Here is a 72,089-nt window from a genome sequence, read left to right as displayed (position 1 = left end):
CCCCCAGAGGCAACCTCTATTATGGGCTTTCTTCAATGAACAATCTTTATAAAGTAAAAAGTCAATGTCTTCTTTGCTGATGGTGTTCTAACTGTTCCAGATGGTTTGCTTGAAAGTGACATAAGAGGTTTTTTTGTTTTCTTTTCTTTTGTTTCTTTTTTCCCCAAAATAAACTTGTTTCTCTGGAGACTAAGTTTTTCTTCTACTAGGTCATACCACCACAAGATTAACCAACAAGGCTAGGACATGACCAGTGAAACCTGGAAATACCTTGTGAGGTGGGTGTTGTTATTCTCACCTGTAGGTGTAGTTATCCCCATTTTACTGATGGGCAAACTGAGATCCAAAAAGACTAAGTGACTTACCTAAGGTCATAGGAGGAGCAAGGTGTGACCACGGGTCTGGTGAGCTCTCTTCAGTATATGGAGCTGCCTTCTCACTTATTCCAAGAAGACTGTTAACCTATTTCAAGGTCAGTGATTCCCAAATAAATAAATAATAAATGATGGGATCAACTGATCACTCAGTTCCCAATCCTACTCCATGTAGGTGATTCAGGAGGTTATGCAGGTAAGGGATGGTGCATTCAAAGATGGCTGCACATCTTTTGCCCCTTTTCCCATGAAGAGTCTATTTCGAATCTGGATTGACGTGTGACTTGCTTTGACGGAGAGAATTCAGCAGAAGTGATCATGATGCTGGGCTTTAGGAGATTTGCAGCTTCCACTTTCACACCTTTGAGATACTTCCTTTTGGAATCCAGCTGCGCATGCCACATGGGGAGACCATGGAGAGAACAGAGTCGTCTGGTTGACAGCCCCAGCTGAGTTCCCAGCTGACAGCCAGGACCAACGACCAACCACAAGAGCAAGCCATCTCAGCTGAGCTGTGCCTCTAGATGAAAGTAGCCTCTGCCAACACCATGTGGAGCTCAGCAGAGTAAGTCATGTCCTTCGCCATACGAGAGCTTACAAACAAACTTCTGATGATTTCCCTGTGCTGCCCTATACCCTTTTTATAAATGTATCTTCTGTGTAAGTGGGCTGGAGCTCTGATTGCAGTAGGAACCCTGACTGATGGGAGCCACTGAAGGCATTTTTGCTAAGCAGCGTCGGGATAAGTCTGCATTTTACAAAGACCACTTTGGCTGTGACTTGGAGAACGCCTGGGAGAGGGAGAACACCAGAAGGCGGGGAGACCAGTTAGGAGGTCGCTAAGGGTGATGATGATGTCAACTTGGCGGTGGCAGGGAGAAAATAAGCACTTTGGGAAGATACTGACAATGTAGTCTTTATATGTCTTGGTGATACAGGGGGTAAGAGAGAGGTAGGAGGTAAGGAAGATGTCCAAGTTTCTGACTTGATCAACTGGATGGATGGAAGTTCCAGTTACAGAGATCAAGAACCCTGGAGACAGAAAGGTGAATATTAATTTCCATCTTTCCTTAGTAGGCAATAGTACTGAGCAGTTGCTGGCTTCAGATCCACACTCTGATTTATCCTCCCACCTTAGGAGATCCGAAGCCTGGGTGATTATTCCAATAAGCACGCCTGATCGTGACACATTGATACTTAAGACCCTTCATGGCATCTCCATTCTTTTAAGATGAATCCACAGTCCTCACTGGCTTGCTCCTTACTCTTCCAGCCTCCTCCAAAACCTTTCTCAGCAAGTTCCAAGAACACGTAGGTCCCACTGTGCACCGTGCTCTTGTCTATTTCCAGACCTTCGCTCCCACGATTCCTCTTGCCTGGATCATCCTTCTCTTCTTTGCTCTGCTGAATCTTTTGTCAAGATTCAGTCATCACCTCCTCCAGAAGCTTTCCCATCTCAGGGTAGGCGTCAATCCTCCAAGATCCGAGAATACCCTCTGTTTACTTTTGGAGCCGCCCTGCTCGGATTCCATTGTAATGGCCTGTTTTATGTGTCTGGCTCTCCCACTGGACTGAGAATTCCCTGAGTATTTGTGTCCTCAGAGCTGGCTCAGATCTGGGCTAGGACGTTTCCCCTGCATTACCTCATTGCTTAGCTTTTCTACCATCAGCAGCATTTTTATTATTGTTTATGCTTCACCTCTGTAAGGGAGTACTCTTGGGGCAACCCTGTCCAGAGGAATTCATAGATGTACTTAAGAAAAAACAAGCAACAAGCAAACAGCATTTCAGAATTGAACAACTAAAGAAAGAAGGCCAAAGTTTATACACAACTTCCTGTGGTAGTGGTTTCAACAAGAGGAGAATGAGTCCCCGGGTAATGTTTTACGACTCAAACAAGTCCCAGGGGACATATGGAGAGTCTAAGGCATGTGAAATTGCACAGGAAAATTGGAGAGCTTCAGCAGAAGCCAGCTTCTGGGAGCTAAAGCAGCCTGGCTTGTCCATACTTCTTTGATCCCAGACCCCTTGCCCAACCTGCTCGCAGGCTGGGGCTTCACACCCACACCATACACCCGGGGGGCAATGCCCCAGGCCTCCTGCCTAGGGCTGTGTCTTGGGCTGTAGAGCAGTGCCTGCGAAGAAGTCCCAGAGTCCCCGTACTTTTGGTCCCACGGGAAAACTCAGATTCCCTCCAAATGCTCCCACTGTCCCATCCCTGCCCTTCTTCAAGGACTCTTGGCTGCAGATCTGGGTGGTTGGAGTGAGGAACAGACGCCATCGGATCCTACCATCAGCATTGCAGGCATCAGATCCGTGGGGGAGACTGCAAAAGGCCAACTGGGACAAGGCCAATGACACAAATAGGTGCACTGGCCAAGGGTAAGGCGGTAGAGAAAGGTGGGGAATGAGGCAAACCAGGGTGCCCTGCTCCATCCAAATGCAGCCGCTGCTACCCAGCTCCCAGTGGCTTTTGCCAGGAGGGAATGTCAGGTTAGGGATGCCAGATCTTCTCATGTTTCTTCAGCTATACCCAGAAACTGGAATTTTGATGTGGAATCTCTCCCAATGTTAAATATCAAACATGAATTTATAAAATTTAAAAAGTCTCTTGCCAAGCAAAGCACAGGCAAGGTGTCCAGTTGGTGACCTCTTTTCTATTGACAGCATGTGTCCAAATTATAATCTGTATCTGAATGTTTTCTACTGCAGGAACTTTCCCAGGTCTGGGTTATTGATAAATCCACAGGTAGAACAAGGCAGTGGAAAGATTTTTGGGGGTCAGAAAAAAAATGGGTTTGAAACTCAACTTCATAATTTTCTAGGTATGTGGTCTTCACCGAGCCTTACTTTTCACATCTGTGAAATGGGTGCAATAATCGTCCCCACTGCAGGCTCTTGGTTGCCTGCAAGCGGTCATCTCCTACCCCCACCCCCTGATTGGCTCTTCCTAATAGGAAATAACTTTGTTCAGGCGTTGGAGGGGCAGCAGTGAGCTTACTGCACATATTGGAGGAGATTATGCCCATTCTTGGAGATACCTTATGTATCAAGCAAAGCCATAGTGCTCAGGGAGACCTTAGTTTCTTTCGTTCTGTCTTTATTTTCATCTGAAGACACCTGAAAAGGTGTCATTGTCCACCCAAGCCAACTTGATACAGGTCCAGCTTGAACTAAGACTCTGAAATATACCTGGAGGGCTGCTCTCAAAAAATATTCATTATGCAAATGGAAAGGACAGTGAAATTTTCCCCCGTGTAACTTCCCATAGAACCTCTCACCTCCAGCATGTTTGAGAAACCTCTATGAAATGTGCAATATGGGACTGGCTTCTACCTTCAGTACAAAATGTCAGTTCAAACCTTTGCAGTGGAAGGGCTTGAGATCAAGAATTTCCCTGTACAGTTCTTTTCAGAAGCCTCCCACTTGGTGACTTTGGACTTCTCTCTCTCATTTACTAAACACCCACCTAATCATGCCCAGAAACCAGTGTAACTATTTACCATTATCTCTCATTATAGTGGAGTCTCTTCAAAGCTTCCCTCCCCAGACCTGCCTCTTGGCTTGCTGTCCCTTTATGACCAGGCTTTTTCTTCTGTTTTCCTTTTCACGTCTCTATTCCTACTTCCTATGAATCCTTTTCCTATACCCAAGCCCTGCACATTTTCCCCTTTCAGGCTGTGCTGGTGTTTTCTGCCCAGCTGAAAGGGCTCAAAGGGAGGCAGTGTGGATCAGTAGAAACAGTCTGGCAAAGCTTCCCTTAAGAGGAACCTCTGGGCTTCCCTGGTGGCGCAGTGGTTGAGAGTCCGCCTGCCGATGCAGGGGACACGGGTTCGTGCCCCGGTCTGGGAAGATCCCACATGCCGCGGAGCGGCTGGGCCCGTGAGCCATGGCCGCTGAGCCTGCGCGTCCGGAGCCTGTGCTCTGCCACGGGAGAGGCCACAACTGTGAGAGGCCCGTGTACCGAAAAAAAAAAAAAAAAAAAAAATAAGAGGAACCCCTGCCCAGCCCTCTCTCAGTGGAGTCAGTGGGTTCAGGGGCGTTTGGTAGCAGCCAGCTTCTCAAACTTTAATATACATATCCATTGCCTGGTGATCTAAGGCTGCTAAAAGGCTGATTCTGTCTAGGGTGGGGCCTGAGATTTTGCAGGTGCTGTGAATTCTGCTGATCCCCAGACCACACTTGGAGCAGCGGGGTTCTAGACCTGCACTGCCAAACAAGGCAGCCGCTAGCTATTGAGTGGCTGTCAAGCATCTGAAATGTGGCTGGACTTAACTGAGATGGGCTGTCTGGAATTCTAAGGCTTAGCACAAAACAGAGGACGCACAATTTCTCGTGAATATGTTTTTACATTTGCTTACATGTTAAAGGGATAGTATTTTGAATATATTGCGTTATATAAAATGGATTACTAAAATTAATTTGCCCTGTTACTTTTTTTTTTTTTTTGCGGTACGCGGGCCTCTCACTGTTGTGGCCTCTCCCGTTGCAGAGCACAGGCTCCAGACGCGCAGGCTCAGCGGCCATGGCTCACGGGCCTAGCCGCTTGGCGGCATGTGGGATCTTCCCGGACCGGGGCACGAACCCATGTCCCCTGCATCGGCAGGCAGACTCTCAACCGCTGCACCACCGGGGAAGCCCTGCCCTGTTACTTTTTACTCTTTGTTCCTAATGTGAGCTAAGAGTGAATTTTATTTTTTTTAAATAAACTAAACCTATTTATTTATTTTTGGCTGCGTTGGGTCTTCGTTGCTGCGCGCGGGCTTTCTCTAGTTGCGTCAGGCGGGGGCTACTCTTCGTTGCAGTGCACTGGCTTCTCATTGCAATGGCTTCCCTTGTTGCGGAGCACAGGCTCTAGACGCACGGGCTTCAGTAGTTGTAACACGCGGGATCAGTAGCTGTGGCTCGCAGGCTCTAGAGTGCAAGCTCGGTAGTTGTGGTGCACGGGTTTAGTCGCTCCGCGGCATGTGGGGTCTTCCCAGACCAGGGACCGAGCCCGTGTCGCCTGCACTGGCAGGCGGATTCTTAACCACTGCGCCACCAGGGAAGTCCTAACAGTAAATTTTAAATTCCATACGTGGCCAGCACCTGTAGCTCATGTTATTTTTCTATCAGATAGTGCTTTTCTAGATCATGCTCCGTGCACACGTTCTGGGGACCATGGAAGCCTTGCCCAAATGGCTAAAAGCCCAGTTCTGGGCACTGCATAGACTCCTTCCCCCATCTGTCCTCCCAAAGGCTGAGCAAGCTGCCTATGTCCAAACCTGAAAGCCCAGTGGAGGTCAAAGGGCAGCTGTTGGAGGGGAGAGGGTGTAGATGATGGGGCTTGGACATGAGGCTGGGGTACTGTCAGGTGTTTGCCTGCACAAGGCCCATCTCAGGACAGAGATCAGGGTGGGGCAGGGGCCCGGCCTGGGGCTGGGGACCAGCTCTCCTAACGTCATCAGACTGAGGCACAGAGTTCTGAGGCATGTGAGATTTCTCAATTCCATCTTAGCTTCCAGATTGTTAGGCAGATGTATTTTTCAAGGTATGTGGATAGGACATATTTTATTTAACAGTTTGTTAGCTTGATTTATAACTTTCAATATTTAGACCTATGATATGTGGGCCTCTGTCTGTGTTCTTGCCCTGGGCAAGTAAGGTAATTACCACAGAGCTTCGTAAGGGCCGATGCAGGATGTCTAGGGTGCAGTCAGAGCCCAGAGGAGGGCCACGCTCTGCCTGCTTCACAGGGACCTTGAAGAATGTTGAACTTCAGAGGAAAAAAATCATAGCTGAAGGACCACTAGTAAGTACAGTGGGAAGAAGTTGAACCCATTTATTTTTCCATGACAGAAAGGCAGGAGGAATGTCCTGGGCAACTAGCTGATGAGCTGGGGATCCCGGTGAGCAACACAGCCAACCAGCTTTGCTTGTCTCCACTGCCTTACGTTTGCAGCCACGGACCATCTGGTTGCGACACCATCCATCTGCTTCCTTAGGGGAAACAGAAGATTGATTAAGTACCGTGAGGGCCCAGGCTGCGAACTTAGTTCTTCGAAGCCTCCTGACAGCAGCATCACATGCAGGATGCAGGACCACTGGGATTTGAATTCTGGGTTCCCCTCTCTGAGTCTCAGTTTCCTCATCAGGAAACTGAGACCTCAGAGATTTTGGGGGTTTGTTCCCAGACCACCTCAATAAAGCAAATATTGCAATAAAGAAAGTCACGTGAATTTTTTTTTTGTTTCCCAGAGCGTATAAAAGTTACGTTTACACTATACTGTACTCTGTTAAATGTGCGGTAGCATTATGCCTAAAATAACAATGTACATACGTTAATTAAAAAATACTTTATTGCTAAAAAATGCTAACTATCATCTGACCCTTCAGCCAGTTATAGTAGTAACATCGCTGGTCATAGATCACCCTAACGAATATAATAATAATGAAAAACTTTGAAATATTGTAAGATTTACCAAAATGTGACACGGTGACACAAAGTGAGGGGATGCGGTTGGAAAAATGACACTGATAGACTTGCTCAACTCAGGGTTGCCACAAACCTTCAATTTGTAAAAAAAAAAAAAAAACACAGTATCTGCAAAGTGCAGTTAAGTGAGGTATGCCTGCTTTATGAGGTACCGTAAGTGGGTCCTTAAGAAGACGAATTGAGATACTACTTAGAAAGGACCTAAAACAGTGCCTGGCTCTGCCCAAGCACTGATAACACTGGTTATCACTAAGCCCATCTTACAGATGGGACACCAAGGTGTGGAGCAGTGAGGGAATCTTGTTTAAGGACACCTGGTTCAGTGGCAGAGCTGAGGTTCAGACCCAGCTTTCCTGCGCTTCAAAGCCCATGCTCTTTCCTGCTGTCACGTTGCCTCTCCCATGTGAGCATTTCTCAACCACGAAGATAAATGCGTCTCCTCTTTCATGTGGGGTGCATTCGCTGAGCTGGAGAGAGAAGGCTAAAAATACCACCGGGTGTAAATCTGATCCAGCGAGAAGGGGTGAGTTTGGTTGGGTTGTATGTGGAAGGAAAGGCCCAGCGGACAGAGCCTGAGACCTTACAGTGGCTCTACCGTTCCCTTCAACCTCCTCTCCTGCGGCCTCCTTCCGGCTTGCTCCCTGGGCTCCAGCCCCACAAAGCACGTCCCTGATCCTGGAACAAACCAAGCTGGTGTCCTCCCCGGGACCTCATGCACATGCCCAGACCCAGATCTTCCCAGGGCTGGCTGCTGGCTCAGATGTCATAATCAAAGTGGCCCTTTCCGACCACCTTCCCTAAAGTGGCCTCGGTCACCTCCTCACACCGACCCCTCACTCTGTAGCCCAGAGCCCCTTCATAGGCTGTGTAGCACTTGGCACAATCTGAAATCCCCTTGTCCATCTGCCCCTCTAGAATGGGAGCCCAGAGACCGCAGGCACTGTGCTCGTCTCGCCCACTGCTGCGTCTCTAGAGCCTGCAATATGCCTGATGCCTATTCATGTTCAAAAATATTTTTTGAATAAACAAATGTGCACCTGTAGGAATGAATGAAACCTCAGTTCTGGTCTTTATTGTGCCACTCACTTGCTGTGTTATCTCAGGAAAGTCCCAAGACCTCTCTGAGTCTCAATTATAAAATGAGAGGGTTGTACTAGATTAGGAAGTTCAAAGGTTACTTTGTGGGTGATACTGGGACCCAATAGGAAGTGGATCGAATGTGCCCATTCTGGAGCCCAGGGAGTGGCCGAGAGACTGTGACAGATGTGCAGGCCAGAGAGAAATGAATCACCCAGGCTTATCAGAAGATAGCATTTAAAGATCACAAACTGTCTCAGGTGACAAACTGTCACCAGGACCCAAGCCGACTATAGACTATAGAGTTATATATGCTGTGGTTGAAACTTCTCTGTCTGTCTCTCTGTCTCTCTGTCTGTCTCTCTCTCTCTCTCTCACACACACACACACAACCCCTTCCCCCATCAATCTGCTTCATTATCATCTGGGTTTACAAGATTATGTGATAACAGCAGACTTTTAAAATTTTAATATTTTGATAAATTATTTTCCCACTAACAATTTATATATATCTAATTGACCCCTTTCTATGTGCACCTTACAATAACAGACACAATAGTATATATGTACAATAATACTATACAATACAATAATACCATAAAGTAGAAATTTACGAATAGAGACCAAATCAAGATTACGGAAAGATAGATTTTAACAGATTCAGACCAGGAAGGAAGTTAGAACATAAACAAGCGAACAGAGGATTCTAAGCTTGAGTTTTGAAATCAATTTTTCCTCTTGGTAGAAAAATGAATAAAAAGAGCTACAATTTATTGAGTCTTTTTTATGTGCCCAGCTCTATGCTAAGCAGGTGGCATACATGAGCCCAGTCCTCCCCCAGTCCTCAGAGGATGGATTATCATCCCATCGACTGATGGGCTTAGCGCGTTCTCACACCTTGCCAGAGATCAGACAGCTCTTAAGACTAGTCCTTTTGACCCCAGGTTTCTGCCCCAGAGCACGAGACTCTTCCTCTCTGGGGAGTCTGTGACGTTTGCTGAGGATGTGGGTATTGGTCACAAAGCCAATTTTATTTCATATCAAACCCCAAAGGAAGACTCTTACAGGAGATTTCATCCCAAGATGAATGCACAACAAGGTCCACATCAGTTTCAGAGGGAGAAACTGATCAATCCACAAAGATCCCACCAAGATCCACCAGATCGCTATAATGCGGTGACGTATTACGTACAAAACATAAAATGTTCATTATAAGGTGGCAAATATGTTGCCCTCACAATTGCTTGCAGGAGACAGAGGGGGACAAGCCTCGGGCAGCCAAGCTGTTCAGTTTTCCTTGATTTTGCCCATATTGCACCATAATGCCATCCTTATTAGAAGACAAATACTAAAAAGGACAAATCCTGTTGTTTGGAGAAAACATCTCCAGAGCACTCTTCGTCCACATTCTCACTTAAGTGTAAGCCTGGGTTCTGGAGTGTGAAAGAATCGAGTTCAAGTTCTGGCTGTGCCCTCACTAGATTCCCTTGGCCAGTTATCTACGTCCTCTAATAATAGCAGCTCTGACCCCATAGGGTTGTTGTGCAGGTAAAGAGTGAGATGCGGGCAGTTTTGTCCCATGTCCGGCACACAGAAAGTGCCTAATAGATGGGAGTTATAATTATTCAGTAGCTTGGATTACAGCCCATCCCTGGACCCGTCACGCTGGCCAGAGGGATGTTGTCCTCTCCTTGGCCTGGCTTGGGTCACAGAGTTACACTCTGAGAGATGATATTGATTGCAGCGTGGGCATGGACTAGGGGTTGCAGAAAGGAAAGCGTGGGAAGCACTGATTAGGAGCCTATTGCAGAGATCAAGGCAAGAGATGGTCGTGGTTTGAAAGAGGGTGGTGACCTCACCAGACGTGAGGTCCAGGCATTGTGTTCCTGGCAAGCTGTGGGCAGTGAGTAATGCGTTCTCCCAGCTGTACTAGTAGCTCTGCTTCTTCTTATCCGTGTGCATAGGGACAGAGGATGCCAGAGGGACCAAGGTGAGGCAACACATACCATGGGCGCATCTGCAAGGCTGAATAACAGGCTATCCTTCCTATATCAGGTCAGGCCACCAGATAATGCCTTCCTTTGATCTTGGATTTCTATAAAAAGGAACCCCATGGAGGAAGGGCTTACTGCAAAGCCAGAAGCAAACTCAAGAGCACACCACCAGTCATGTAACCACGGGTGACAGGCAGTCCTTAGGCATGGGGAGTTGGGAACTGTCTTCTCCACACCTCTACTGCTCATCCTTGATTGCAAGTGAGTCCTTGGATTTCAAAACAGGAAGTAGCCCAACTTGGGCTGCTGTTCTGCCTGGCAGCTTCCCTTCTCAGCAGCCCCTCCTTCAGACAGAGGCAAGGCAGCTGTTCCACAGTGAGACCACACCCTTCGTGGAGCTCTGGGGCTGGAGACATGAATGGCCCTGGACGGGGGACCCTGGGAAGCATGGCAGAGCTTCGGCATGGCCCGCTACCGCTCTACAAGGCACGCTTGGGATTAATCAAGCAAGAACCGCATGAGAGGGAAAGGGACACGAGAGGCATTGAGAGCTAGCCATGTGCCAGGGGTTGGGTTAGGATGTTTTATCTTGGAGATGGCTTTCAGTGACCCTGAGAGGTGGGCATTGTATCTCTCATGGGATAAGCTCAGAGTTAGTAAATGGTGCAGCCAGGACTCACATCTCTGTCGGACTCCAAAAGTCTGTACTTTCTTAGTCAATCACCTGGTCGTCTTCACGTCCACAGTGAACCCATGACTCCACTGAGTTGGAGAAGCACTCAGACCAGTCAGAGACTGCCAGCATCTACAGCCAGGAGATAAGAACAGCCTCGTAGTTGTGTATACACATACACAGATATGCATGCACTTTGCACATTGTAGAAGGTAACGAAAACGTTAGGGTTTCTCATTATGAGCAGCTCTCCTATTTATCATACTGATTCCCCTCTTAAGTTAGAACAGTCTAATTTCCTTGAAGTCAGGAAGCACCTCTATCTGTTTCATCTTGTTCACCCAAAGGATGGTACCCCATTAATATCTCACACGTGGCAGGTGCTGGCTGTGTTATGCTTAAAAGGAAATGAATTGAATTATATGTTTTATCTGTGCTTTGCAGTTCTTCGGAATTTAAAAGGGAGCCGGCAGTCCACAAGTTTTACTGCTTTGTCAATGGTAAAGAACTTTTCAAAAGGGAACATTTTCTTTAAACTCCAAAGGGGTTGGTAAACATGGGTTTGAAGGAGTATAAGGGCACGATATCCCCCCAGCTCATTTCTCAGAAGGGGTCTCATGTCTCACACGTACGCAATTGTGCTGTGTCCAAGACTCTTAGTAAGCTTTTAAGTTTGGCTTTGATGAGAGCCTGACCGACACCCAAAGGCCTCTCCAGCCTAAACTGAGGTTTGTCTTGCCAGAAACCAAAGTTTCCAGCCATTAGTCAATGTCTGGTCCCTATCAGGCTGAGAATAGACCACTTGCCTGTAAAGACGTTCAAGGAAACTGCCAGTGGCTTCCAGGAATAGGTGGTATGAGTGGGAAAAACGTAAGTTATCAGGGCAGGGGGGCGTTGAGTGGATAGACAATGAGGGACCATTGTCAACGGTTTTATCCAGGTAGAGTATGATTTTACGAAAAATTAAAATAAAATAAAAGGAATAAAGTAAGGTCAGTGTCACTTCCTAGTTCATTCTGGGTTGGACTTCAAACACTGATTATTTGTGTTCAGTCTTATCTATGAGGCAAGATGTGATTGCACCTGAAGTACATTGATTAACCCAAAATAACTTTCCCTCAATTTGCTGGATGCTCGAGAATACCCTGGAGACCTCGCTTTTGTTTTGAGTTAGCCATTTGGGAGCTTGGCGCTGATCCTTGCGCAACCATTCAAACTGAGTGAACCAGAAACATGTCAGGAGCTACACAAGGACATATAGCATAGTTTAATTAGTTTAGAGAGAGGGTGGGGGGTGGGTCCCCCCTTCTCCTTAAATATCGCTCAAGCAAATTGTTTTTTTTATGGTACTTGTTAAAATAATTTCATGGTGGCAGTTTTGTTCTCATGCTAACTGAGCAGGGACGTGTGGGTTATTAAAAAGGGTCGTCAGCCTGGCAAAGTTGGGTGCATTCTCTTTGCTTTTAAAAAACAAGAGGGGTTTAATCACCTGGCTTGTGCAATGGCATATGAAAGAACCCAATCTTGAATGTCAGCGCAAGGCTGAAGCGCCTGTTAATAATAGTCACTAGCTAGGAAATTCTTCTGCTGACTTTTATCAGGAATTTTCCATAGTAAGCGAGGCTGCCCACGGCAAGCTGGCCTGTGGGATTTTCATTCCATCACGTACATTTTTCTGTTCATCGTGGTAAAGGAGAACATTACTTACTGGAACATGTGACCAGAGTTTTGCTCTCTGGGAATGGAAACCTTCCTCTTCCTCCTCCTTGGGACAATTCCTCAAAGAGATTGGAAAACTGATCTCTTTAAAGGAAGACAAGCCACCCTGGTTTCAAAATATTGGTCTGCTGCATTCATTCTAAGGCCCCAAGTCACTCTGTGTCACTCTATCTCATCATACACATCTTGCAGTCATCAGGGCAATCAGGGCAGCCCTCCCACCTTATGTGGGAACCAGGTTCAGAATTGATGGCACAGAAATATCACTCCCCTGCTGAAGAAACTTCCATGGCTCCCCAGGGACCACGGGATAAAATTCGACTTTTAAAGCCTGATAATTCAAGGTCGTTCATAATCTAGCCACAAACCACTGCTGGCTTCTTTTCCCTTTCCCCATGCTGCCCCAGCTAGACCCCAGACACTGTGAGTGGCTCTTTTCGGCTCCCTTAACAAAGGCTCTTCCCAACCTCACACCCATTAGGGTAGCTACTATAAAAAAAATAAAATAAATAAAAACAGAAAATAACAAGTGTTGGCTAGGATGTGGAAATATTGGAACCCTTGTGCACTGTCGGTGAAAATGTAAAATGGCACAGCTGCTATGGAAAACAGTATGGCAGTTCCTCCACAAACTAAAAATAGACTTATCATATGATGCAACAATTCCGTTTCTGCATATGTACCCAAAAGAACTGCAACCAAGATTTCAAAGAGGTATTTGTACATCCACGTCCACAGGAGCATTATTTACGATAGCTAAAACACGGAAGCATCCCCAGTGTCCAGAAATGGATGAATGGATAAGCAAAATGGGATATATACACGTAGTGGAATATTATTCAGCCTTAAAAAGGAAGGAGATTCCACAACACGCTACAACGCAGATGAACCTTGAAGACATCATGCTAAGTGAAATAAGCCAGTCACAAAGCAATGAATACTGTACTTCGGTGAGGTACTTGGAAAAGTCAAAACCCTAGGGACAGAAAGCAGAGCGGTTACCAGGGGCTGAGGCGAGAGGGGAACGGAGAGCTATTGTTTAATGATATAGAATTTCAGCTTTAAAAAATGAAAAGAAGTATGGGGAATGGATGGTGGTGACGGTTGCACAGCACTGTGAATGCATTGAATACCACTGAATTGTACGCTGAAAACCGGTTGAGATAGTAAGTTTTATTTTATGTGAATTTGACCACAATTTAAAAAGAGAAAAAGAATGTCGTTCTCCATGTCTACTGGACAACATCCTTTTCGTCTTTCATCTGTTGAGGCAAACTCAGATAACGTCTCTTGCAGGGCCTTAAAGGCCGTGCAATGCAGACAGTGAGACTGCCTCAACAGCACTTTTTAGACCTATCTCCGACTGAAGCCTTTATAGATTTATAGAAGGGTATGTGTGGGTTTCTCTGTGTGTGTGTGTGTGTGTGTGTGTGTGTGTGTGTGTGTAATATAAAACTGTCTTTTTGGGCTTCCCTGGTGGCGCAGTGGTTGAGAGTCCGCCTGCCGATGCAGGGGACGCGGGTTCGTGCCCCGGTCCGGGAAGATCCCCCATGCCGTGGAGCGGCTGGGCCCGTGAGCCATGGCCGCTGAGCCTGCGCGTCCGGAGCCTGTGCTCCACAACGGGAGAGGCCACAACAGTGAGAGGCCTGCGTAGTGCAAAAAAAAAAAAACTGTCTTTTAAGCCATTTACCTGTCAAAGAGGCTGGTGACTCCCTAGAGCTTTGCTATTCCAAGTGAAGTTTGCAGCCTCACGTGAGAGTTTATTAGAAATGCATAACCTCAGGCCCCATCCCAGATCTACTGAATCAGAGTCTGCACTTTTACCAAAGCTTCAGGTAAATCATTTATGCATTAAAGTTGGAGAAGCCTTGGTCTCCAGGGCCCAACTTCATGAGGGTCATCTTTCATTCCTCCATCGTACATGGTTACACAAGAGAATCAGTATGGAACTCTTTAAACATCACATACACCTAGGCCTCACCTGACTCAGTAGGTCAGGGGGTAAGTAAGCCCTGAGCAAGTATAGATTTTTAAATTTCACGGGTGATTAAGATGCACAGGTAGGGTAGAGAACCATTGGCTTAGCCCAGTGGTCCTTAAACTTGAGTGTTGTATTACCTGAAAGGCTCCTTAATTCAGGTTTCTGGGTCCCACCCCAGAATTTCTGATGGAGTAGATTGGGGTGGGGCTCAGAATTTGCACTTCTAACAAGTTTCCCAGTGATGCTGCTGCTTATAGGGATCACACTGAGAGCCATAGGCCTAACACATAGGAAATATTTGCTGGATGTGTAAATAGAAAGGATGATTAGAAAAAAATTTAGATTCAAGAAATGTCCAGTATTTTAGTTATAAGTGGTTGTACAACTAGCCATCCCCAAACATAGGGGCTTAAAGCAACAGTAATGTATTATATTTCAAAATCCTGGGGGTTGACTGGGCTCAGCTGGGTGGTTCTTTTGCTCCACACGGTGTAACTGAAGGCACTCATGACCTGCCTTCCCCTGGAATCTTGGCTGAACTACACTGCTCAAGGCAGCCTCTCACCCTCAGGGCCTCTCTCCATGCCTTGGTTTCGTACCCTTCACTAGTCTGGCTAAAGCTCCTTTAGAGCATGCAGCTGGCTTCCAAGAGGGAGAAGGCAGAAGCTGTCAGTCTTCTTCTTTTTTTTTTTTTTTTTTGCGGTATGCGGGCCTCTCACTGCTGTGGCCTCTCCCGTTGCGGAGCACAGGCTCCGGACGCGCAGGCTCAGCGGCCATGGCTCACGGGCCCAGCCGCCCCGCGGCATGTGGGATCTTCCCGGACCGGAGCACGAACCCGCGTCCCCTGCATCGGCAGGCGGACTCTCAACCACTGCGCCACCAGGGAAGCCCCGTCAGTCTTCTTTTGAAGGCCTGAGTTTGGAAACCCCAGAACACCAGTTTTCCTATGTTCTGTTGGTTATTATAAACCAAGCCTCAAGGCCAGCTTATATTCAAGGGGAGGAAAACTAAGTCTCCATCTCTTAATGGGAGGAGCAGCAAAGAAGTTGTAGCCATCACGAACCCCCTGTATCTAGTTTTTTACAGAGGACAAATTAAGAGACTGAAAGAGAAGTACATAAAATCCCATTAACCTGTCAGCTGGTCAGACCAGCAATGTCTATCCCAGGCATCTCTTGCCCTCCACGCTGGATGTCCATGGCTGGGAATGCAGTGGTGGGTGTCAGCTTCGCTCAGCATTCCTGCTCAGGCAAGCTCTCCTTGTGATCTCTTTTTTTTTGGACCCAGGCTATTTTCCTGTTTCGTCTATTATGCCAAAGATGGAAGGTGCTTGGGAGAATCGGTCTGTGGGTATAAAACCACACTTCACCGAGGGTTCTATAGGACTCAGATACTGAAGTAGTGAAAGCTCCTAATTAGTGCAATGAAACACTGATGAATCTCTTAACCTCTGATCATCAGATGGCAAAAAAAATATTAAAACTTTGGGGAATGAATGAAAACTTGAATGACTCTGCCCACGATCCATTCAAGTGGGAGTTGTTACTAGTAAAAATATTCTTTTGGTTTTTCTTCCTTGAACAGCAATCCTCTCTGGACAGTCTACAGAGCCCTGTCTCAGGGGCATCATCACGTCATCAGGTGGTACAATTAGCCTCACGCTGCCCACGAGGAAGCTGAGTTTCTAAGAATGGAAGTTGCCTGAGATCATGGTAACTAAATAGCTGCTGGAGTTCACACCCGGGACTCCTAGCCACGAACCCTCTCCATGACTCTGTTTCAGGAAATTCCTTCCAGGAAAGAACTTAACTGAACATCCTGTTGTCAACCTAACATACCAGGAGGGAATATAGTACAATTTCGATCTCCCGTTACTTAAAGTGTATGCTAGTAGCATCACCATCCTGTGAGAGCTTCTTGGAAATGCTAAATCTTAGGTCTCAACCCAGAAGCTACACTTTAACAAGGTCTTTAAGTGATTTTGTGTCCCCCAGAGTTTGAGAAGCACAGATTCAGCACGGTTTTGGGGTCAGAAAGGCTGGGGTGAAGTCCTGCCTTGGTTACTTACTAGTTGTGTGACTTGGGCAAGTCATTCTCTAAGCCGCAGTCCCTTTATTTGTAAAATAGTAATTAAAAAAAGCACCTGCCCTCCCAGCATTATTGTGAAAATTCTATAAGTTAATGCACAGAAAGTGCTTTGCAGACTTCCTGGTTCATAGTAAGTTCTCAGTAAGTGTGAGCTACTATTATTGTTAAAAATAATCACCTTCCCCAGCAGCCAGCCAGACGGCTCATGACTCCTTGCTGTGAAAAGCAAAATTCTCCACCCATATTCAGAAACTGCAAAAGAAAGAAGAGACAGGGACTTTGCCCTCGAGATGCTCTCTGGGTGCAATGAGAAAGGGAGGGCAGCTGCATCGCAAAACAGACAAGCAAACTTCTCCCACGGAAATATCCCCATGGAGCCTGCACCCTCGCAGCCTAGATGGGCTGTTTGATGAAGTGCCGCAGGGAAGAGGCATGGTTCTGGAGCTTGTTAACTAACTGATGAGTCAGGGGCAACAGCCACTGAAGCGTGAAGGTGGAAATACACAAACAAGGCTCAGCATAGCCAGGGCTGCCAGGGCACACGTCCGTCCCCTCCCTCGTCCCCCCACCGATGAGAGCGGAGAGCGGTGGCAGGCTGGAGGCGAGTCTGGAAGGGACGGGGGTAGTGTGGGGTCAGGGCTGTCCTACCTGGGGCAACACGGGACACGGGGGCCTGAGGGGCTGACTCAGCCAGGACCTATAGGGGAATGCTGGGCTCCAAGTCCTGGGGACAAGTACATTGATTCCAAATCCAGAGTGGATAATGGCAGGACAGATGTCAGCAGTCAGGAGTCTCCAGATACGTGTTCTATAAGCACTGGGAGCCAGAGAGGGTGAAAGTGAGGGTCAAGGTCCTGAGGGCTGCCTTGAATCACGATCACCATAACAGTAACAACTGACATCGTTGTAATAACATAATAACGACATGATAATAACATGCATCAAGGGCTTAGTGCATGTCAGCAGTTCCTCTGTGTTACCTCATCCTCACAAGTATGTGAAATCAATACTTTCTTAAACAAATGAGAGGACCAAGAAGAAGAGATGGTAAACTACTTGCCCACAGTCACACAGCCAGGAAGTGGCAGAGCCAGGCCCTTGGGCTTTCAGAACTGGCTCTCTTAACTGTTAAACTAGACTGAATATCAGCTGGTCTTTGATGCTATTTTCGGGGGTGGGTGTGGGGTTGATGTGTGAGTTGGGTCTACCTGGCTTAAGGAGCCTAGGGGGAGAAAAATTAGGATAACTTATGACACTATCTTTGGAGGGGGTGGCCACCCTAGAGATGAGGTCACTCCTAATTTTACTTTATCTTAAGTTTCAGTCCACACGGGGCAGATATGGTAAGTGCTCATCTGGGTGACACACGGAGCCAGGCTCTGGGAGACACAGCTGGGTCTGGCACTGTCCTGGCCCTGAGGAGCTCAGGGTCTCATAGCTGCCTGTTGCAGTAACATGTGTCGGAGAGGTGCAAACTACAGAGAAGCAGGGGAGGATGCTGTGGCTGTAAACTTTCTTCTCAGCCAATGAAACCTAGATGGTGGAAGGGTTGGCACTATTCTTCCTGCTTCTAATTTCCTCCATGTCCTGGGTCTTTGTGAGTCTTTCCCCCAAACCCAATTCGGTTTTTGTTTTTTTTTAATAGATTTTAAGCTGTCTAGTTTCATTTTTTTTAATTAATTAATTTATTTTTGGCTGTGTTGGGTCTTCGTTGCTGTGCGCAGGTTTTCTCTAGTTGCGGTGAGCGGGGGCTACTCATCGTCGCGGCGCACAGGCTTCTCATTGCGGTGGCTTCTCTTGTTGCAGAGCACGGGCTCTAGGCGCGCGGGCTTCAGTAGTTGTGGCTCATGGGCTCTAGAGCGCAGGCTCAGTAGTTGTGGCGCACGGGCTTAGTTGCTCCGCGCATGTGGGGTCTTCAAGGACCAGGGCTCAAACCCATGTCCCTTGCATTGGCAGGCGGATTCTTAAACACTGGGCCACCAGGGAAGTCCCCAGTTCGGTTTTAATTTGCTTTACCTCCTCACCTTCTGTGATTTCTCCACACACCTCCTCAAGTCTCCTTATTTATGAAGTTCACAGATGTCATCCCCAAATAGGAAGATGCTTTGGCAAAATCCCAAATTATACAGCATGTGGTTAGAAATGGAAACTGTGTGCCTCGGATTGGATTTGAACCTACGCAGCTGGGACTCGAACCCAGCCAAAACCTACAGTCTTCCAAGTGAGATCACACACCTGGTTTCAGGACTTAATGAAACTCAGGTTCTTGATGTCTCATCGCAGAAAGAATTCAGTGAGAGACAAAGTGGTAGGTAAGAAGTGGGTTTATTTAGAGAGAAACACACTCCACAGACAGAGTGTGGGCCATCTCAGAAGGTGAGAAAGGCACCAGGGTATGGGGTTGTTAGTTTTTAAAGGGGTGGGTAATTTCATATGCTAATGAGTGGGAGGAGTATTCTAGCTATTTCAGGAAGGGGCGGGGATTTCCAGGAATTGGGCCACCGCCCACTTTTTGATCCTTATGATCAGTCTTGGAACTGTCATGGCCCGTGTGGGGGTGTCATTTAGCTTGCTGATGTGAGCGTATACTGAGGCTCAAGGTCTAGAGGAAGTCGACTTGTCCACCATCTTAGACCCATTTGGTTCTAATCAGTTTATGTCATGTCCTCCGGCTATGTCATTCTTTCAAAAGTTGTGCCCTGCCTCCTTCCCTCCTGTTTCAGAATGACCCCAGTGGGCCAAAACAAGCCATGAGCAAGTCTCTCCTGTAGAGATTGGCTAGGACCGTTCAGCTGAAGAGACAAAATGCCGTACACATCAGTGGAAAGAGACTTGGTCTTGGCTTGGAAGATCTCTGTGTAAATCCCAGCTCTGACACCAATTAGCAGTGGGATCCTGGGTAGGGACTTGCCCTCTTTAAACCTGCGTTTCCCCTTCCTGTGCAAAATCCTTGACTTGCCCCTGTTACCCTGCACGATCTAGGCCCTGCTAACCTCTCCAGTCTCACTTCTCATAACTACGCATTAGGATACTTTTGGCTACAAATAACAAATGAGCAGTCATTTAAATCACAAGGATGTATATTGTTTACTTGGCAAGAAGTCTAGGGGGACATGCTTCCAGAGTTGCTTCAGCAGCAGCTCAAGGTCCAGATATTGGTTCCATGTCTCCCCAATTCTCTTGGCCTTCCCCTTATTATCACAAGATGGCTGCCATAGCTCCAGGCATTACACTTACAAATAACAGTGAGGCGCTCTCTCTCTCTCTCTCTTTTTTTTTTCCAAGATTTATTTATTTTTAATTTATTTTTGGCTGTGTTGGGTCTTAGTTGTGGCCTGCGGAATCTTCATTGAGGCATGCGGGCTCTTCGTTGTGGTGGGCAGGCTTCTCTCTAGTCGTGGCATGGGGGTTTTCTCATCTCTAATTGTGGCACGCAGGCTCCAGGGCTCATGGGCTCTGTAGTTGTGGCGTGTGGGGTCCAGAGCACGTGGGCTCTGTAGTTTGCGGCATGCAGGCTCTCTAGTTGAGGCGTGCGAGCTCAGTAGTTGTGACGCGCAGGCTCAGTTGCCCTGCGGCATGCAGGATTCTATTTCCCTGTCCAGGGATTGAACCTGCGTCCCCTGCATTGTAAGGTGGATTCTTTACCACTGGACCACCAGGGAAGTCCCTACAGTGAGGAGCTCTCTTCATTGGCTTCTTTGCTTTAATCTGAAATTTCCAAAGAAATGTCTCCCGACATCTTTTTTGGATGATACTGTGTCACATGGCCTTCACTAGCTGCAAGGGAGGCTGGTAAATCATATACCTTGCTCTCTCTCTGTAGTGTAAAGCTGGTAAGAGAGAAGTAGATTGCAAATATATGTTGAGTAGCCAAACAATATTATCTGCTATATCCCTAACCAAAATCTTGTCCCTCTAATGCACCAATTCACTCAATGTTCCCCCAGAAGAGCATATAATTTCAGCTTCTATGTCATTGCATATGATGGCTCCCTCTGCCTGGAATGCCTTTCCTCACCTTCTTCATCTGGTAAACCCTCACTTACATTCCAAGATTCAGCTGTGCAACAACTTCCTTTAACATCACTTCCACTCTAAAATCTGGGTTCAACAGACCTCGCCTCTGTGAACATAAAGCTTTTCTGATTGATTTCTACATCCTAGAATCTAGCATATTACCTAACAGAAAAAAGGTACCCATTAAATGTTTATTGACTAAATAAATGAGGATAATAATTACCACCTCATAGTTATTATGAAGTTAAAAATGAGATAATTTATGAAAAAAAGTTTTCATATTTTATTTCATAAAAATAATGCATATTATTTTAATGCATAATAATTGATGTAATAACTAATATCAGCTAGCATTTACTGAGCACTTAGTATATGCCTGCCACTATTCTTAAGATCTTACACACCTAACTCATCTAATCCTAACAAAAACCCTATGAAGGGGCTTCCCTGGTGGCGCAGTGGTTGAGAGTCTGCCTGCCAATGCAGGGGACGTGGGTTCGTGCCCAGGTCTGGGAAGATCCCACGTGCCACAGAGCGGCTGGGCCCGTGAACCATGGCCGCTGAGCCTGCGCGTCCGGAGCCTGTTCTCTGCAATGGGAGAGGCTACAACAGTGAGAGACCCGCGTACCGCAAAAAAAAAAAAAAAAAAAAAACCCTATGAAGTAGACTGATTAGTTAGCATAAGCTAGATCTTGCTGAAGTAACGAATAATACTTCCATCTCAGTGGTTTAAACACCAAAAATTTATTTCTCACCCATACTAAACGTCCATTGTAAGTTGAGGGGGTCTCTATTCATTTCAAGAATTTGGGAACCCAACTGACCATCCTGTAATTAAAACATCCAGGGCACATGGCCTCCTTGGTCTAAGTGGCAGAGTAAGAGAGCATGGAAAACCAACCCCAGCTCTAAATGCTTCTGTCTAGAAGTGATACACATCACTTCCACCTACATTTCATTGCTAAGGGCAAGTCCCCTGGTCACGCCTAAGTGCAAGACAGCGTGCGTAACTGAAGGAGTTGGTGAGAGCTGGTAGCGTCTACCACATAGACACTACCTTTAATTAACAGATGGAGAAACTGAAGCAGAGAAAGGAGGTAATTTGTCCAAGATCAAGCAGCTGGTGAATGGTTGATGCAGGATTCAATCTTGGCTTTTGTGAATTAGAGCAGAGGTTAGCAAACTTCTATCAAGGGTCTGATAGTGAATATTTTAGGCTTTGCCGGCCACACAATCTCTGTTACAGGGCCTCATCTCTGCCGTTGCAGTGCAAAAACAACCACAAACAATATGTAAATGAATGGGCATAGAGGTACTCCGATGAAACTTCATTTGCAAAAATACAGGGTGGGCCTGATTTGGCCGGTGGCTGGCCATGGTTTGCTGACCCTTAAGTGAGAATTCTGGCTCATGACCTCAAGGTTACCCTGAGCTCTGAAGATTGTGAAATGATGAACAAATGTGAGATATCATAACCATTTGCTACCAAATACCTGCTGCATTCCTCCCTAGCCGGCCAGAGTCCGATGACTTCATACACTTTCATGGGTCACTGAGCTTTCATCCAGCCAAGGTTAAAGGTAACCAGCTTCTCTTTGGGGGCTGGCTAATTATTACTGTACAAGTTTAAAGGGAATGACAGACACAGGTAATTGTCTTACTGAAAATGAGGACAGGAACCATACCAAGGACCAAGCAAGCCAGTATTAAACCCCCATTAGCTGCGTGGGGTCATTCCTAATGGCACATTCACCGATGGGACAATTGTTCTGCTGGCCTGTGCTAACCAGCAATTGAAATCAATGGGAGGCTCTGGGCACAGAAGCAGGTTTTTTTCTGGGCCACCTAACACAGACCTTGTTTTTCCAGCTGACACTCTGCCTGTGTCAGCTAATTCCCGCTTTGGAAAATGCATTCCAGGGCTCATAAAGACTTTAAAGTCACACTATTTTCTCACCATGTTATTAAAACCTAAATGGCTTTGCTTCTTCCTAATATGACCAGATTTCCTGGCTAGCTTAGAAAAAAGGCCCGATTGTCACAGAATCTGGGTTTCCAATTGGAAAGACAAAGCCCGAGGTTTATTTGTGGATTAACTGTTTCTAAATGATTCAAGCACTGCGTTGGGAAGAGAAGAACATGGAGGCGGCAGTTTTACGAAAATGCACGTGTGTTTGAAAATCTGTAAGGCAGGATTCAACTTCACCGCTCACTTACTGCCTGCGGGAACCTGGGCAGGTCACTTCACCTCACTGAGCCTCAGTTTCCACGTTTGTAACTTGGCAATAATGAGACCAGTTTCTCAGTGTTGTCCTGAGGGCGGCAACAGGGTGTCAGTGCCCAGGAGGCCCTCCCAGAATGGCAGCTCCCATGGAAGCAGGAAGGTCCTGGGTCTGGCCAAGCCAGAAATAGCTGAGAACTGGCTCTGGAAAACTGGCAGAATCCACCCCAAACTGGGCTTCCTGGTGCTAATTGGAAATTAATCAGGAGAAACAATCACCAGCCAGAACAATTAGGAGAATGAGCTCATGGAACCTGCCCACCCCAAGCCCTGCTCATTCTGGGATGGCAACCAGTCCTCCCCCAGGCCAGTCGGCAGCTACCCTGAGGAAGGCAGGCTGCATTGGGGCAGAGGGCGAGCGTGCCTTATTTCAGTGGGGCTGTCTTCATCTCCACCGTCAGTTCTCACGGATGCTGCACTTAGCTCACCAGAGAGGGCAGCCAGGGCCATCCCTCAGAGGCCTGGGGAGGCCTGTGTATGTCCCCAACAGGGCAAGTCAACAAGGAGCAGGGAAGGGCCAGATGTTGCCCCGGGCCCCAGCTCTCCCATGGTCGAGCTACAGGCAGGGGTTCAGACTAGAAGCTTTAGAAGCATGGATGGGCTTTGGGGGCTTAGCTCCACTTTATATACCCCTTTTTCAGATAAGAAAACTGAGGTCCAGAGAGGGGTCAGGCAGTAGGGTTGTAGCCATGCTAGGAACTGAACTCAAATCTCTTCCTACTGACCTATCTGCCTTGAAATCCCTTTAGAGATGGGACAGGTACCAGGGTTAGGTTGAAGAGGCTGGGGCTGTGTTTAAAGAGAAGGGAACAGTGTGAGGTCAAGAAAACAGATTTCAACAAAATCTTGTAATAATCTATAATGGAAAAGAATCTGAAAAAGAATATGTATACACATACGTATGTGTATATACACGTACGTATGTGTATATACATATGTATGTATGTATATGTATATATAACCGAATCACTTTGCTGTGCACTTAAAACTAACACAGCATTGTAAATTAACTATGCTTCAATTTTCAAAAAAAAGATTGCATAATTAAGGAATAAATAATGAATAAACACTGACCAGATTCAAAAAAAAGAAAACAGATTTCTAAAATTCTGAGCTAGGTAAAAGGAAAAATATTTCCTCATGATGATACCCACGTTGGAACAAGGGACCCTCTCAATCCCGTCACCCTCAGATTGTACTCAAGTCAAGCTAACCCCCAGTGAGAAGGGTTAGCTGATGAACTAGAAGACTGAGCACAAACACTATTTTTGCCCGATTTGCTTTGTGGAAAATTTTCTCATCCTGGCCCTGCCATGTCCTGGCTATGTGTCCTTGGGCAAGTCACTCCCCCTCTCTGAGTTCCAAATTCCCCACCTGCAAAACTGGAGTGGTGCTAGAATTGACCATCTTTTGTAAGCTGCAAAGCATTAGACAAACATAAAGCTTTGGCCAAGAGGCTTTTAATTCTTTGTAAAGCAGATTGACGCAGAGAATTCCCAGCTGGTAGCTGGTGTCTCCATTCCTTTAAAAAGGGTAGAGAAAAATGCCAAGTAGCCATCCCGCAGAGCCTAGAAGCTCCTTCCTGTTTTAACAGCCTCCCTGTAAACTGTCCAGGGGGTGACCGGCTCTCCTCCACGGAAATCTGCAGTAAATTGCATTCCAGGCCGGCTCACCAATCATCAGCCATGAGATCCTGTTTATCCTGCCCCAGCCTGGAATTTGGCCTCTTACGAAACCCCAGCTCGCAAAAAGGAGAACAGGTTGGACCAAAACTGCATAGCCAGTGAAGGAAGCTTTCCAGAAGGCTAGGGGATGTTTATTAAACAGACACGGACCAGGACCCACCCATCAGATCTCAGCCCCAGAGTCCCCGCTGACCTTTCTGTTGACACTGATTTGGGAGTTTGAGGTGTGATCTGACCCCCCGAAAGGACAGCTCCCCGATTCAGATAATTGCCTAGCCTCAGGTCTTTACTGCCAATGACGGCATCACCGCCTTAAATTATTTGCTGGTCACCTTCGGTGGGGGCAGGGATCGTGTAATCCTTACAATCTCTCTAGAAAGATTTTATAGAAGTGGAAGTTGGGCTTCTGATTCATCGAGTCATTTGCCCAAGGTCACTGAGCCAGGAGGGTGGTGCAGACAGGGCAGCTGCTGTTTGTGGGTGCTGGCACGCTTCCCTGCTTCGTGGGGTAACAGATCCAGCTGCCTGTCCACCTGAGCTGGGCACAACACCCAGGCTAATCCAATCATAAGACCACATCCTCCTGGAAAAATGAGAGAGGAGTATGTGACCAAGCGGGACCAAACAGACACTGTTTTAAGCACTTTACATCTCTGCACAGTTTTACGCCTCGTAACAACGCAGTGATACTGATTCCCATTTTATAGGTGAATAAACTGAGACCCAGAAGGTTAAGTAAAACAGCTGACCTTAAGTGGAAGGGCTGAGAATCAAATAGAGCGGTCTGACGCCGAAGCCCATACTCTTAACCACTAGGCTGGCCTGAGCCTGAATGTATCTGGTGTGGACTTGAGCTGTGTGAACCAACCATCAGCTGGCTTCTCTTTCACTTCCACTGCACTGCTTCTCAGGGCTTTTGTTTTTTGTGAGACCTCCCAATCCCTCCTCCACTTTGCTTCCAGGTATCGTTCTAAACATCTAATCCTGTCATTCTGCCTCTCACAGCTTCTGAATCATTCTCTGTCTCCTACAGACTCAAGTCCAAGTACTTAGCCTGCCACTGGGTCTGCTCTGCGTCCCCGATAGCTCGACTACACACACACACACACACACACACACACACACACCCTTGCAGGTAGGCCAAACCACCTACAGTTTCTGCAAAGTGTTAACTTTTCTTCCTAGGACAGCACTTTCCGTACATGTAATGGGAGCCACATATGCAATTCAAAATTTTCTAATAGCCCCATTAAGAAAACTAAAAAGAAAGCAGTAAAAGTAATTTTAGCAGCATATTTAATATGTTCAAAATATTAACATTTCAGCATGTAATCCATATAAAACAAATTATTAATGAGTTTCTCATTTTTGTTCTAAATGTTCACAATCTGGTATGTATTTTAGACTTATGGCACATCTCAGTTTGTACTAGACACATGTTTCTAGTGGCTACTGAATTGGACAGTGCAGTTGTAGAGAAAGGCTTCCCAAATGTTTTCAAGTCACAGCACATGTCAGAAACGAGCATGCTTGTACGGTCTCGCCTGGAGTAAATAGTTGACCGTGGTTAAGGCCAGAGGCAATAGGCCAGGTATCCCAGTGTTCCCCCACCCTGCCAAACCCCCTTATGGGCTGGACCATATGCATATCAGGGAAAGGCATCTTGTCTGGGGGTTTCAGCCCCATTTCCCCTTGAAGCTGAAGCTGGATGCCCTTGTCTTCAGGATCCTGCTGAGGATGAGGGATCAATTTCTGGGCACACACATCTCCAGCCGCGATATACGGCCTGGGAAGCTCTGTGCTGGAACTGCCAGGCTTTTGTTGCCTTTCTTCCTTCACTTCTTTGCACCACTTCACTGCCTTCTGCTGAGCACCACAGCCTGCCCTGTGGCTTCATAAACAGAAGGTTAGCCCAGTGGTTCTCGAAGTGCCGTTCTCGGGCTGGCAGCATCAGCATCACCTGAGTCTTGGCAGAGATGAAAATTCTTGGATCCTACTAGTCCAGACCTACTGAATCAGAAGTTCTAGGGGTAGAACCCAGCCGTCTGTGTGTAAGAAGCCCTCTAAGTGACCCCGATGCTCTCTAGGCACAAAAGTAATGATAATAACATCAACAACAATATTTTCCATTCACTGAGTGCTTTTTGTGGCCATTCACTTACTAAATGACTTACAGGCAATTCTATGGTGCCATGACCAGCCCCAGGTTACAGAAGAGGAAACTGAGGCATAGAGATGAGTGACTTGGCCAGGCTACACAGCTATTTCACATCATGGACTGGAAAATGACTTTTGTTTTTTTTGGTTTGTACAAAATATCAGCTGATGACAAGCAGTTAAGTTAGGTGAGTAGATTTTAGTGGAAATTTAGGGGTCAAAGGAAGGAAGATTAGCTCAAAGCACACAGCCTTCCACCATCTTTCTGGCGTTTAAGTCGTCTCTTCCCTTCTGTTATGGCCGGCATGCTTTATCCCCCCAGATCCATGTGTCGAAACCCTAACTTCCAATGGGATAGTATCAGGAGGTGGGGTTGGGAGGTGATTAGGTCATGAGGGTGGAGCCCCATGATGGGATTAGTGCCTTTATAGGAAGAGGAAGAGAGCTATTCCTTTCTCTCTGCTCTGTGCCATAGGAGGACACAGAAAGAAGATGGCAGACCAAGAAGAGGATCTACATCAGAACCTAACAATGCCGGCACCCCGATATGGACTTCTCAGCCTCCAGAACTGTGAGAACTGAATGTTTGCCATTTAAGCCACCTAGTCAATGGTATTCCATTATAGGAGTCAAGCTGTCTGAGACATCTTCCCATCTATCTCCGTTACTTTCTCCCTCCTTCCTAGAATTCCTAAAATTCAGAATTCTAAATTCTTTTCCCTTTGTTATCCGAAGTAGTTCAGCATCTTCTCCCAAATATGGGTGGCATGAAATAGCAGTTGGTGTCAGGGTTGATGGAGCCTTGTAAGACATACATCTTCTGTGGTCTTTTTTTTTTTTTTAACTTTTATTGGAGTACAGTTGATTTACAATGTTGTGTTAGTTTCAGGTGTACAGCAAAGTGATTCAGTTATACATATACACATATTCATTCTTCTTATTCAGATTCTTTTCCAACGTAGGTTATTATAGAATATTGAGTAGAATTCCCTGTGCTATACAGTAGGTCCTTCTTGGTTATCTATTTTATATATAGTAGTGTATGTATGTTAATCCCTCTTCTGTATTCTTCTTGGTGTCCATTCTGCTGTGGACTGCCTACTTTAGTCTGGTCTCTGGATTGGTGCCTGCCAAGGGTAACTGTTCTCACTGGCCTTTGGGGCATTGGGTGGCCACTAACGCTGAAGTCCGTGGTCCAGCTATTTGCCTCTGGTTTTAAAGCCCATTTACACTAGCCCTTCTCTGTGTCTCAGTGTCCCTTGCTGGGGCCCCTGGGAACTTGCCAAAACCTCGCACACCTCATGCCGCCTCGGGTTCATTTATCCAGCTGCCCGCTCCTGTCCCTGCACTGTTGGGACATGCGCTGCTGTCCCTGACAGCTGGACATGACCTTGTGTAGCGTCCTCCTTCAACTATGCAGCCTGCTCACCATGCCCAGGAAAGCAAGTCACAAGCACGCCTCCTCCCCGACCCCATCCCCTGTTCTCAGCATCCTCCCTCCCACCTGGCTGTGTCTACCATGTCCTCCTTTGGAGGTCCTCTCTGACCCGGAAAAACCAGACACACGTCCTTCTGGCCTGTTCATCTCAGCATCTTCTTCTCCATGGAACAGTCACACGGGAGCAGAAGAAGCAGGCCTCCCCTTCCTTGCCTCCTTCAGCTCAGGACTCCATGGCAATCTCATCTTCTCCTCTGTCCTGAGGTGGCCTTTACACTGTTCCTTCCCTGAGGCCATGATAGATGGAGCAGGCAGAGAACTGCAACACTTCCAACAACTTGCCAATCAATAGTGGAAGATCCGCAAATATTATCCTGCCTTCAATTGCTTTTCCAAACATTTCCCAGGGCTCAGCAGAACAAAGGGCTGCTACTCAACAGTCACCACCTTCCTGAGAAGGCAGTCAGGGTTAGAAATGACAAGTTTTTCGTACATTGTGATGGTTACATACAGGAGTGAGGATTACCATGTTAATGACTCATTTAGTCCACCATGGAAGAGAGGGAAAATACAAGCAATGCAATTAAGAAACGCACTTGGCGTTGGCTTATAAGCTACCTTCTCCTCCTCTGCCTCACTGAGGCATGGCAGAAATCCGCCTCTCAAACCCAGTCCCCGCAGTCACAATTTCCTGCACTCTCCTTCCCTTAGATCTACCCAAGACACTCGTTTGCATTCAATTTCCCCCACCAAACAACTCATCACAGAAATGGAAACAGAAACAACACTGAAGTACCACCTTTACCTGTTCTGACAAAACACACAAAGTGATGATCATATTCAGTGCGTGAACCCGTTGACAACAACTTGGCAGTGAGCTGCCGGAGCTATTAAACAATGTTCATCCCCTTTGACCTAGAATTTATCCTACAGACATAATTCCTGAAAGGAAAAACTGTCACACCCGTGTTCATTGTGGTGATATCTCTAATAGCTCCAAATTGGTAACCTCAGAACCAAATGACAGGGGAAAGGTGAGGGAAAATACAGTCCTTTGAAACAGTGTAATATTATGCAGTCATTAAAACTGACGGGAAGATTAGGTAGCAACATCAAAAGTGCTTGTCATTTAATGTTCAGCATAAAAAGGCAGAATACCAAATTGTCTCCCTGCAAGTTCTCCCAGACCCCCGACAGCCTGTGCTAACCAGATCCTTATCAGTCTGGTCTTTCCTCCCTAGCTTCCTGTCTAGCCCAGTTCAGGCCTCATCCTTGCTAGCATGCATGCAATAGAAATTCTCATTTTCTGTCTACATGTCCACCTCTGGCCCTAGGTGATGCATTTTAGGAGGAAAGGCACTCTTTAGGAGGAAAGGCACACTTTTCTCTCTCCTGCTGCCTGACCTTAAAAAATGCTGAATAAATGTTTATTGAATTAAAGAATCAATGACAGTAACTGACTACTGTTTATTGAGCACTTACTATGTGGCAGGCGTTGTGATCAGCATTTCCCATGCATTATGTCACGTTATTTTATTCTGAGATAATCTTTTGAAGTTGATACTATTATTACCCCCACTGTACAGATGAGAGATTGGAGTTCAGAGAAGTTGTCACACGTTCAAGGCCATGCATTTGATAAGGAAAGGAGACAGGACTTGAATCCAGCCCTGTCTGACTTCTGAGCCAGTGTTCTATTTATTTTAGGATACACAAGTGTGTACCTGTGTGTCTGTGTATCTATATCATCATAGCATCCACAGAGAACATGGGAAGAAAATCTAGTTGATTTACTTGGCTGGCGAGCAGTGAGATGGGGGGTAATTTTTTTTTCTGTTTTGTATATCATTTCTTTAAATGTTAGGGTGGCCTGAAAAGAGAGGAATACACTGAAGTTTCCAAGCCCTTGTAGGGTTGACTCTGGGTAACCTGAATATCTTAAAGGGAGATACCATGCTTGTCACTTAACTCCTTTTCCGCTGTCGGGGCCCAGGAGACATTCAGCTGCAAAGAGACAGTCATGTGTAAGACCCAGGCCTGTGATTGGGAGTCAGGCGCAGAAAGCATCAGCTGCCCTGTGGCACGCTGCTGAGCGAGTCTGGCTCGCCTGCCCACGGCACAGGGGCAAGTATTTGCTCACCGCCCCTGCTACTCTGCTCTCGCCGCGTTTGGTGGGAGCTGCCCGGCTGATGTTTCGGGGAGCATCTCATCACTGGGGTGTGAGTGCTGCGCGGAGGCAGGGGCGCATGGAGGATGGAAGCACACTCCACGTCACCCTATTCATGGAAGTCCCAAGGGCTAGAAGGCTGATGCTACCTCTAACTGAGTTGAGACAATTCAAAGAAGATATTCATCATAGTGCTTTAAGCTTGCATCTCATTACTGTACCACTCCGCCTGTGTGTCATGAGTTAATATATTTAATAAATCCTGTAATTATCTTGTGAATAGCATAATTATATTGCTTTGGAATTTTTTTCAGTGTTGAAAGCATACATTTGGCAAATGCAAATGTTTAAAATATATCTCAATTTTCCTAAATTTTGTTTCAGCATATCTTCATTTTTAAAAAAATTTACTCAGAAATACTGAAAAAATTGAAGTGGCCCAGGGCTGTTTTATTTTCTGAGAAATCCAGGCCCCTGGTGTCTGAGTTCGTATGGTTTAGAGAAGCTTGTAGCTCTTCGTGCATTTTGGACCATTCAGGGTGCTTGCAAACGGATCCTATTCTTCATGTTGAAAACAAAATAAGAGAAATAGGAAAAAAGCCGAAAATAAGATGAAAAGAAACAAAATTTAGGTTTATAAAAGAGCAGTGGGGAACTTTTATTTTAAAATAGGGATCAAATCCATTCATTTTCATCTGCTTTGTCCTCAAACAGCACTAAAATGACAAAGGAATATAAAAGGTATAGTTTACCAAAAAATAGGAACTCAGATATATCAATTAATTTTATGAAAAGGACAACATACAGGTGAATAGTAATCAGCTTTGCCAACCAGAGGAAGCTTTAACCTAAGCCTACAAGAGAGAAGTCAGAGGACCCCAAAACATCGCAGGAATTGGATAGCAGGTAGCTTGGAGATGGGGCGAGGAGTGGAGCTGAAAATAGTAGGAATGGTTGCAGAAGTAGGAGACAGCAAATACAAGCACCACCAACACCACCACCATTACCACCATCACCACAACCACCACCATCACCACAACCACCACCACCAGCACCACCAGCACCACCAATCACCACCATCACCAGCAACACAAGCACCATCACCACTATCACCACAATCACCATTGCTACCACCACCATTACCACCATCACCACAACCACCATCACTACCACCACCATTACCACCAGCACCACCAGCACCACCACCACCAGCACCAGCAGCACCACCACCATTCCCTCCCTCAGCTGGTAAATGCAGACAACAAAAGCCTGGACGCTTATCTTTGGGGGGAAGATGAATTGGAGAGACCCTCCTACAGCTCAGGTCAGGTGCAAAGACTATTTTACAGAGGTATTAAATGAAAGTCTCCCTATTGAATACAGAGATCCCTCCTGGGTACCGGGGTAATAACCCCCAGGCAGGAGGTTCAAGGACTCCTCCCTAGGGAAGCTAACTAGCCTAAGAGCAAAACCAATTCACCACTTTTTTGCACAATAGTGAAGCTCACCAATCAACAAGCCTCACTGATGAGTTTTCAAACAGCTTTTCAGCTCCTAACCATGAGCAGCAGCCAAAGCCTCTGGAGCAAAACAAACAGAAAAGAGGGGAACACAACAGACACACAGACATGATGCTGAGGGCAAAAGAAAACTGCCAAGGAACAGGAAGAAGAACGATAGCAATGATATCCCCAGAAAGGGAGGGCTGGCAGCCCCATCCCTAAGACAAGAATAAGAGGCTGTATAAATGAAAGGTCAGAGGATAGGAAAGAGCCCTTTTGAAAAAGGAGAACAAAATAGGGACTCTAAAGGCCTTTGCCCTCCCAGATGTTAGCGAGGATAACACATCGGAAAACTAAGCCACAGCTTTGGGCAGCAGGGCACCTTGTTGCCATCACTCTCTGGCAAAGATGCATTTGAAAACTGGTGGATTTGGCTACCAAGTTAGGTCCTGGTATTTATTGTACATCTGTACAACAATCCTTTAGGTATGAATTATTATCCTCATTTGATACATAGAATCTCAAAAAGATACAGTTTTAGATAGAAACGTGAAATAGTTTTGCAGGTCATTGCAATTTCTATGGTTCAACCTAATATTTGGTCTAAGGTCACACTATGACGTTTTTGGCCAAAGACAAAAACGTTAAAAGAGAAGACATCATCATCCGGGGGTCTCAAATTGCTGTTTTTCTCACGTGGTATCCTTGAATGTAGAAGGAAAAAGAATGTATATTTTGGTAAAGGTTGCCGAAACCCTCTTTCCTAGCTTGACTGTGGCTGGTTTGCAGCAAAACCATAGCGTTAATGGTGAGTGAGTCCGTGTATGTATAGGGGGAGGGGCAGGGGTTAGGTGAACAAATCAAATTATTGCATTGCCCAACGTCACAAAGAGACAGCGTTTGTGTGTTGGTGGGAGTGTGGGTTGGATAGAGAAAGCTCTCTGCTGGATCTTTTCTTTAGGTTGACCCTGTATGGAGGTGCAGTTCTCGATAGAAAAGCACACCTCTTTCGGTGACAGGCACCAACCAAGGAACTTCCTTTTTCTTATGACTGCCCTTGTAAACTGTTAACTTGACTCCTTTTTCCCAGCTATCTTGGATAAAATCTTTGAGAGGTGGAAATTCAGCCATCATTTCTTTGGTCACTTATCCTACATAGTAATAAATCTTCCCCAGACACTTACATTCCCAAGCATAGTCTCATTTGCATAATTAAAATTTCCAGTCTGGATAATTAAAGGAACTCCAAGTTTTATTTAAAGTGAAGGTGTGTCTCCTCCCCCAAGTTGGGGTCTGCTTGGGGCCCCTGCCCAGGCCATCTTTGGCCCCTCCAGGTAAAATGGAGGGTGGGGCTGGGTAGAGCTCATCTTTCTATGGTTCCTGGTACCCATGGTCCCTGGCTTTGGTTTCCCCTGGCTCTGGCAGAGGGTTAAGCCTGACTCTTTCTCTCCTGGGTATCCCATGGGTGCTTGGAAACCTTTATCATTGGGGTTCTCCCAGCGGCAATTACTGTAAGGCACAGATCATCTCTGCTGGCTGGCTGTGTACCAGCTTCACCTCTTGTAGACTCCTCATTGGGGTCATTGCACCTGGGTGGCCTTTTTGGACAAAGCCTCCAGCCAGCTCTCTCTTCTGCACGATCCACACATCCATGGGAAATGCTCATGCATTTTCTGCCCCACCAAATGTCTGGAGTGGTGGCCGTTCCCAGCTCAGCACCCCTCTGCTCTTCTTTCCCCAGCCCAGCCTCGTCTTGACCACTGACCTCTTGGATGGGGAGCAAACACCAGCCCTATATGTTCCCCCAAACTCCAGGAGCAAAGGCCAAGCTCTCCAAGTGGTCCTCTGAAGGTCTCAGATGAGAAGGAAGTACTCCCTCCCATCTCTTGCCTTGAGGCAGGGCCGAGAGCATTCCGACTTCTCCCAAGAGGGTCTTTCCTCTCAACTTTTTCAGTCTCAACGCTTGGATACCCTCCAGTGGGTGTTGGGCTCAGGGTCACAAAGCTAGATTTTGTCCCCCACCTCTGTAGGTCCTGCATAGGTGGAGGAGTTCATCATTTTGCGGTAGAATGGCTCCTCTTTTGGTAAATTGACATTCCACCAATGTGCTCCATGAGCAAATATGTGCTTGGTAGTTGTGGGAGTAGAAGAAAAGGCTTGTATATGGGTCTGTTTGTGCCTGTGAGAGTATGCAGGGCCGGATGTCTGTACGTAGATACACACTGTGTGTTCGGCGTGTGGAAATGATCTCAGTAGGTATACGCCTGGTGTGTGCATGCACGCATGTGTGTGTATGTGAAGCGTGTACTTGAGCTATATGTGCACATCCAGATCTCATCTATAAACACCAAACAGTGGGTTTTCCCCGTGGCCTCACATGTGCCAATACACGAGGCTCCCTCCACGACCCCTCTGGTAAGTTGTGGGAAGCCAAAGCGCCTGAGACCAGAGCGTGGATCCTCACTAGCCTGGGAGGCGGGCATACCCTTCTTACAGGCAGGCATGCTGGGAAGGAACAGCAGTCACAGCCTCCCTTAAGTAGAGCAAGGCACTGGTCTCCCTGCTAGGAGACCTAGAACAATGATTTGGTTTGCCTTAGAGCAAAAATGCAAATTCTGGTTTTGCCGCTTAGTTGAATGCAAGGGGGAGAGAGCAAGAGATTCCCGCAAAGATTATGGCATTTGTGAAGCGAGCTTATTTCCCCTCCTCTTTGCATGTGAGCCACACGAGCAGTCCGTGTGAGTCTTAAGTCCCTGCCATGTGACTCTCATTCTCATGTTGGTGGTGTCACGGAGCAGCTAGAGCCATTGCAGCAAGGTTACTGTGTGTGTGTGTGTGTGTGTGTCTGTGCGCGCGCACGTGCACGCATTTTCGGACCCTCAGAAGTGCCAATGAACGTCGCTGGACTATGTCTTTCGGGAGAGCCAGGGACCCATTTCCATGGCAATGTACAGAGAAAGCCAGGGACTCGGGGAAAAGTTGCCAGATGCCATGACCAGGGAAGGCTTGCCACAGTGCACAGGAAGGAAAATTCCCAGGTTGGGTGGAGAGGGTTGGGAGAGAGGTTCGTGCTCTGCTTGTAAAGAATTTGCTGTGTGTTCTGCTGCATGTCACCGGCAAACTCAGCATCCCAGGGAGAAGCGTTTGCATTTCTCCTATCCTTTCCCCAGAGAATCCAGGAGTCCACCCTGGTACCCTGGGCACACAGCAACCCTTTTAGTAAAGGTGCCAGCTAGAGGGGCTGGCTTTAGACAGGGACTTGACTGCAGAAATGGGGAAAAAACCCAGTCAGTCTCATTGTCCAGGTTGGGCCAGGCCATGGGATTACCCAGTAAACTCACCTGGAGTGTTTAGATTTGAGGTGATTAAGACAGCGGTGCTCTTTCTTTCTAGGAAAGACACAACACAGTGAATCTCAACCATTCATAGACTCTTTTCTTTCTTTCTTTTTTTAATTTATTTTTGGCTGCGTTGGGTCTTCGTTGCTGCGCGCGGGCTTTCTCTAGTTGCGGCGAGCGGGGGCTACTCTTTGTTGTGGTGCGCGGGCTTCTCATCGTGGTGGCTTCTCTTGTTGCAGAGCTCTGGCTCTAGGCGAGCAGGCTTCGGTAGTTGTGGCACGCGGGCTCTAGAGCGCAGGCTCAGTAGTTGTGGCGCACGGGCTTAGTTGCTCCTCGGCATGTGGGATCTTCCTGGACCAGGGCTCGAACCCGTGTCCCCTGCATTAGCAGGCAGATTCTTAGCCACTGCACCACCAGGGAAGTCCCCATTCATAGACTCTTACAGCTTGAGAACCCCTGCAGGTCACCACTTCTTTGCAGGTGGGCACACTGAGTTCATGCATTCATTTACTGGGCACATATGTACTGAGGACCCACCATGTGCTTGAGATGGGCTCTGGGAAGACAGTAGGTCATGAAGCAGGCAAGATCCCGGCCCTCACAAAACTGACATTTCATGGGGGGAGGGTATTGATGACGATCAAGATTAATAAGTGTGATACGTAGCATGTCAGATGGTGATAGATGCTATGGAGAAAAATATAGCAAGGTAAAGGGCATAGAGGGGGAGGGGCGGTCCTAGAGAGACATTCCCCTTCATAAGGGAGGCAGAAAGGCCTCCCTGGTAAGATGACCTGTGAGGAGAGATCCAAAAAAGTGGAGGGAACACACCATAGAGATATCAGCAGGAAGAGCATTCTGGGTTCCGGGAGGGCAAGTGCAAAAGCCCTGGGGCAGGAGCCTGCTAAGCATGTTCAAAAAGTTGCAGGAAGTACAGGGAGGCTGGAGCAGAGAGCCAGTAGGAGGGTGGTAGGAGTCAAGGTCACAGGGGTAACAGGCCAATGATGTGGGCTCTGAAGACCTCTGTAAGGGCTTTGTTTTGCCCTGAGTAAAAAGAGAGGTCATTGGGGGTTTTGATCACAGAAGACACATGATATCACTTACATTTCTTTTTCAAAAACATTTTTATACATAAAATTTACTATCTTACCATTTTTAAATGTACAGTTTGGTCGTATTAAATATATTCACATTGTGTTACCGCAACCAGCATCCAGCTCCATAATTCGTTTCACGTTTTAAAAGCGAAACTCATTAAACAACAACTCCCCATTTCCCCTCCCTACGGCTCGGCAACCACCACTCTACTTTCCGTCTCTACGATTTCGCCGACTCTTAAGTACTGCATGTAAGCGGAATCCTACAGTATTTGTCTTTCTGTGACTGGTTTATTTTCACTTAGCATAATGTCTTCAAGTTTCACCCATGTTGTAACATGGACTGGAATTTCCTTCTTTTTCACAGCTGAGTAATATTCTACTGTATGTGTACACCACATTTTTTTTCATCCATTCATCCATCGGTGGACACGTGGGTTATTTCTACCTTTTGGCTATTGTGAATACTGCTGCTATGAATGTGAATGTGCATGTATCTCTTCAAGATCTTGCTTTCAATTATTTAGGAGATGTACCTGAAGCCCAGATTCTTAATCAGTGCCCTGTCAACACGGTGATACCTGGGCGAGGGGCGGTCTTGCCTTAATGGAGCATGTCTAATAGGCACTGGACACATAGCTCCAGGTGTTAAGGGACACAGATGGCCGAGCCTACTGTGTGACCCACAGGGGGAAAAATAACAAAGGAGATCCAGACCCTGCCCCTGAGATGCTCACAGAGTATGAAAATGGAGCCAACCCTATTAACCAAAGGGACTTAATTTATAATCTTCTGTTGAGGGTATCTCATGGTCCTAATGTACCCAGAGCAGAGTGAATAAATGTTTTAGATCTACAGGAGCAAAATGATGATGATGAGGGTGCTAATCTTTTCTTTTTTTCTTTGCGGTATGCGGGCCTCTCACTGTTGCGGCCTCTCCCGTTGCGGAGCACAGGCTCCGGACGTGCAGGCTCAGCGGCCATGGCTCACGGGCCCAGCTGCTCTGCGGCATGTGGGATCTTCCCAGACCAGGGCACGAACCCGTGTCCCCTGCATCGGCAGGCAGACTCTCAACCACTGCGCCAACAGGGAAGCCCGAGGGTGCTACTCTTTACTGAGTGTTTACCCTGTGCTAGATACCGTGCTAAAAGCTTAACACACATTATCTTACTGAATCTTTGCAACGACCTCGCAAAGTAAGTACGGTTATCATGCTTTTACAGATGAGGAAACTGAGGCTAAGGGGGGTGAACTCTTCTGCCCAAGGCATGCCGCTGGTGCCAGGGTTGGGGTCAAGCCAGCTCTGCCAGACTCTCAGACCCGTGCTCTTGTAAGCCACTGCCTGCCTGCTCTTGGCCCTGCCATCAGGTCACTCACTGTGCCTTTCCCTCCTCTGGCAAGCTGGGTGAATCAGGCTTACGGAGGGGCCGTGTGCGCCAGGCCCCGTCCCCAGCAGTGAGGAGCCTTTGCCTCTGACAGAGGCACCAGAAGATTTCAACACTCTGATTTCCTCATCTTCCTTTCCCAACATGTGGCCCACTGGCCCCATGACGTGGCAACAGTCAGGGAGAGGGTGTCGGAGGGTGACATGTGTAAGGAGACAGACTTCACCTGTTGCCCGTACTGTCCTATCGCCTCCCCACTGTGCCCTCGGCATCCCCTGGCAATCTCTGTGCCACACAGAGACCTGATGGTCTTTTGAAAGTGTGAAATTATGTCGTGCCAACGGCTACAGTCCTTTTGTAGTTTCCCATTTCTCTTGGAATAAAAGTTGCACTCCCTACCCCAGCCTACAAAGTCCCACGTGGCGCTGCCCTGCCCCCCTCTCCCACATGATCTCACCCCACTCGCCTACCATCGTTTGGCCGAGCCGGCTGGATCCTGTTGCCTCCTCCACTCTGATCAAATGTTCCTTCTCCAGAAAGGCCTTCCTCAACCATCTTAGGTAAATTAGACCTCCCATTCTATCATATAACTGTTTTTTAAAAAATCAATATTTTTTACTGCGATAAAATATGCATAACATAAAATTTACCATTTTAACCATTTTTAAGTGTACGCTTCAGAAGCCTTAAGTACATCCACAGTGTTACGCAGCCGTCACCACCATCCACCTCCAGAACCTTCATCATCTCGAAAAGGTACTCTGTACCCGTTAAACAATAATTCCTCATCCCCCTTCCTTCCCAGCCCCTAGTAACCTCTATTCTAATTTCTCTTTCTATCAGCTTGCCTATTCTAAGTAACTCATATAAGTGGAATCATTTTTTGTGTTTGTCCTTTTGTGCCTGACTTATGTCATTTAGCATCATGTCTTCAAAGTTCACACATGTTGCAGTCAGAATTTCCTTCCTTTTTAGAGTTGAGTAATATTCCATTGTATGTCTGTTCCACATTTTACTTATTCATTTGTCTGTTGATGGATACTTGGGTTATTTCCACCTTTGGCTACCGTGAATAATGCTGTTATGAACACCGGCCTACCAGCATCTGTTTGCGTCCCTGCTTTCAGTTATTCTGGGTATCACAGAACCTTTTGAATCATCTCTATAACACACCACTACCTGAACTTATTTTGTTTATTCCTTTGCTTGATAACTTGATTTCCACGTCCTCACATGTCTCCTTGGATTCAGGAACATTGTCTGTTTGGTTCCTGGTTGTTATTACCGTGACCCGCTGATGGTAGGTGCTCCATAATCATTTTTTTAAATGAATGAATGAATGGATGGATGAGTAACACTGAGGATGGGCCAGCCTGCTGGGCACAAGACTGGTCACTTCTAAAATGAGGACATGTCTGAAAGACTAAAATGTTGACAGGCATTCACAGACATTATTTTTTAAGATTTTCTCTTTCACAAAAGCAAATTTAAATCAAAATCTACGCAAGTGACGTGTGCATCAGAGTCCATGGAAATGAAAAGTGCCCGCACCATGGACAAAGCGTCAGGAAGCTGGAGAAATCAGGAAAGTATTCTGCCGATGGATCCGTGTGTCTCTGTTGCTGGCGTCAGGTCAGGTGAAGGTCTGGGGGGCTCTGGCACAGGGCCCAGTCTCCCCCCCAACTCCCTCCTCCGAGTGAGCACATCTCTTTGCAGGCCCCAATCGTGTGGGCTGCTGTGAGGAGGAAGAGAGTCTCAGGAAAAAGACAGCAGCCCCTTACACCCCAGTGAAACCACAGTGTCAGTGAAGCAAGGTGAGGGGAGAGGCCAGGGTCCTCAATTCAGCCTGCTCTCCTCTCCCTGTTTGAGAGTGGAGCGGCGTCATTTGTCCCCTTCACCGTTCGTGTCATCTACTTCTTCCAAGTCAGCTGCAGTTATCCTCAAACTTTAACATATGTATGAATCACTCGGAGATTTTTCTAAAATGCAGATTTTAATGTGAGGGGAGAGGGACTTGGATTTTATTTTCTAACAGGCTCCCATGTGATAGAGAGCGTTGGAATTTTCAGTCTCACACTCGCCCTCCCCAGGCCTCCGTGAAACCCCAAAATGATGGGGTTTGGAGAACTTCCGGTTGGTGAACACGCGGACGTGCAGGTAGAGTGGGGCACTCCTGGAGGACGTGGAAGCCCCTTTCCCCATGCCTTGCCCAATGCATCTCTTCCAGTTGGCTGTTCCTGAGTTACATCCTTTTCTAATAAACTGGTGATCTAGTAAGCACAATGTTTTCCTGACTTCTGTGAGCTGCCCTAGCAAATTAGTTGAACCTCAAGGAGAGGGTCATGGGTTCTGATTCATAACTGACAGATCAGAAACACAGGTGACAACTTGGACTTGTGATTGGCATCTGAAAGGGAGACTGGACAGTCTTGTAGGACTGAGCCCTTAACTGTGGGATCTGATGCTCTCACCAGGTAAATAGTGCCTGAATTGAGTTAAATTGTAGGCTGCCCCGTCAGTGTCCACTGAGATTTGAGTTAATTGCTGGTGGTGTTGGAGAACGCACTATGGAATGTGTGTGTGTGTGAATATGGGTGCGCACATTTGTGGATGTGAGTGCAAAGCATACATATGTGTGTATACGTGTATGGGTGTGTTTAACTGCCTGACATTTGGACTCAGATTCAATTCCGACTGGACAGTGCCACTTATAAGCTTGGGACATTGGATAAATCACAAACTCTCTGAGCCTCTGTTTTGTTGTCCATAAAAACAGATAAATAAAAACTCTCCTGCTCTGGGAATCTGTGAATTAAATGAGGTGATGTCTTCAAGCATTGCCCACGGGGCCGGGTTCCGGCTCACGGTAAGTGCCTATAAATGATGGTTGTTGCTTTCATTCTTTTCACTTTATTACTCAAACTCCTGGCCAAGAATCTTTTTGTCAGGCACCAGTTAAACTCAATAAACTATATTCTGCTTCTATTCAGCTGGGGGTAGAGTGCCAAGAGGGGACATCAGTCAAAGAAATAAGAGAAGGTTTGATTCACCGAGCACATGGCAGAGGGGCACGTTTTCAATCCATCCTCTGTGTTTTATTTATTTATTTTTAAAATGTGTATGTAGGTATGTATTTACATGGCTGTATCGGATCTTGGCATGTGGCAATCTAGTTCCCTGACCAGGAAGAGAACCCAGGCCTCCTGCGTTGGGAGTGCAGAGTCTTAGCCACTGGACCACCGGCAAAGTCCTTCTCTGTGTTTTATATCCATTTCCTCACTGAATCCTCACCTCAGCCCTATGAAACTGGCTTATTTACAGATGCCCAATTTACAGATGAGATGCTTAAGGCTCAGAGAATAAAAGGTCACACATCTAGCCAGCGTGGAGCTGGCATTCAAACCCAGGTCTAGGGTCCTTAGGGCAGTGTTCCCTGTACTCCCTGACACTAAAGGATGGCTCGAGGGCCAGCCGAAGAGGCCGCTGCTGGGCAAACGTGTGGATTGAGACTGGAACGGTGAGCGAGGACCAGATGACACAAAGGGGTTGAAAGCCACATTGAGGAGTTTGGGGTTGATCCTAAGGCCAAGGGTTTTAAACAAGGAAATGAGGTCAGATGTGAGCTTTAGGGAAATGACTTTTGCACATCTAATAACAATCAACCTAGAGTTACTCCAAGGAAGAATCCAGGAGCAATGGCAGTGACCTGGAAGGATGTTTCTGGGAAATGTGGCTGAGGAAGCAACAACCCACTGGGGGCTGCCGGGTCCCCACGCTGACCACACCTGTCACAGCACCCCAGTCTCTAGGAAGTGGGCCAGGGGCTGGGACCCAGCTGCTGCCTCTCTCCCTCACTCCACGGAGCCAGTAGGTCTGTGCTCTAGGCAGGAGTTCCAGTGACCCACACAGATGTCAGTGGAGGAACTGGGTCTAGTGGCCACAGGGCCACTCCTGGAAAAGGGAGGTCGGCAGAAGCAGTGGGCACCACAGCCATCAGGAACACACACCTGCAGAGTGTCAGAATTATCCACTGGGGTGTTACTTTGTGTTTTGTGCTCTTATACTCACTCCTCCTTTCTCCAGTGCCGACAGCCTCCTTGGCTTCTGTATTTCAAAAGCCTGAACTTGAGGTTATTATCCTACAGGGAAGAGAGAGCCAAGGGCCTTTGAGTGCAATGAGACAGCGGAGATTCCCCAAGACAGGGAAGGGAGCAGAGATCAGCCGTGTCAGTGGAGGCGGCTGGGGAGGGGGGACATTTAACTTATGGAGGCCAGACCCTGGTATAGCAGTAGCAGGGATGTCTTCCAAAAGGGGGACACACAGGAAGGACAATGAACCACAGCTGGAAAGATGCCCTGAAGACCCATCTCAGATGGGAGTCTACCATTTTGTGGGCTGCCCTAAAGAAGAGGATTCCCCTCACCTCAATAACAACTGAGACCAAATTTCCAGTCACCTTGGCAAGAATGTGGACTCAGGGTCAGATTTAACTGGATTTCAAGGAAATAACAATAATGCAACATTTCTTGCACAGTCAAGTTTATGGATTCATACCCTGTAACATTTATTAACAGGACATAATTATAACACTGAGGTTTTCATCAGGAATTGTCTGGTTGCTAGGAACAGACTTTTACTTGGAAAAGGGAGCCAATCATCAAGATAGAGGGCAGCCTGACAGGCTTGGGCTGTAGGAAATGCGCTCGGCTTCAGGGGAGCCAGAGCCTTCTTTCCACATGTTTCTGTGGCTCCATGCTTGGGGCGGCTTCTCTGATCATGTCATCCACTCTCCCTGGCAGAGCCATACTGTTGGCAGGTTTTCTCTTCCTGCTTCAAGCTCTGGTCCAGCTCTCCATCATGCCCTGGGGAGACAGGAGCATGAAACGATAAAGACCCAGGTCACATCCTATCTATGGAATTTTGTTACTGCCTCTGCCAATGGAGTAACATTATAGACAAATGGCAGCAGTGTAGACAAATTCTACATCCACATACCTCCTTCTCCCCTCCCGACTAAATATGGCCAATGTGTCTATATTATTAATAAAGGCCCATAATGAAGACTTAAAATGACAGATAGACCTAATGGCGTATGGTCACATGATCTTGGTGGAAGTCCTCCCCAGTACACAAAGCCCATGTTAAATTCATTTCTTACATTCTTTATCCTTTGTGCCAGTTCCAAGAAATGCTTTATTTCAGAATAAATAGAACTTATTTGGAATTTTTTACTGGAATTTCAGTATACAATATATTGTATTTACATGAACAAAATGAAATGGTTTCTTCTACAAATACCTTACAATTATTTTCAGTCTATGTATGAGGAAAAATATATTGAAATTTTTTTTCCTGGGAAATTGGAATGTATCTTTACCAGCTGCATGCCATAACATGACATGGTATGGTACTTCACTGGAACTCAGTTTCTCCATCTGTAAAACGGGGATACTAACACAGCCTACTTTGCAGGGTGATGTGAGAATGAAATAAAGGGCACAGGGGAACAAGTGTGCAACAAATATTCGTTATTTTTCTTCAGAATATTGCATGTATAGACTAACCCTATCTAATTGATCCAGGACCTGGATATCTTGGTTTAAATTCTCCAAAGGATCAATCTGATTGCTATGGAGTATGGATGGAGTATGTCTTTTTAGGGTCAGGAATCTTTTAGAATCTGCTCCAATTAGCTTGGCCAGTAGGGAGAGGTCACGTGGCACAAACATGGCAGCCTAGGCCGACCATGTGGCTGGCTGGCGGGGAGGGTGATTGCCAAGAAACTGGATGGGTAGCTTTGCAGTGACACGTGTGTCTGGAATCAACAGTCAGAGGATTTAGAGTCCCAGAGCTGGAAAGGCAATTGAGATCATCTGGCCCAGTTGTTCCAATTTTATGTTTAGAAACCGAGGCTGTAAGAAACACCGTGAGCTCCTTGAGGTCACATGTGAACTGGAAGCAGAGGCTGATCCAAAAATACCGTTTTCTTCCTACCAGTCCCTATCCAGTGGGCAGGAGCCCGAAAGGGCATGGAGGGGAGCCATAGCTGACCCGGCCACCAAACCGCCTCCCAGGAGTCTGTGAGTTTGATGACGTCACAGCCTCATCCTGTCAACAGACTGGACTCCCAGACTCCAGGAAGTATTCAGCCTCCTGGCCCTTTGCGGCCTAACCCCAGCCACCTGTCTAACCAGATTCCACCCGTTCCATCCAGCCGAGCAGGTGTTCCTTCCCTCTATACCTTTGCTCAGTGAGTAGTTCCCTTTACCTGGAATGCCCCCTTCTCCCCACCCATGTGAGTTCCACAAACCCTGCCGCAGGCCACTGCCTCTGGGAGGTCTTCCCTAAGGCGTGCCCCTGTCACACTCCCAACTCCCAGTTTCTGTGTCTTTTCCTGTCTCTCAACTCAAAAGACCACTGCCTGCTCCATCCAGGGGGCACATAGTTATATACTGCTGGCTAGTTTCAATTCTCTTATATGTTCTATCTTGAGCTTAGAAAGCTTGTCTTACACATTTTGCATCGGCAAAGCACCTAGTGCTGTGCTGGGTGTTTTGATGGTGCTCAGTAAACATCTGTGGAAGGGAATGAGTGAGTGAGTGACAGTAAACGACCAAGAGGATGACTGGAGTGACCGTCAGGTGGGATCCCCTCCTGCCTTCACAGTCCTGTGAGTTGGATCAGCAAAGCCTTCTTGGACCCTGGATTTCCTGGGAAAGGTGGTGAGGGCCCTGGTGTACACCAGTGACCGCAGTGGAGGACTCACTGGGATGGGTCAGCCAGGAAGCCTCGCCAGCCACTGCCCATTCAGTCTCACCCTGTTATCACTCCCATTTCATCAATGAGGAAACTGAGGCTCAGAGATGGAAGTGACTCCCTGGGAGTCACACAGGCAATCTGTATCTGACTGGGGACTCAGACTGGGGTGAGGCTGACCCCACGGCTCTGACCACCTACCTCATGCACAGGCCATGTGTGGGCCCCAGGGATGCAAATGGGCAGGACACACCCCCGACCTCCAGGAGCTCCTCAGGGGCCTGGTGAGCTATGGCTGGAGACCAGCCCTGAGGACACTATTGAGGTCCCATGTGCCCAACGGGACAGAGGCTAAAACAGGGGTTGTGGGAACTTAAAGGAAAGCCAAAGAAAGCAAGTGACCTCTTTCTCTGCGTAGCAAAATCTATAAGGTCCCCTAGACCTTCAAAACTTCCCTGTAAGACAGGTGGGATGAGGATAATGAAGTGTGATTTACAGAACAGCAAACAGAGTCAGAGATGTAAGTGACTGGCCCAAGGGCACGCGGAGACCAGTGGGGGAACTTTCTTTCCCAGCCTCCTCTCCGACTAACCACTTCTCTTTGCACTGTCCTGCAGGGAAATCCCATTCCAGAGGCTCAGCTCTTGGTTTTCAAACTCACCCTTCTTTGTTTGGCTGCCCAGCCTTTGCTTGGGCCATTCCCCCTGCCTGAATGCTTTTCCCCACCTAAACTTTCCAAGGCCCCGGCTTTGCAGGACCCAGCCCAGATCTCGCTTCCTCTCAAAACCTCTCCAGGTCTCCTCCAATCTGAATAAACCCCTCCATTCACCCCAAAGAATCTCTCCCTATATCATGCTCTGATTTAATACTTCATTATTTTTTAAGATTATTTTTTAATTGAAGTACTGTTGATTTACAATGTTGTGTTAATTACTGCTGTACAGCAAAGTGATTCAATTATACGTATATATATTCTTTTTTAAATATTCTTTTCCATTATGGTTTATCATAGGATACTGAATATAGTTTTCTGTGCTGTACAGTAGGACCTTGTTGTTTATCCATTCTATATATGAAAGCTTAACATCTGCTAACCCCAAACTCCCACTCCATCCCTTCCGCAAACCCCTCCCTTGGCAACCAGCAGTCTGTTCTCTATGCCCATGATTCTGTTTCTGGTTTCATAGACAGGTTAATTAATAGTTCCTTAAATAAGAATACAAGTGCAGAGCACAATATCTGGCACACCTTTGAGGCTCAGACCTTGCTCTCTGGAGTGAAACGGCATTCCGTAAACTCTGGCGGAGTGAAGGTCTGAATGACTGAATGAACATTTCACTGCTGTGGAGAGGATTCATTTCAGTGAGATGGCCTACATAGCATAGGGACTTCCCTGGTGGCACAGCTGTTAAGAATCCGCTTGCCAATGCAGGGGACACGGGTTCGAGCCCTGGTCCGGGAAGATCCCACATGCCGTGGAGCCACTAAGCCCGTGCGCCACAACGACTGAGCCTGTGCTCTAGAGCCCACGAGCCACAGCTATGAGCCCGCGCGCCACAACTACCAAAGCTAGCGCGTCTAGAGCCCGCGCACCACAATGAAGAGTAGCCCCGGCTCGCCACAACTAGAGAAAGCCCACATGCAGCAGTGAAGACCCAACGCAGCCAAAAAATAAATTAAAAAAAAAAAAGTTTCCAACATGGAGTGGGGCCCTGAGCAGGTGCCTGGAACATGCTCACTGGCATGAATTGGTTTGAAGCAATGCTGTCTCCTAGGCCACACCCGGCCAGCATAATAGACTTCCTGATTGGGGCAAATGCCAACACAAAGGCCCCAGCAGGCCCAGTGCCAGGGAACTGCCCACTGATATCGAGAAAGGAGCAAAGTTTGTGGCCCTACCCACCAACCCTCCGTCCTGCCAGCCATACCTCCCCAACAACCTCGGCCCACAGTTTGGGGAAGAAAAGGAACAAAAATCAGGTTCAGCCAGATGGCCAAGCTGTTCTCTTAATCAGCACCTGTGGAGCCCTGGGGCTGGAGTCAGGAGGTATGGCTACAAAGCAGGCCAGGGTGCCTCATGGTTAAGAGCACAGCCTCTGGGTCTAGGTAAAATACTGACCTTGTGGGTACCAGCTGCTATGACCCTGGGCAAGCCCATCTCCCTCTCCGAGGCTCAGATTCCTCACTTAAAAAATGCAAACAATACATTGCCATATGTCAATCTGAAGACAAATACTGACTCGGGACAAGTTTTTTACTCTTGCACGACATAACGAGAAAAATAATGACAATGGATATACATATATGTATCCGTATTATAGATCTCTCTCTATGTTATGTAGATAGATACATAGACATAGATAGTGATGTGGTGATATTTATCACCATAATAGGTTTCCAACTGCCCTCCCTTAAGAAGCATTGACCTTTATTCTGAGATTATATCTTTCCTCTATTTTTATTACTTTGTGGTTGAAAGGGTTAAGGGCCTTTGTTCTTCATCCGTTCTGCCTGGAATCCTTAACCCAACCACCTGTCCACCCACAAGACTCACTCCCTCACCAGCTTCAGAACTTTATTCAAATGTCTCCTTCTCAAGTACACCTTCCCGGACCCCCGTTTAAAATTACAGCCCAGCGTGGTGTGCCTTATCCACTTCCCTGCCTTGTCTTTCCTCCATGTGGTACTTACCACCATCGGACCTATTATTTATTTCCTGTTTTGGTCCACTGTCTGACTTTCCCCAGGAGGACAGGGATTTTTGTCTATTTCATTCACAGCTATATCACACTAACCCCGAAATAACGCCTGCCACATAGTGGACCCTCAATAAGTATTTGTCAGATGAATAAACAATTGAATGGATATTTATTTTTTTAATGTGTTTCCTTGACAAAATTAAAAATGAGCAGCTCACTAATTTTTCAGCTCCCAAAATCAGGCATTGGAAAGGAGAGAATTTTACTGCTCTGTGACATCCTTAAATCACTGAGCAAATCTACATAAAAGTTTTGGTAAAAGTCACCAAATGGTAATAATGATTCCGCTCTTCCTCCTGTGCCCCTCCCCCCATCTCCTCTCCTCCCCTCCCTTCGTCCTCCATCCTTATCTGTCCTCACCAGGACTGTTCCCAGCCCTGTAGAACTCACAGGAACCCTCTGGCCTCTCCATTTGCCTAATTCACTTATTTTCTTTAAAAATCCTGATTACAGGCCTGGCTGGGGAGAACCAACCAGGCGGTAAACAGGCATGTAATGAAGCCTGGCCCACCTGGGATGGGCCCACCATCCCCACCGACGAGGGGATGTGCCCAGTTGGAGGCCATGCATCTCCCCTCCAAGTGGGACTCTGGGTTCCCAGGACTCTGGGATTCCCGGTTAAATGTCCCAGCCCACTTCCCAGGTGTCTGCAGGCCTCTCCCCCATTCCATCTTCTCTTGGGTGGCCAGTGGGTGCTGCTTGCTGGGCGGGCGTTGGGGGCACTGTGTGGGCTACTTGCCCCTGTACAGCTCAAGAAAACACGGAGGATGGGAAGGCAGCTGCCATGTTCTGCTGTAAAACTCCAGTTAGGCCTAATTCCAGGTCATTAGGAAGCCCTGTCACATTAGGCGGTAAAACACATCTTAGTTGTTCATTAACTTGGTGTATGACTTTTGAAATACGTAGACTATGGTTTGTGATCTGGGGTGAATCTCTGCCTGGAGTGTACGCTGCTACCCAGTGCCTCCAGCGTGGTCTGGTGGGGGAAAGGAGAGGAAAAAAAACATCAGGTTCTTGGTTTTCTTATTTCCAAGTGAGATCTTGAGTCAGTCCCGTAACGCCCTGGACCTCAGTCTCCCCAGCAGCACGGTGACAGCGTCAATGGTCTGGGTGGGGAGAGGAGACCCCCAGGCTTCTCGAAGGAGGGAGTTGGGAGAAGGGAGTGAGCGTGGCAGCCTCCCCCTCACACAGGCGCTTTGAATCTAGGGCCCCTTCACATCACCTTTTCAGCTCAGGAAGCTCGGGCCCACAGGCTTTGGCCAAGGTCACACGGCCAGGAACAGATGGCCAAGGGTCTTTCGCCTTTCCCAGACAAACAGCAATTTAACTTTGAAATGACAAAACAAGGGGACAGAAAGAGAAGGCCCTCCCGTAAGCCCCCTTCAGCCCATGCAGGCTTTGCTGGCTGGGCATCTGCATGGCTGCTTGACCTGGCCAGCTGGGGTGGGCAGGAGCCATGTGCCGTCTCCTTCTGACTACTGCTACGGTCCAGTCATCCTGTGACTTCTCAGGAAGGAGACTGATTGATGGGGGTGACCATGTAGGAAATAAAAACTGGCACCAGACGTGCCAATGGATATAAGAGGCTGGGACGGGCTTTCTTGGGAAGTCAGGCTTCCCTGTATGTTTCCCCGGGAGCCCCAAATCTTCGCTAAGTCCATTTCCTATGGAAGGGAGACCTTTACTCTGCCAGCGCTTCTGTTTAATTGTTTCTGATGAAAAGACCTGAACCAGAGGTCTCTATCAGACCTGACCTCTCCCCCATTTAGAACTTCTAAACACTGGTCCCATCTGCTGCTCCAATTTCCTCTCTTCCCATCTCCACTCCCTGTGCCCTGGGCTCCACTAACAGCTTCCTAAGCGACTTTTGCTTTTGCACATGCTTCTTGCCTCGGGATGCCCTTTCCCTCCTTTCTCCAACCAGCCGGCAAGTTCTCATTTGGAAGTCAGCTCAGTCCCTGTCCCCCTGGCCTGGCCCCTCCCAGTTGCCCCCAGGCTGTCTCCTCTTTGCCTCCTGTGTATTGCCCAAGCCCCTGGTGCTTCCTTCTATAAAAGGACTCTATACTGGGGGCTGATTGCTACCTGTCTGTCTCCTAGAGTAACTAAGTCCCGAGCAACTTGGGTGCAGGGACTGGATTTAATTGTCCTCTCTGTCCTACTAAACAACTCAAGCCTGGAATGCTCGAGGTGCTCAGGAAAGGTCAACTGAGGGCAGGAGCCCCCCCTCTCTCAAAGGGTGTGCTCTCAGTGTGACCTTATCTGCTATTTACTGACGGAGGACTGATTGGGACAGTTATTATTATCCCCATTTTATCACTCTGGAGGCTGAGAAGCCCTTGACCATGCTTGTCTCTGGGCACTGGGGCATCTGCAAAGCAGTCTTGGTCTCTCCCCTGCTTGGCTGGGGGCAGGGGAGCCACACAGCACTGGCCACGTGCTGCGCAGCCAAAGTGCAAGGTGGCGGTTGACCGTTTTCTCAACAATCCCCAGACTTTGCCCCAGGGCAAGGAGGAAGGGTGAAATGGGAGCGCTGGGGTGAGGAGGCCAGAGACCCTCCCTCTCTCAGGAACTGGCAGAGGCCCAGGCAGGGGGCATTTCCAGGCAGGAGCGGGGTCCAGCTGGGACACACCAACTCAGGGCTGGGGAGGAGGGGAAAGGTCAGTTGCAAAACGCCATCTGTGGCAGCCTCGCTGAGTCATGTTCCTGATGCCAGTGGGGGACCAAAGTCGGGGGCCGCAGGCTCAAAGCTGCCCGGTTAGCATTGAGCTTGTTGATTCTCTGGCCTTCCACGTCTAATCCTTGCTGGGGCCCTACTAATCTTCTGTAGAGCACAGCTGTTGTTTTGGGGTTTTTTCCCAGCATATCCCCCTTTCTTTGGGTGACAGCACCCCAGTGTTCCCTGGAGACCCGCTTCCCCCTCAGCCGGGGTGAAGTTGGATTCTTTCCTCCTCCCAAACACTAAGTCTGGTCTCATGGCCCGGGCGTAGCCAATCAGAGCATTCTCTCTTGCCCTTGATTGGCTCTAGGATGGGAACATGGTGGACCCATAACCAGTGAGACTCAGTTCCAAGATATTCACCAGGAATGCTGGGAAAGAGACGTTCCTTTTTTTCCTACAGGGATTGCTAGATGCTTGTAGCAACTAGAGCCTCCGCATGCATGGAGGTCGCCTGAGAATGAGGTCACCCCAGAGACAAGCGGGACCGAGAGAGCGTGCAAGCAGGACACCCAGCCTTGCAGCCATCTGTGAAACTCAAAATGTACCTCTCGTTTTTCAGCTACGTGAACTAATACTTTCCCCTTTGCTTATGCATGTTTTGAAGTTGGGTTTTTGTCATTTGCAAACAAAAGATTTCTAACACCACCTGGATAATATTTATTCTATCTTCTCTCTGTTTTTACTCTCTAAGTCCTAGCTTAAGCCTTGTCGTTGGCCTTGGTATCCCTACCCTGGATTATTGTACCAGACCACCAACTAATAATGACAATAGGATAACAGTAGTAGTTGAATAACTGCTACCTACGTGCACTTCCTACTTATTACAGTGACCCTGCCAGGTGATATTCTCCTCTTTCTCCTCCTCCTGATGAAGAGACCGAGGGTCAGAGAGATAAAGGACAGTTAGCAAACAGCAGGGCTAAGATTCTGACTCAGATGGTCTGACTCCAAAGTGCATGCTCTTTGACCACAGCCTCATCCTGATTAGATGAACTCTAGATGGACCTTGTTTCTCCCACACAGATTTTTAGGGTAGGAACACTTCGGTCCTTTGGAAGCACAGAGCCACGAGTAGCCAGACTGTCAGATATCCTGGACTTCATGGACGCTTTCTAGGGGCACTGACTCTACTTTTGGTGCATCATTTTTCTTCTGCCTTCGTTTTCCTTTCCCCCGATTTCCATACTTATTTTTAATTTTGCTGCCATGCTCTGACTGGCCAGGCTTGGATGGCCTAACCAGCGCTGGGCAAGCACTGAGGTCAGCTGTGCTCTCTGATTGGGCTGCCTTGGATCATATGCTCTGCCCTGAGACTTGATCAGTACCACCCAAACCAGATGGGTGGAAAGGGGGGGAGATGATTCCTCAGGGACCAATCCAGGTGCTATTACCAGAAGGGGTAGCCGCTCCTTCTCACCCGCTGTCCGAGACCTCATCCACACAAAGCAACAATCATTTATTTGGTTTTGAGGCTGCCAAGCCCTCAACCGAACACTTGCAGGACAAAGAGGGGTTGGGCCCAGACTTGTCACTGATCCAGATGGTGAGAAATTCGCTGTCTGAGAGTAAGTGTACTATGGACCAACCTCTAAGATGTCCTGGGATGAGGTCATAGCCAAGGAAGCATAGAACACCATGGGAACAATCCATTTTGCTTGGGGATGGGAGAGGGGGCATCGGAGAAGCCATATGGAGGAGCTAACACATGAGCTGGGCTTCAAAGGGTGTGGTTGCTTTCATTAAGAAGGAGTGGTAGGGGAACAGCATTCCTGGCTGAGGGAACAGCATGTGTGGCAGTACAGAGGCATGAGAAATCTGGTGCATCCTGGGAAGAGAGTATAGTTGGGTGACAACGCAAGACAAGGAAGGGGAGGAGGGAAAGTGGGGCTTAGCCTGAGGAATAAAGGGAAACAAAAGCATAAAATCAATCACTATTAGGTAGGGTGATCTTTCTTGGCCTTTTACCTAAACTTTGCTTAGACAGCCCAAGAGGAAGTTGGTACTTCCCCAATCTGCAGTTTCCCTCAGGAGAGGAAGGGTTAATTCAGAACAAGATGAAGAAATGCCTGGGGAGCTGAGTGTGGAAGGGAGAGACCAAGGCAGCCTGAAACTTGAGCAAGGGAAATGGGGCTGGGGAGGATGGGGGCAGGCCAAGGAAGGGACAGGTCAGTTGCTGAACTCATAAAAACGTCCATGACGAGCCCTGCACTGGACCTGGGGGATACAGAAAGCAGTAAGACAGGGCTCCTAGGCTGGCTGGAGAGACGCACAAGGAGGTGGAAAAGACAGTAAAGTGGACCGAGTTCTGTGGCTTGGGCTGTGTAGCAAGTGTCTATGGGGAACACCTACCTCAGGCCAGAGACATGGAAAAGGCCTCCTAGAGGAGGTAACATTGGAACTGGGCTTTAAAGGATGAATAGGAGTTTGCTGCCTAGAGATTGAGGAGCTCTCATAATTCCCTTATGCTACTTGGCCAACGTCCGTCCTTTTTGCTGGACTCCTCAGGGACAGAAACTCTATTTGTCTGGTTCATTGAGTTCTCGCCTAGACCTAAAAGAATGCCTGACATAGAGTAGGTGCTCAATAATGTGTGTGTGCAGCCTGGGCAAAGGCTCAGCAGACAGTGCAGACAGAGGCAGCAGCAAAAAGTGTGGTTTGGGACAAGGCAGGTAGGACAGGCAGAGTCCAGGGCAGAAATGGACTTGATTGCCCATCTGAGCAGTTAGGATTTTATCTTCTAAACACGGAGGGACATGATCAAATTTGTATTCACCCATTTATTTGACAAAGACGTATGGAGCACCTATTATATGCCAAGTATTGTGTTAGACCCTAGGGACACCATGGCAGCAAGACCAGCTCCCTCCTCACGGGAGCCAACGTTCTTATGGGAAAACAGCAAACTTGTAAACCATTAAGAAATAGTGTATCTTCAGCTAGTGACAAAATGCTAGGTAGAGGGCTTCCCTGGTGGCGCAGTGGTTGAGAGTCCGCCTGCCGATGCAGCGGACATGGGTTCGTGCCCTGGTCCGGGAGGATCCCACGTGCCGCGGGGCGGCTGGGCCCGTGAGCCATGGCCGCTGAGCCTGTGCGTCCGGAGCCTGTGCTCCGCAACGGGAGAGGCCACAACAGTGAGAGGCCCGCATACCGGAAAAAAAAAAAAAAAAAAATGCTAGGTAGAAAAGCAAATATGGGTAAGAGGCTAGAAACTGATGAGAAGCCGCAGGTTCAGTGCCAGATGAGGAATGTGTCAGATACGAGTGTGTTACTGCAAGGAGCCAAGAACCTGGCTCACAGTAGCCTAGTGTGTAGGAGTTTGTATCTCGCAACAGGAAGTCCAAGAGGTAAGCAATCCAGGGCTGGATGGGGACTCAGTGGTGATGTCAAGAAATCATGTTCCTCCATCTTCCCGTTCCATCTAATTGCTTTATCTCTGATGCTTTAACTTTTTTTTTTTAATGAAGAGAATGAATTCATGTATTCATATTTATTTCGAAGTACATAATTAAAAACACTTAAGTTGATGCTTTGCTGACATAAATTTCTCCATCCAGAAAAATTCGGAAAAGTATAATGCTCACAAAAATGACTGGTATGAGTTTTGGACGTTGGGACATAGGGAAAAGGGCCAAAGCCACAGCTGGGTTGATGTGATCTCTGATTGGATGGCACCCATGCGTGTGCAAGGTATTCAGTCCCTATCCTGGGCGAATTCAATGGAAGCAGGTATTCAAAGCCAGAAGTGGCCATGAGAGTATAACCCCAGTGTCCCCCTATCTCCCACAAAGAAACGTTTTAGGGAGAGCGTCAGGCTTCCTAAATTTTATAGAATGGGAGATAAGGGATAAGCTGACCGCAGCTGACATTTGGTTTACTAAAGGATCATTCTGGGGCGGTGGGGAAGATGGATTTGAGGAGGAAAGTCTGCAAGTCCTGGGACAGATGGGGAAGCCTGGATTAGGGCAGGTGACAAGAAAGGAGATGGGGGAGCAGCTTTGAGAACTAAGGGGGAGAATGCTGACATAGTGACAGTTCATGTAGAGCTGAATGAAGGACCACACCGAGGTGAGGGGACCTAAATGCAGCTGCAAGAATCAGTGAGCAAGTCCCCAACAATATCAGGCCCCCTTTTGGAGAGTTGCTTGTAAGAGACAAATTCCAAGATGACTTTCTGAATGCTAAGAAATTACTGAGGTCAGCCTGCCCTTCCTTTATTGGTGGAGCCAGCCGGTCATGGAATCCAAATACTCACTGGGTACTGGGCATTCATTAGTGTCTTGGTAGCCAATAACAAATGTATTTTAAAACAAGCAAACAAACATGGAGGCAGATCTTTGAGGAGTTTGGGGGAATGCAGACCAGGCAACCCAGCCCTTGGGCCCTAGTCATTGGACACTTGAGTTGGTCACTGATTAGGGGAGATTTTGTTGACAGGTGGTAAAAACTGCTCTAAAAACTTGGGGCCTGGAACCTCCCTGGTGGTGCAGTGGTTAAGAATCCACCTGCCGGTGAAGGGGACACGAGTTCGAGCCCTGGTCCGGGAAGATCCCACATGCCACGGAGCAACTAAGCCCCTGAGCCACAACTACTGAGCCTGTGCTCTAGAGCCCACCAGGCATAACTACTGAGCCTGCGTGCCGCAACTACTGAAGCCCGTGTGCCTAGAGCCCGTGCTCCACAACAAGAGAAGCCACCGCAATGAGAATCCCGCGCACCGCAACAAAGAGTAGCCCCCGCTCGCCGCAACTAGAGAAAGCCCGAGCGCAGCAACGAAGACCCAACGCAGACAAAAATAAATAAATAAATATCTATTTTAAAAATTAGTTCCTAAAAAAACAAAAACAAAAAATCCTGGGGCCAGGAATTTCCTGGTGGTCCACTTGTTAGGGCTCCGCGCGGTGGTCCAGTTGTTAGGGCTCCGCGCGCCCACTGCCGAGGGCCCAGTTTCGATCCCTGGTCAGGGAACTAAGATCCCACAAGCCGCGTGGTGCAGCCAAAAAATAAAAACAAAACAAAAAACCAACAAACAAAAATAAACTTGGGGCCGTGTGGGGCCATGAATATCATCCCCTGAGCAAGGAAGGGTGGATGACTGGTCTCAGAAAGCTCCTTCCCCATAGATTATGACGTTTGTTTGTCTTTAATGTAGCTAGCTGAACTGGTTTCAGGTAATCAAATAGTCCACACGGCCTGGGCCTGGCACTCTTCTAAGTACTGGGGACCAAAACAGAAAAAATCTATCCCCTCAGAATTCTGGTAGGAGGAGACACCCAAAGCCCTAAATAAACAAGTAGTCTCTATATGGTATACTAGTTGTTTCTTTTTGTTCTTCTATGTTAAGCAGTGCTCTTGGAGCTAAATCCATCCTTCACTGCATAATTCACTTGTAAGTCATGCTGTTTTTTTCTTCTTCAACCCTATAGTCAAAAGGAGATTTGGTCCAGACATGTGCCAATCAATCAGCCATAAGCAAAGTTCTGGGTACCTATTTTCCTAAAGTTTCTCATTCCAGTATTTGGGAGAATTAAAGATGGAAGCATTGAAGCCCCAGAGGTGAACTGTCCAAAGATCAGTCAATTGACAAACAAGACCCAGGTTTCCCAATTCACAGGCTGAGGGGGTACAAATTCTCCATTACCTGATGGTAAGACTATTTGTTCTATTCTCCAGACCAAGCTGGCGGCCCAGGGATTGATATGCACATGTCTCATGGTAAGGACATTATCGAGTGTACTGCTCTTGACAGGTGACAAAGAACTTTCACATTTGTCACCTCACTCCATACGCCACATAGACTTGCTAAATTTAGCTAATGAAGGTACAGGACACCTTAGTTAAATCTGAACACGATATCTGAAATATACTTACACTAAAAAAGAACCTTTGTCTATTTGAAATTCAAACTTAACTGGGTGTCTTAGTGCATTAGGGCTGCTATAACAAAATACCAATAGACCAGGTGGCTTAAAGACAAACATTTATTTCTGATAGCTCTGGAGGCTGAGAAGTCTAAGACCAAGACACTGGCAGATTTGGTGTCTGGTTAGAACCCTTTTCTGGGTTCACAGATGGCCATCTTCTCCTGTGTCCTCACGTGGAAAGAACAAGGGAGCTCCCTGGGGTCACTTTTATCAGGACTCATCGCATTCAGGAAGCCTCTGACCTCATGACCTCCCAAAGGCCCCACCTCTTAATACCGTCACATTGGGCATTAGGATTTAGCACGTGAATTTTTTTTTTTTTTTTTTTTTTTTTGCGATACGCAGGCCTCTCACTGTTGTGGCCTCTCGCGTTGCAGAGCACAGGTTCCGGACGTGCAGGCTCAGCAGCCATGGCTCACGGGCCCAGCCGCTCCGCGGCATGTGGGATCTTCCCGGACCTGGGCACGAACCCGCATCCCCTGCATCAGCAGGCGGGCGCTCAACCACTACGCCACCAGGGAAGCCCTAGCACATGAATTTTGATGAGACACAAGGATTCAGTTTATAGCACTGGACATTCTGTATTTTTTCTGGCAACCCTAACCCTACACTCCTCAGAGGCAGGCAATATCAGTGTCCCCATCTGATCATTGAGGCTCAGAAAGAAAATTTTCTAAGGTCAATCAACCAAAGCGGTGGCAGAACCTGGCCCCCAGGTTGGCCCCTGGGTGCCATCTTCAAGGCATCAAGGATGCCCTGGGGTGGAGTGTGGTGGTGGTATCGGGGCTTGAAGGGATGAACACTGTAAGGGAAGGTCTTAGAGGGACCAACCACCATGAGTCGTGGACCCCACGGCCTTCACATTAGAGGGCAGAGAAGAGAGGGTTTCCATTCTTAGTTGTAACATGTTTTCGGTTTTAGTTTACTGCACCAGGGCCTCGGCAACCCAGCCAGCAAGGCTGGAAATGCAGGAAGCCATCTGGAGCTGAGTGCTGAGTCATAGGGCCTGGAGAAAAACAAGAACATAGGCAGAGGAGGGGGCGGGGAGCAACCTCCCTGGAGATCGCGGTGGGCACTGGAAATAGAAACTGCTCTCTTTGAAGCATCTGTTAGAAGGTCCAAGATCACCATGCGACTGCAACCCCCTTCCTATTAAGTGCCAGCTGAATGTAGAGCTCTGTTCTGTGAGAATGTCAATAAGTCAGGTGGTGTAGCAGAAGTTTCTAGTTTTTTGGGGGGTGGTGGTAATGGGTTTTTGCTTTTGTTTTTGTTTTGTTTTTCAAATCCTGGTTCATCCTCTTCTCTTACTACCCGTCAGCCCTTGGACGGTTTACTTAAACTTTCTGACCCTGTTTCATCTTCAGGAATAATAATCCTCATCTCATTAAGATAGTGTGAGGGTTTCAATGAATAACATTTTTTACAAGTGTCTTGCCTAGGTTTAGCACACAGTAGATGGTCCGAAAAGGGTAGGTTTTGTTATCAGAGAGACCTAAGAATATCTTCCTGTCAGGTTGGTGTGGGGATTAAATCAGATAACGTATCTTCACTCTCAAGAGAGCGCTGGACCCAGGTCTTAGCAAGAAGTCAGCTAATGACAGAGATTCTTTTCTCCTGGTTTTGCCCCTAGATCCTGAGATGGCTGGTTCTGGTCCCCCTGGGTGCTGTTTAGTAAGGTAAGTACACACACAGTGAATTCTTATATGATATATGTTCATTCCATCCACAAATGTGTCCTTTAACATTGCTCATGTCACTGGTTCAGCCTCTGTGGAGGTAGAGACAAATGAAATGAAGATAAACATTCCTATTTTTCCATTGTTTTTAGCAACCGTTCTGTGTCAGGCACTTTGCGAAGTACTTAGTATCGGAGTCTCAGAGCAACTCTTTCAGATCGGTACTATTATAATGCCATTTTATAGTTGGGAAAACTGAGGCTCAGAAGGATTCAGTATGTCATCCAAAGGCACAGAGCTAGTAGGTAGCAGAGCCGAGGCTCAATCCCAGGCCTGACTCTTCCAAAGGTCCTGACTATTCTACAATGGACCAGATCCCAGAGGGAGAAAAACCCTCAGTTGGAGATTTCAACTTATTTAGGCACAAAGGTAACTAGACAGCACAGGGCAGTGAGATGATGAAATGCCAGAGGAGAGACTGGCCATCAGAGTAATCACAGTTCTGGGCTGGAAGGGGGTCCCTGAGGGACTTCCTAGAAGTTGGGCGCGGGGAGTAGCACTAGACCTTGAGAAAGGAGATGGAGGAGGGTATAGAGAAAGCAGGTGAGCAAAAGCACACAGGACTTGGCCAGGTATGGGCAGTGTTCAGCGAGAGGCCAGCTGGCCGAGCCCAAGGCGTGTTTTGGAAGCAAAAGGAGGAATATCCAGTTGGGACAGAATCTGGCTGGGGCAGGCTGTCATCGGTTTCCAGAATGATAAACTCCTCAAGCCCAGCTGAAGTGATTTCTAGCCTTAGAGCATCACTGCTTAGAGGATGCCTACAAATCGCGTGCTGGGCCTAGGCGGCCGTGCTCGAAGGTGTACCTGTTGTTGGAAAGGAAGGAGGTTTCTGCAGAGTCAGTAGACATCACCTGTCTTGCCCAGTGGCCTCAACCTTAGGTAAGGAGATAATGACATTCCCTTTGCCTTCAGAGGATTCCGCTAAGAAGAACAAACGCTAAGGGTCATCAAAGCAAACTCAGAGATGGTACAACTTTTCTTCAAGCCAGTCTGGCAATATATATCAAGAGGATGAATGCAAGCCCCCTTTGTTCCCATGATTTTACTGCTAGGAATTAATCCCAGGGAAAAGGTCATAGAGGTGTGCAAAACAGTGTGTGTACAAGGACAGTTGCAATAGTATCACTTGCAAACACAAGAATCAGAAATGTACCCCCCCCCCCAAAAAAAGTAGAGAACAGACCTGTGGTTGCCAAGGGAAAGGGGGAGTGGGGGAGGGATGGATTGGGAGTTTGGGGTTAGCAGATGCAAACTATTACATATAGAATGGATAAACAACAAGGTCCTACTGTATAACACAGGGAACTAAATTCAATATCCTGTGATAAACCATGATGGAAAAGAATATGAAAAAGAATGTATATGTATTATAACTGAATCACTTTGTTGTACAGCAAAAATTAACACAACCGTGTAACTCAACTATACTTCAACAAAATAAAGTTAAAAAAAAATGATGATATATCCCTTCAGTGGAATACTACACTGCCATTAAAAGTCATTGTGGGGCTTCCCTGGTGGCACAGTGGTTGAGGGTCCGCCTGCCGATGCAGGGGACACGGGTTCGTGCCCCGGTCCGGGAAGATCCCACATGCCGCGGAGCGGCTGGGCCCGTGAGCCATGGCCGCTGAGCCTGCGCGTCCGGAGCCTGTGCTCCGCAACGGGAGAGGCCACAACAGTGAGAGGCCCGTGTACCACAAAAAAAAAAAAAAAAAAAAAAATCATTGTGGTCACACCATATTAAATGAAAATATCAAGTTGCAAAACATTAATATAATATTATCCCAGCTTGAAAGTCCATTAATCTAATTCATTCACTTATTAAGTAGTTAATGTGCTGTGTCCCAGGCAATATTCTGGGCACTGTGGGTATGGAGGGGAACAAGTTTAGTGTATTACTTGGGGGAAGTCAGACAACGAGCATATAGACTGTGTTCAGGAATAAACAAGGTTATTCCTGAGAGTAGTACAATGCCATGAAGAAGATATAAGATGGGCGAGTTTAGAGTGAGTAACAAGGGAGGGATTATCTGAGGAGCTGACATTTTGATTGCCACCTGCATGTTGAAAAACATCTAGTCATGAGGATCAGGGCAAGAGCCTTTCAGGCAGAGCAGGCCTTGAGGGACAATGCAGTTGGAGTACTAGAAAAAAAAACAAAGGAAGAGAAGTAGTGTGTGAGTAGGGAGAGAAGAGGTAGGGGAGAGGCAGGCACAGGCAGGATAATGCAGCGTCTGAAAACCAAAGTGAGGTGTTTACAAGGGGTTTGGATTTTATTCTAATTGCAGTGGGATGCTACTGGGTTTTAAGTCAGACAATGATTATATTTACACTTATATTTATGTAACCAGAAGGAAATACATCAACGGGTTAATAGAGATCATCAAGGGATAGTGGGGTAATGAACAATTTTTATTTGTTTCTGTGTGTTTTCCTGTAACTCCCAAACTTTGGCAGTTAGAAGCAAACAATAATTTCTCTTAAAAAAAAAAAAAATTCACCAGTGTGAGCCAATGGCTGACAATTATGTGGAACAGCAGTAAGAAAAGACTTTTGCCCACGCCGTCTCATTGGATTTTCGCAATGACCCCGTGAGTTAAGTCAGACCATTTTAATGAGCTCCATTTTACAGGTGAGAAAATTGAGGTTGGAAGGTGCAGAAAATGTTAGAACTGGGACCAGAATCAAGTTTCTACAGCCTTTGCCCCAGGTTGGCTGATTTTGCCACATAGCCGAGCCTCTGGGCGGGTCTGCCTTAGATGCAACCAGATACCCAGAGGCCCCAGGAAGAAGTCATGGAATTACTCCTCCCTGCTTGGGGGACGGTGGGAGGGACCTACAGCCCCCAACTGCAAATGGCTAGTGCAAGAGCACGTGTGTGCAAGAAGAGGGGTCTTGCCCACATGTTAGATGCTCAATAAACATTTGCTAATTAATGAAATAACTTGCTTTCAGGAAAACGCTGCTTACCCTCGGGAAGTGGTTTAGCTGACTTCACAATTCAGTAGCTGCATGACCTTAGGTTAATTTTTCTACCTTCCAAGCCCTGAGTTCTCCTCTGTAAAATGGAGATAAAGTCTGTACTCGTTCACCTCTGTGAAGTGTGATCGTTGGGGGCAGGCTCTGGGGCCCAGCTGCCTGGGCTTGAATTTACTTCTACCCTGTTCTAGCTATGCCCTTGTGGAGCGGCTTAGCCTCTTAACACCTCAGTTTTCTCATCTGTAAAGTGGGAGTAATAATACTTGTCTCCTAGTGCTGGCGTTAGGACTAAATGAATGAACAGAGAACTTTGAAGACGTCTCAGCACATAGTATTTGCTCCTTAAATGTCAGATAATGTTAGCATTATAGGGAGCTTGCATTAAGAGAGAAGCTTTCAGAAGCACACAGAAGAACGTAACACAGGGTGCCAAGCGGTAGAAGCTTCTGCTACTGCCTTTCTACCACCATGCCTACCATTATTACTGCTTCAGTGGTTTTTCATGGGAAACATATAAATTCACTGTCCATCGTTTTGTTTAGAAAGGAGACCCCTTACCCACCAGGAGGGTCCTTTGCCAAGTTAAACAAATAGATCTACTCTCTCCCACCTCAGGAGGTTTCTGTCTGTTCAAGGTCACGGGAAGACTTCCTTGGCATTTTCCAGTGTCTGTCTCTAATTCATTTAAGGAGCCACTTTTTACATTTCAGGCTTGACATTTGCTTAATGACATGAATGGAGCCTCCTCCGGTGAGTGGCCTGGGGTCATGGGACCTCTGACCTCCACCCCTGTTTTCAAGCTTCAGTTATTTGAGGACCACCAATAATTGTGCAACAGCTGTATACCACCGGGTCTAGTCTTTCCCTCATTTTTCTTGAACTTGTCTCACATTTAAAACTCAAAATACATTTATTCAAAAGGGAGATGTACTCATTACCATAAATGGAAAGCCACAAATAGAAGCTACTCATAAAAAGAAATATCATGAAAATAAAGCAGTATTATTGAATTCTAGAGGAATAGGGTTGCCCATTGAAGACTCTGGGCTCTTGAAGCCTGTCTGATTTCCATTTAAAAGAGAGATTTGGAGAGGTGTGACAGACCTATTAGTACCACAGTAAGATTGTCTTCTTGGTGTAATAAGAAGGATTGAAAACAATTTAAAGAGGAAAAACTCCCAATCACACGATTCAGTGTTTTTATTTCTCTGTCTCTTCACCTTCTAGAACTTTCTCCTGTCTGCCAGGGGCTCCCTTCTATGCGATTCAGTTCTTTTTTTCCAATTTATTTATTTATTTTTGGCTGCATTGGGTCTTCATTGCAGCGCGCGGGTTTCTCATTGCGGTGGCTTCTCCTTGCGGAGCGTGGGCTTCAGTAGTTGTGGCACGTGGGCTTCAGTAGTTGTGGTTCACGGGCTGTAGAGCGCAGGCTCAGTAGTTGTGGTGCTCGGGCTTAGTTGCTCCGCGGCATGTGGGATCCTGCCGGACCAGGGTTCGTACCTGTGTCCCCTGCCTTGGCAGGCGGATTCTTAACCACTTCACGACCAGGGATGCCCTGATTCAGTTCTTTATTGAGAAAAGCTAAGGAGAGACCAGCCCATCCTCTGCTTCTCACTTGTTAGGTCATTTTAGGAAGATTCTTAGCCCTCTCTGAAGGCTAGGGGGCTGAATTAGAAAAATGTTCTTCTCTGATGATTTCCAGGCCCCCAAAGTATGTTGGATGCCCATCCATGTTTTTTACCTGCTGATGGAGCAGGCGTGAAATCCATCCAGAGGATGGCTTCCTGGAATAGTTCCGGTCTCTGGATCTCCATGAGAAGCCAAGATGTGTGATTCACCACACAGCCACAAATGAATTCACGTTTCCCGGGGGTGGACTTTCTGCATGTTGAACTGAGCGGTTGGATGGCTATGTTTCAACTGAAAAAGGAAGTAGCCAAGACCCCTCTCTGCCCAGCCCAGATCCTCGGAAGAAATGACAAAACGACCTCAGGTTTCATCCCCTTGTTCGGCAGCCCCTGCAAGTGCTTCCTTCCTCAGAGAGCGTGGGAGGAGCTGCTGAGGCATCCCTCCTAAATTATTCCTCTTTTCAGGTCTTCGACCTGCTTCTAAATCGGCTGGGATCTGCCACACCTGTGCTGCATCCAGATTCTTTAGCCTGACATGCAAGCCCCTCCCGTCTGCTTCCAATCTGCATTTGCCGCCATGGCTGCTGGGACGTCCTTCCTTGAATCCCCTGCTTCTGGCAAGTTTGTTCCCTGGCACATAGTAGGTGTGGAAATGGAATGGAATAAAAGAGTATGTCTTATGCTGGACTGCCTCTACTGTCCATTTCAACACGTAGTTCTTGAGTGTCAGGGACAAATGGTGCTCAAAGGCTTCCTATATGCCTGGCCCTGGTGGGGTGACCACTGTCTCGATTCGGTGAGGATTTTCCTGGTCCTGGCACTGGAAGACCAGAACTAGGAAACACCTGGGACAAAGGCAAAGCAGGATGGTTGGTCACCCTGCTGGATTAGACTACACATGCTCTCTCTCTGTGGGACCTCCAGCATAGTGGGAGAGGATGACAGTAAACAAATTATCCCGCAAAGACATAAGTAATTACAAGCCACGGTGAATGCAAAAAAGAAGCCAGCCCTGAGCTGAGAGCCCTGTGGGTACAAAGAGGAAAAGGCATAATTCTGGCCCTGGAGAGTCTCCTGGTTGCAGCCAGGAGAGAGAGGGACACACAGCTTATTTAATATCAAGTACCAAGTGCAATGGATCAGAAATCTACCCTCTCTTTTCTCTGTTCACAATGCACTGTTTCTATTTTAATTGCAGTTTCAAGCATCAGAATCCCACTCCAGTAAATTAAATAGATATACACCTATCGAAAGGGTATTACAAGGAAAAGCTGAAAAACTAGGCCTTGGAAGAGAGAGAAACGATTGCTTCTTAGGGAGTTGAGAGAGTAAAAAATATGCCAGAACAAAAGAACATGGCTTGTTCCATTTCCATTAGAAAAATTGTCTTGAGCCATTCTCTGCCCTTGGGTTTCTCTGCCCAATATTCTAATTCCAGGAAGAAAGAATTCAATAGCCAAGCCTGGGTCTCATGACAGCCCCTTGGCTAGGCTAGGGGGGCACCGTGATTAGAAATCCACCAAAGTACCTTGCGATGGGGGATGGGGCCCAGGGAGTGGGGGGCGGGGGGGGCTGCTAATGGACACCGAAGGGCCAGGATGCTGGGAAGGTGAGGGCTTCAGTCACCTGCTATCTCCTCTTCGCGAGGCGGTCCAGATACTGCCTTCCCTAGGGCTTCCAGCTCTGTGGTCACTGCCTTCCAAGGAGCTCTCTGCTGGACTTATGTCCGGAATATTCTGTTACCATGGACAGCCCCATGCTGACAGCTTCCTTCCCCAGGCACCTTGACCGTGACCACCTTGGAGCATGTGCTGTGTCCTTGGGTACAGCTGGTGCAATTCCTGTAACACTCTGTAAGTGTTGATGAGGACTTTCTGGAGAGTTCTAAGGAGCCCACTGCCCTCCAGCCAAACCAGTCTTCTTTCTGCTTCTTATATACTCAGCCTACTTTGCTATCCCTTCCACCCATTTGCCTGCTTTGCTGACCTCATGGCACAGCAGTTCTCCATCGGGGGCAATTTTACCCTCCAGGGACATTTGGTGACATCTGGAGACAGTTGTGGTTGCCACACTAGAGAGTGGGCTGCCACCAGCATCTTGCGGGTAGAGGCCAGAGATGTTACTAAACATACTAAAATGCACAGGACAGACCCCACAACAAAGAATTATCAGGCCCCAATGCCAAGGCAAAGGAGTCCCGTGGCATGGCTGGATGCCCACGTCTCCGCTCAAAATTTCTCCACTCTAAGAGGCCTTCTCTGACCATCCACCCATTTCTTTCTCTCTCACTCCCTATTGTATTTTCCTAAAATGATTGTGTCTGTATATTCAGTTGCTTGTTTGGGGCCCATCTCCTGTAGGAGGAGGTCGGCCCTAGGAGAGCGGGCCCCCATGGAGCTTATCCCCCACTGCCTGGAGAGCAGCATCTGACACACTGTGGGTGGCTCAATACAAATGTGTTGAATGAATGTTTAATAAAGGAGAGTGGCCTCAACTTCTCAAACAGCAGAAGTCAGAACACTCAGCTATGAAGCCCAGTTCCTCTAGGGCTGGCCATCTTTGGGTGCATTTGTTTATTTCCCCAGCCAGTTCAAATTCAGCCTTTGGCAAGTTTCTGAGGCCTCCTGGGCCTCAGTTTCTGCATCTGTTAAGTGGGGCTGTGATTATCAGCCCCTTCTTGGCAGAGATGTGGTAGAGTTGAAATAAATTAACCCACAAAACACTTAAGAAAAGGCCTGACTCAGAAGCACCTCCGTAAATGTTATCTCTCATCATCATCATCACGATGACTTGGCCAGAGTAGGCGGTGACGATGACAGAACGGGCTCTGGGGCCCTCCCAGAAGATCAGGGGATTCATGCAGCTTGCAAGGCCAAAGCTGTCCCCGCTTGGTTTTGCCAGCTCTTGCTTCATCCATGAAATAACCAGATGAAGCCTTTATCCATCTCTTGTTTTAGAAGGAGGCCATCAGAAACTGTGGATTTAATGTAGCAGATGGTGCTGTCCTTGAATTATGAAACCAAAGGAGGAAATTAAAGTGCTCTGTTGCAACAGATATGGGCCAGCAGGGGTAGAGGGCAGTGGCTGGGGCACGAAGGAGAGTGGAGAAGGTGTTTTATCAGCTGGACAATGGCTATTCTTGAAGGTAGCTGGAGTCCTAGAATAATATGATTTTATAGCCTAAAATAATTTGAGACTACCTCCTTCATTTTATATAGGCAAAGGAGGCCCAGAGAGGGAAAGTGACCCCCAAGGTCACAGAACCAGTTAGTGGCAGAGCAACCCACACTTCTTGTTTTATTGAACAGGGTTATTTTTTTTTTGCTGCTCCAGGCCAAGGCCAGGGGCAGCCTTTGTCCCCAGGCATCCTGACTCTGGGCACCTCTGCTCAGCAGAGAACAGGGCACAAGCACCCCGTGTCTCTTCCCAGCACATCAGGGGGACTATGAGTCAGAGTCCTGGAACCCTGTCTGGGTCCTAGAACCTCAGTTTGCTTATCTATAAAATGGGAATAATAATAGGCCCTATCTCACAGGGTCACTGTGAGAATTTGATGAGTTACCATCACATAAAGTATTTAGCCATGGGCTTAGCACATAGTAAATGCTGCATAAAATGTTAGTTCTTATTATGGCCCCAGAATTGACTTTAGGGTCTAAACGTCCTTAGGCTGTGAGCCTCTCAGAGGCAGTGCCATCTATGGGACATCTTTTGTCCTCTGTGCCTCGCCAGGCTATCGATGCCTGCCAGGGGCTCGGTAAAAGGTAGTGGCTGACGACAGCCCCCCTTAGGGACACTCATTTCTCAGTAGGCACCATGAAGCGCCAGAAAATGCTGCCAGCAATGCATGTGACTTTTGTCACTAGTTTAGACTTTAATCCTAAACGGATAAAGCAACCCTCCTGTCCAATGGTGAACTGACCTCGTGATGAGGGCTGTGTTTGTTTTCCTAGCCTTTCTGGCAGCACGGAATCTTTCCCCAACTAGCTGTGGGCTATTTGCATTTAAATTGGTTTTCTCTCATTATAGAAATCTCTTAGGTCAGCTGGAATTTCCATTTTCCTCGGCATCAGTCTGGAAGCTCCGTTTCTTGCTCGAGGGTCCCTCACGCCTTCCTCCCTCTTGCTGACAGTGAGATGTGGTTACGTGTTCTCATCGTGGGGACCAGATAGCCTGAGAAAGTCACCCAGATCCCAGACAGGCTTGGCGTGTTCCTCCCAGGAGAAGGTGGGGGCTGGGGGGACGGGCTGGAGGATACTGGCCCTGCGATTGCAGGAAGGAGACCCTGGGGTGGTTCAGCTTCAGCATCTCGGCCTCATTTTCTCATTTACTCAAAAAAACATCGATCGACTAAGCCTGATGCTAGGTGCTTGGGATGCAGAGATAAATAAGACGCACTTACTGCCTCCCAAGAGCTCCCTGTCTAGCAAAGGAGAGGGAAAAGCAAAATCATACAAAAAAAATCATAACATAGTCAAATAATTGCCTTAATAAGGATCAGAATAGATTCCAGCCAGAGCACAGGATTTCAGATAATGCCCATCATAAACCACGGTCACACACGTGCACACACATGCACACGTGCACATGTACGCTAGCTAACATGTCTATAGCACTCACCACGTGCCCGGAGATCTTTCTAAGCAGATAATACACGGTCTTTTACTTTGCTTCACTTTATTTTACTTCTCAGATACTGTGTGTTTTACAAAGTGAAGGTTTGTGGCAACCCTGTGTCAAGCAAGTCTATGAGTGCCACTTTTCTAATAGCATCGTTTTTTAATTAAGGTATGTACATTGTTTTCTTAGACACAATGCTGTTGCACACTTAATAGACTACAGTATGGTATAAACATAACTTATATGCGCTGGGTTACCAAAAAATTTGTGTGACTTGCTTTATTGCAATATTTGCTTTATTGTGTTGATCTGGAACCAATCCTGCAATATCTCCAAGGTATGCTTATAAATACATAGATATATATATATTTAGACATAGTATATAAATATATATTTAGTAGTATATTCATTTAATCTTCATGGAGGCCATAAAGGAAGTGCTATCATTATCATTGTTTTCTACATGAGGGAACTGAGGTACAGAAAGATGAAATCACTTGCCCAAGGTCATTGCTAATCAACTGTAGAGATAGATTTGAACCCAGGCAGTCCAGGTCCAGAGCCTGTGCTATTCATCCTATGTTATAACCACACCTGACATAGAGCGATGTACTTTTGTGTTTTCTAGTCTAGTTCATCTTTTAAGACGTGCTTGTCAAGAGCCACTACACCGCTATCCTGACCCATCTATGGGCCGTGGATGGTGGTTTGTGAAGATTGAATTGAACTATAGAAGGGGGGCCCAAGTCTGCCTGGGAGAATCAGGGAGGGCAAAACAGGGAGAAGATGCTTGTGGTAGATTGGAAGGATGACTAGAAATGTTCCACATGGGTGAGAGGAAGAGCAGAGTATTTCACTAAGGATGACTGTGCCAATCCCACAAGTATAAGCAAGTGTGGAAGTCTAGGTCTGGGGGGCCTCAAATTGCATGACGATGCTCAGGTGTGATGTGGGCTGAGTAGGTGGTGAGCCGTGAGACTGGGAGACCAGCCGAGACCAGACCACGGCAGGCCTTGAATGTCATGTTCATGGGCTCTGTCCTGAGGGCAGGGGGAGCCATGGAGTGGTCGAGCAGGAGGGGAACATAGTTGGTTAGAAAGATCACTCTAGCTCTGGTGTGGAGGGCTGCCTGGACAGGGAGGCAAGGAGACAGTATAATCAATAGAACCAAGAGGTGTAAGAGCCCTACTTGACTGGGTATCATCGAGAGGGTTAGGTGGGGGGGTTTTCCTGCAGAGAGGCACGCCTGCTGCCCAGTGATGCGCTGTGGAGCTGCATCTACCCAGAGAAGATATCCTTATCTAATTCACCCAGACACCTTACGGGCTGGTGGTGGCTCTCGTGTGTGATAGTCAGGAGGGGCGGGGACAGGGCTTAACTAAGGCTGTGGCATTTGAGGAAGAGATGGGAGACCAAATGTATGAGATAGAGTGGGGCAAAGTAATCTGGTCTTGGTGATCAACCAGATGTCAGGGCTGAGGGAGAGAGAGATCGGATGGTGCCCAGCGTACTGGTTGAGCTCAGTCAGCTTTAATCCTGCTTCAATCTAACACCAGGGGTCGGCAAACTTTTCTGTAAAGGACCAGACAGAAAATACTTTAGACTTTGCAAGCCTTGTGATCTCTGTTGCAACTACCGAACTCTGCCATTATAGTGCGAAAACAGCAATAGGCAATACGCAAGTGAATGGGCGTGGCTATGTTCCAATAAAACTTTATTTACAAAATCAGGCTGTGGGCCAGATTTGGCCTGAGAGCTGTCATTTACTGACCCTGCTCTGTGTCATCAGGTGGCCCAAACACCAAGTAAGATGACCAACTAAATGTGCCAGGTGGCTGTTAAGGGAGAGAAAGGCTCACACCGCAGCAGGTACAGATAGACCTTATATCTCTCCTTGAATTATGCCCACCTGATCATAAAAACTCATTTGAAATTAAAGAGTAATTCCATCGTCTAGTCCCTGGAGCCCAGCTCTGGCAGGATGGAGGCTGATGTCTCACTACAGATGCTCATTTCTCTGTTACAGTCACAGTGGAGGTCCTGGGCTCATAATTCCATTAAATGCAACGCAACAGAAATACTAGCTCACCTTCATTGAATACTCACTCTACAACAGACACTGGGCTTTACCTGAATGATCTTCTTTAATGCTGACAAAACCTCTGTGAGGTGGGTATGTACTATGATGTATCCCCTTTTACAGATAAGGAGACTGAGGTACAAAGAGGTTCAGTACCCTGAGGCTTGGAACCAGGCAGTCCAATCCCAGAACCTAGGTCCCCAACCACTCTCCAAAGCTGATGTCACAGGCCCACATGGACAACCACGGTCCTGATGGCAAACCCACATGCTAGCCCTAAAACATAGGATAAAGCTGGTCAAACGCTTGGGAATCTTTTGTCCGCTGGCCTGCGTGGCACTCTTGTTAAAGACACGCAGTCCAGCAGCGATAAACCCATCTGCTTCCAAATCAAACCAAATCAACAAAGCAAAGCTCTCCAGGATCTCTGTTATTGAGCAAAATGGTTGTCAGAAATGGGTCCAGATGAATAGATTGATATCTGAAGGCACCGCATCTAAGGAGGTGGGGACAGAAAATGAAAGAAGACAGCTGATCTCCATGTGTTCACTCTGCCAATGTCCACAGAGGGCTTTGTGGTTCCCCGTCCCTGCCCTCCTGGAGGGTACTGGCTGGGAGGGAGCCAGACACAGAGCGGACCGTTCAAATGCCCTGGACGTCATGCACGGTGGGGTGAATCCAGGGTAGGCTAGGGACACAGAGCAGGGACATCTGTCTTAGCCTGAGCAGAGGCACCCAGAGCCCAGCCCAGACGATCTGGGGCTGGAGTGGTGGTGAGGGGTATTCCAGGGGAGGCAACAGCATGTTCCAAGGCAAGGGGGTTTGAGGTCTCGCTGGAGTAAGGGGATCATGTAGAAGGGATGTGGTTGGACGTGTGGGAAAGCTGGCCCCCGGCAGCTGGCCTGGACGACTCTGGGCTGGAGGCTGCCTCAGTCTCAGCTCCTTTCTGCAACTAGAACAGCCTCGGAGTTCTAGATGATACGCAAATTGCTTGCCAGGAATATGGTGATGCCAAGAACACTCTGCATCTTGAAGTCGTGAAAACAAATGATAGTAAATCACTTTTATCACATCGTCCATTTCACCCTCACTTCCGGAGGCCATGTCTTGCCTACACTCACTGACAGTTTGAAAGTGGGCAGGTATTCGCAGTTCCATCACCCCTGTTGCACTAGCCAAAATATTAACAGCTCTCGTTTGGGAGGCCCTCACGGTGGCTAGCAGTGAGCTAAGTGCTTTCAAAATAATAGCCTATTTAACGGAGAAGCAATCTGAGGCTCAGAGAGGCATCATAACTTGCTGAAGGTCGTACGTTAGGAAGAGAATAGAGCCAGGATCCAAACACACATCTGCCTGACCTCCGAGCCCGGAGTCTTCCCGCTCGGCCTCTCTGCTTCGACATCATAGGATTTAAGGACTTTGTGGATTTCTGAGAGCATTTTCATCTATTATTATATCTGCTCCTCCAAAGAACCTTCTGAATATAGCAGGTAAAGAACCCCGGCTCAGAGAGGTAAAGTGTCCTCCCCAAGGTCACGCAGCTTTTGAAGGGCACAACTGGAAACTCGAAGAGAAGCTCTTACCGTTCCAAAGCCAAAGCTCTATCTCCTTTATCATGGCTCCCAAGTCCAGAAAGAAGATGGACAGCTACTGTTCCACCCCTGTATGTTTCTTATTTTAAAAAAAACAACCCAAACTCATGTTCTTTCAATCTCTACATTGACAGGTATTCATCAAGCAATCAAAAGACAAATACCTAGGAGAGCAGAATGTGTAGATCACAGCGGCATGACCTCATAAGGAGCAGATTGTGCCAAGCAAATCTAATTTCCTCTGGCAGAGCGGCAGCCTGGGAGATAAGGCGAAAGGCACCGACGCTGTCGTTTCCCTGGTTCTGAAGCACAAGTTAGATTAGCTCCACAGAAACACCTGGGGGGCGGGGAGGGGGCAGCTCACCCCACACACACCCACAGAGGCACGCACACACGCACAGTCACAGACACCCACACACACACACACACACACACACACACACACACACACTTCTCCAAAGACACACGTGCAAATCGAGAGATGCCCACAAATGCATAGGCACAGACACACATCCATCCACACACCCCCAATTCAGACACACACAGTCACTTGAATACACACGCACGCATGGAGACACATAAATACAGACACATGCAGAGATATAGAGTCGCACAGAGAGAGACAGACACAAGTACGCATACACACATACCTGCATGCCTCCCCTCCTCATGCAAACACACAGACACAGAGGTACATGCACACGTTCATACATGCACAGAAATAGAGGCACACACAGACGGTCACAGACATACATCCACACACGGAGACGCACCCAGCATCCCCTTGCTGCCAGCAGGAGCCTACTCTTCTCAAAGCCCTCCTCTGTAGCCCTCAGATTACATCCTTCCCAAATTGGAGCCTCTGAAAACTGAATACCTCTTGGTGTCTGTGCATATTCTCGACCCTGCCTCGCTGGATGTCTTGATCCAGAAACTTGAAACACACCCTGGCAGCTGTGTGCTGTTGAGAAAGATTGCAGACTTTGGAGTCAGGCTGGTCTGTGTTCCAGCTGAGGCTCTGCCAGTCAGTAGGTGTGGGAACCTGGGAAGGTCTCTTCACCTTTCTGAGCTTCAGTTTTCTCATCTGCAGGAAGGGCTGATAATCCCTGTGACGAGCCCGTTGCACTGGAGCCCCTTGAAGTTCTGGCATTCAGCAAGGACTTGTCTGTGCCAAGTATTTTCCTTATTTGAATGTCTGTCTTCCTCCCCAGGCTGGAGGCACCCTGTGGGCAGGGGTCTTTACTGTTCCTACCCAAGTCAGTTTCCAGGGCTTAGCAGCGTCTGCCAAGCACATCGTAGGTACTCAGCAAATATTTGTGAAATGAACCAAACAAGTCTGTATCCTTAGTTCCTAGCGAGGGCTGGGCACAAAGTATGTGCTCAATTACAGCTAAAGTGTGTTGAGAAAAGCAGTACACGAAAGTATAATCGCAACCATGGACCAAGTTCTAACTATATGCCGGACATGCCCTTTACCGCATTCCACACTCTCCTCGAAACAGGCATTCATTCGTAGATGAGGAAACTGAGATCCAAAGAAGTTAAATAATTCACCCAAGGTTACCCGGCTTCCTGGGGGTGGCAGTTCAAACTCAGGAATCTGTTGAACACACACTCAAAACCTAACTCTAGTCTCCGTGAATAAACATTTTCCCCTGGTGACACAACTCAACTGATGATGTCTACAGCCAACTCCGCTTCAGTTACAACGTGGAGTAACTCTTTAAGTGAATCACTACCTTCAATCCCGGGTTGACTTCTCAGTATCCAGCATCTGTCTGGCGCATCTTCCATATGGTCATGGTTGCGTTATGGAAGTATCACACCCCCAAACTCCTGATGTCTGCATT

The sequence above is a fragment of the Phocoena phocoena genome, chromosome 3 (assembly GCF_963924675.1).
Source record: "Phocoena phocoena chromosome 3, mPhoPho1.1, whole genome shotgun sequence".
Lineage (NCBI taxonomy): Eukaryota > Metazoa > Chordata > Mammalia > Artiodactyla > Phocoenidae > Phocoena > Phocoena phocoena.
This window is presented reverse-complemented; position numbering follows the sequence as displayed.